The sequence below is a fragment of the Rutidosis leptorrhynchoides genome, chromosome 7, assembly GCF_046630445.1.
Source record: "Rutidosis leptorrhynchoides isolate AG116_Rl617_1_P2 chromosome 7, CSIRO_AGI_Rlap_v1, whole genome shotgun sequence".
NCBI lineage: Eukaryota > Viridiplantae > Streptophyta > Magnoliopsida > Asterales > Asteraceae > Rutidosis > Rutidosis leptorrhynchoides.
Window position 1 is genome coordinate 70,923,999 of NC_092339.1, and position 72,089 is coordinate 70,996,087.

The 72,089-nt window shown below is 33.3% G+C and overlaps 4 protein-coding genes across 4 annotated transcripts; 1 reads left to right on the forward strand and 3 right to left on the reverse strand.

Moving 5' to 3' along the window:
• The first annotated feature begins 11,059 nt into the window (after positions 1-11,059).
• On the forward strand, positions 11,060-14,961 carry LOC139857712 (protein kinase STUNTED). The gene is made up of 10 exons (XM_071846536.1): positions 11,060-11,297; positions 11,418-11,515; positions 11,767-12,013; positions 12,116-12,817; positions 12,906-13,154; positions 13,240-13,400; positions 13,504-13,583; positions 13,699-13,846; positions 13,933-14,082; positions 14,363-14,961. The coding sequence occupies exons 1-10, from the start codon at positions 11,090-11,092 to the stop codon at positions 14,615-14,617; spliced, it is 2,298 nt and encodes a 765-aa protein (XP_071702637.1). The 5' UTR covers positions 11,060-11,089; the 3' UTR covers positions 14,618-14,961.
• Positions 14,962-16,214: 1,253 nt separating this feature from the next.
• Positions 16,215-18,739, reverse strand: LOC139859329 (uncharacterized). The gene is made up of 4 exons (XM_071848122.1): positions 18,098-18,739; positions 17,672-17,846; positions 16,930-17,021; positions 16,215-16,587 (listed from the first exon to the last, which is right to left on the reverse strand). Exons 1-4 carry the CDS (start codon positions 18,737-18,739, stop codon positions 16,507-16,509), a joined length of 990 nt encoding a protein of 329 aa, XP_071704223.1. The 3' UTR covers positions 16,215-16,506.
• Positions 18,740-23,001: 4,262 nt separating this feature from the next.
• Positions 23,002-27,813, reverse strand: LOC139857667 (probable methyltransferase PMT10). The gene is made up of 9 exons (XM_071846492.1): positions 27,099-27,813; positions 26,386-26,535; positions 26,036-26,306; positions 25,763-25,873; positions 25,057-25,216; positions 24,638-24,895; positions 23,701-23,823; positions 23,411-23,488; positions 23,002-23,203 (listed from the first exon to the last, which is right to left on the reverse strand). The coding sequence occupies exons 1-9, from the start codon at positions 27,723-27,725 to the stop codon at positions 23,002-23,004; spliced, it is 1,980 nt and encodes a 659-aa protein (XP_071702593.1). The 5' UTR covers positions 27,726-27,813.
• Positions 27,814-29,140: 1,327 nt separating this feature from the next.
• Positions 29,141-34,199, reverse strand: LOC139858542 (probable methyltransferase PMT25). Its single transcript, XM_071847377.1, has 8 exons — positions 33,256-34,199; positions 32,559-32,708; positions 32,164-32,434; positions 31,957-32,067; positions 31,533-31,707; positions 30,519-30,791; positions 30,234-30,428; positions 29,141-29,626 (listed from the first exon to the last, which is right to left on the reverse strand). The coding sequence occupies exons 1-8, from the start codon at positions 34,069-34,071 to the stop codon at positions 29,401-29,403; spliced, it is 2,217 nt and encodes a 738-aa protein (XP_071703478.1). The 5' UTR covers positions 34,072-34,199; the 3' UTR covers positions 29,141-29,400.
• Positions 34,200-72,089: the final 37,890 nt, after the last annotated feature.

Here is a 72,089-nt window from a genome sequence, read left to right on the forward strand (position 1 = left end):
TTCTGCTTCCTGTACCGGTTAACAACATCTCAAAAACAAACTGTTATCTCAGTTGAAGCTAAACTTGAAGACCCATCACTGTTTACAACCGTCAAACTCACTCAAATCATCATTATATTGTCGTTCCTGTTTTGGATTAAAATCAAACCATCATTTAAAACCATACCTGCTACGATTCCTATTCTGTCCATGTCACTATCGAACTATCCTTGTTTAAACCGTATGAACCACCACCATATCATCACCTTATTGTTTTGCTAAACCGACACCTTCACCTCCAACACCATAGTCACCACGACTCCATGGCCATTGAACAACCCACCACTGAAACACCGCCACCACAACCCTATCTCTCTTCTCTCTCTCTCTCTAAACTCATGTAATCGAAACCCGTTTTATTCTTCATCCCTGTTTTAGTGCACCTACTGTAAACCAAACACACCACCATCATCGTTGTAACTTGCTGCTGCTATTACTCACGTGTCTCTGTTCTGTTCGATTGCAATAAAAAAAATAAATAAATAAATAAATAAACGGGATGATGATAGAAATTGATGAAGATGATGAATAGCGATTTCGTGATGATGAAACCCTAAAATATAAATGACGATGTACCTGTGATACTGTTACTGCTGCAGAGACGATGATGAAGGAAGAACTTGGCGGCTGTGATTTATCCTAATCGAGCAACACATACGTTTTCTTTTTCATCGGGCTTATTAAATATTAGAGAGGTTCATGATCCATTAATCATAACGGGCCATGAGCGTTTCCTTTCTTGGGCTTATTTTAAACTGTTGGGCTGTTCGAATTATAGGGTTTAAATAAAACTAGGTTACCAGGTAGTTCAGAAAAACAATAAGGAGTGCTGTGGTTAAGGCTGTTGTTGGGGAGCAAGAGGTCGGGGGTTCGAGTCTTGCTTGGGGTATTTTTTTTGGAAAGCTTATCATTAAAGGTAGTCTTATTATTATTATTACTATTATTATTATTATTATCATTCTTATTATTAAAAGTATTAAAATTAATATTTGTATTAAAATTATCATTTATAATAAGATTATCTTTACTATTAAAACTATTATTATTATTATCATTAGTAGAATCATTAATATTATTATCATTATTTCTAAAATGAGTATTAATATTAATATTAATATAACTACTGATATTATTATAAAGCTATTACGACTTTTCATTTATCAGTATTATTTTAAACCGAATAAATATTAGTTAAATAAATATATATTCAACAAAAACTATATTAATATTCTTATAATAAACATTAATTATCTATTTAAAAGCATAAAAAAATGAATATATTAATCAGGTTATTAAGAAAACATATAAGTTATTAAGATAACATCATATCAATAATAATAATATATATATATATAAGTTTTGTTCGATTATCATTATATGTGTTTTAATAGATATACAAATGATATAGGTTCGTGAATCCGAGGCTAACCCTATACTTGTTCAATGTCGTCATATGTATTTTTACTACAAAATACAATACGGTGAGTTTCATTTACCCCCTTTTTACTCATTACATTTTTGGGCTGAGAATACATGCAAATGCTTTATTAACTGTTTTATAAAATTTATATGCGTGAGTTTCATTACTCCCTTTTTAAATGCTTTTGCAATATATATATTTTTGGGACTGAGAATACATGCGCTGCTTTTATAAATGTTTTACGGAATAGACACAAGTAATTAAAACTACATTATATGGTTGAATGATCGAAATCGAATATGCCCCTTTTTATTAAGTCTGGTAATCTAAGAATTAGGGAACAGACACCCTAATTGACGCGAATCCTAAAGATAGATCTATCGGGCCGAACAAGCCCCATCCAAAGTACCGTATGCTTTAGTACTTCGAAATTTATATCATATCCGAAGGAGGATCCCGGAATGATGGGGATATTCTTATATGCATATTGTGAATGTCGGTTACCAGGTGTTCAATCCATATGAATGATTTTTGTCTCTATGCATGGGACATATGTTTATGAGAAATGGAAAAATGAAAATCTTGTGGTCTATTAAAATGATGGAAATGATTATTTATGTTAAACTAATGAACTCACCAACCTTTTGGTTGACACTTGAAAGTATGTTTATTCTCAGGTACGAAAGAAATCTTCCGCTGTGCATTTGCTCATTTTAGAGATATTACTTGGAATCATTCATGACATATTTCAAAAGACGTTGCATTCGAGTCATTGAGTTCATCAAGAATATTAATAAGTTATTTATAGTTTAGATATATTATGAAATGGTATGCATGTCTGTCAACTTACGATGAAATGAAAGTTGTCTTTTAAAAATGAATGCAATATTTGTAAAATGTATCATATAGAGGTCAAGTACTTCGTGATGTAATCAACTGTTGTGAATCGTTTATAATCGATGTGGACTTCGTCCGGATGGATTAGGATGGGTCCTTTCAGTTGGTATCAGAGCGGTGGTCTTAGCGAACCAGGTCTTGCATTAGAGTGTCTAACTGATAGTTGTTTAGATGCATTAGTGAGTCTGGACTTCGACCATGTCTGCATGTCAAAAGTTTTGCTTATCATCTAGTGTCAAAAATTATTTGCTTATCATCCTTAAAGTCTAGACACGTCTTACTGCCTCTATTGCATAGACAGTGTATAGATAAATTCATATCTTAGCGTATCTGTTACTGTTACCTTTGACTGACAGCTTCCGTAGATTCCTCCGTAACTTATGGGATTTTAGTATTATATATGCATATGTAAATTATGTATTGCAGGGTACTAACCTACATCCTATAATCTATTTTTTATCGAAAATCCTTCATCTGATCGTACAAGATGAATCCCTTAACCAGTTTAAGTCCCTCAAATTTCGATAGCTATTCCGAAAGTTATTTCGACAGCTATTCCGATATGGATATTCACCTAAGCTCCGAAAGCGGTGTCACCAGAATGAATCCATCAATCAGCCACCCCCAATTCATCTGATGGGTTCGTAGTCCACTTAATCAATAGAGACACGAAGAAGGCGATTCTTTTCACCAACAGAATTTGTCTCTTGACGAAGAATCCGAAGCACTTACCAGTGAACTAGTCTGAAACACCATTTTCACCCTCATTTCCCGAATATATCGCCATGATTATTTTCTATCTAAAATTTTAAACCTCATTCATCCGCTCGTCCGAACCGACAATCATCCTGGCGTAATAGAAGAAGTCAATGAGCTTTGCGCTCGAGTAGTGGCTCTGGAGAATATGGTGCAAAATGTACCAGCTTCAGCAACATCACTGGCACCAACAGTACCACCAGTAACACCACCAGTACCATCAACAATCCATGCCTCAACATCTCATCCTATATCTCGAGCATAATCATCGTTCTACATGATGTTCTATATCATTTATCTTCGTTATATATGACGATTATGTAATCTCTAATGTTTTAGAGATTATATATTCTTGTTCCAACGGTAAATCAAATGAGTTTAATATCATATTGACTCATTAAATCCATGATTACATCTGAAGAAAATATATATCTATATATTTTCATAAAGATTGTAATTAAAAATTCTTTCGTACAAACTGTTAATGGTGAAAATATTTTAACGGGTAGGTAATACCCGAGAAATATTTAGAGTTCACATTAATAAGTTACATTGTACATTCTTCGGACCTGATTCAACAGCCATTTACTATCCTACTTACATCCACAAGAAATACGTATCCGTTCACCAAAGAATAACTATTTTCATTCAAATTCAATTTCATATTTGGATTTTGACTCACCAGAATCCAACAAGTGGTATAATGAAGAAATAATGGACACAATAAAAATTGATTAGAAACAGACTAATTAACAATATGAAATTTTGTTAAGAAACCACGCTAACAAGATCATAGCTAACTGTTCCTAGCTAACTGTTAATTCCGTATTACATTTTATTTTATCGCAATTTATTTATCGCAATTTAATTATCGTAATTTATTTATTGCAGTTTATTTATCGCAATTTACATTCTCGCAAGTTTATTTATCGTCATTTAATCTCTGTTATTTACTTTAGGCACTTTATTTATCGTCATTTAATTTCTGTTATTTATTTTACGCACTTTAAATATCGGGACACGTATACAAGGTTTTGACATATCATATCGACGCATCTATATATATTATTTGGAATAACCATAGACACTCTATATGCAGTAATGATCGAGTTCTCTATACAGGGTTGAGGTTGATTCTACAATAATATATATAGTTTGAGTTGTGATCGAGTCTGAGACATGTACACGGGTCAAGATATGTATTAATTCATCCGAATATTATAAATTAAACTATATATGAATTATTAAATTGCTAATTGTGGACTATCAACTGTGGATTACCAATATTGGACAATTAAAATGAATTAAAATATTGATTATAACATATGAAACTAAACAATTCTTCAAGTTTGCCACTTGATTCATTCTAAACCTCATTTGTATCTTGACGATTACAATCTGCGATTCAAACCTTTCATAATTCTTGAAAACACTTCAATCGATAGGATGAACCAACCGCATTCCATCTACGAAAGAAGAAAGATTGATGCATATAGTTATGCACCTGAAAACACTCGGAACCTGAGTAAACATTTAACACGTATCTGTGCTAACTCCTTGATGTTGTTATTACCGAAAGTAACTTTACAATCTCTCTTCAAATTAGCAAATTTTGTCACAGCTTCAACAAATCAACTTCAACTTCCATTCGAATTAGCCTTATTATAACCTCGATATATAAGTTTTCCTGTCGTCATCGTTACCGGAGAACCGTTTATATTTCACCACATTAGCAGTAAAATTACCAGCAACTTCAATGAATTTGGACTTTCCGAAAAATCATTATATTCAATGAAACCCCATTTTATATTCATCTATACCCTGTAACAATAATTTCCGTACCAATTACCGAGAATCAGCAATCAGTATTTCGAGCCTCGTAGCATTTCTACATCAATAGTTATATGTATACATATAACAATTATCTCCTAGAATTACGATCTTCAATTCTGAAAATTTTGAAAAGGCACCCAGTTTACGAATCGATACTCTGAATGTTGAAAAGGCTGAATGAAGCAGCAGAAACTGTAGACAACTGTAAACGACTTTAGTCGTCAGAAGTTTAATGATAAGGAATAATATGATGGAAAAGCTCAGAAACGTTGGAACTGGAAAACGGATAGAGTTAACCATGAAGGAGACCAAGGAAAAATACAAGGACCATACCTTATATTCGAAGAATCCAGATAATTCTGGATCCGTTGAAATCTTTAGATAATATCTTGCTCCGAAGTCATGTTAAAATCTTGCGAAAAATCTTTCCCCATCAACCATCGAACTTAGAAATTCCAAAATATGATCATCAATATTTGTGATATTTCTGAGGATATTTTCATAAATATTCTCGTCTGAAATTATATACCTCTTCGTACTTCCTGTGTATCATAATATTGGAAACATACAATAGAAAATTTAGTACCGAAAAGCAGATTATGCGAAACTATGAAGAAAGCCGTGGACAAATCACAAAGAATAAGTTTGACTTCAAAGAATCCAAATGATTCAATGTCTGCTAAAAAGTCTTTAGTGAATATCTTGCTCCTTACTCTAAACCCTTGCAGACAATAGTTTCTATCATCCTCTGATCTTAGATATTTCGAGATATTATCGTATCTTTCATTATAAATATCCTCCATATTTCTGGAGATATTTTTATAACTATTCTTATCTGAAATCATTAATCTCTTCGTGCTATCAGTATTACATCATATAGAAACTGTTAGTTTCTATATTCTGTAAACTTTCGAGCTTAAAATATGAATAACAGTTTCTATATTTTCTGTAAACTTTCGAGCTTAAAATATGAATGTTATTGAAGTAATGTTCGGAATTGATGCATGAGTTAGTATAATATAATGACACTTGATCAACGTGATTATATTACAGTAAGTCATGCTGAGTTTCTAATGGAACATGATGATTCACAGACCATAACGTCATCATGTGCCATGTTACATAACTCTTTTATTCTGCTTAACTTCTGAACATATCAAGAGCGTACATTCTTGATAGTTCTATTCTCAGTGATTTTGGTAATTTGACAAATCAAATCGTGCTATTACGCTCTTTCTTGTTTAGAACATTAAGTTCATTCGAAACTTCATACTTACAAATTCTGGACCGTTACTCGCTTTACTAAAGGACGGGAGGATAATAAAAAGGCAAAGAGCTCCAAAATATAAGAGAAAATATAAAGCCCAATAACAACACGGAGGTTACAAATCGTGAATATTAATAGGAATAGCAATATAAAGACACGGTATAATTAAGAATAGCATCACCCCAAGGTTATATTAAAACTAAACAGATTTTTCTGGTGAAAGATTGAAATAAAGGATGACAGAAATGATAATTAGGAAAATATTAGGGATTAGAACTAGACTAAGCATTTTCACAAATTTTTTTTTTTTTTTTTTTTTTTTTTTTGATGTATGAACTAAGAAAGAAAGTATAGGAATGGTGAGAATAATGGAACGGAAGAGCTTAATTTATAGTGGAAATATGAGAAAGAGAAATCGATGTAGATCACCGTATTTAATTATAGAGATTTTATTTTCCTTACTCGCCGAAGAATCAAATCTTTTAGATTTCGAAGATTTTCTTTAAATCCCTTGAATTCCGGAATTCAAACAAGATAACGTCAAAAGCTAAGACGCACCTTATTTTCTAATTTCCACCGTGACTACGTCAAAAGTTAAATCTCAATCTCAATCTGTTGTGACAGCTTCATTCTTGAGCTTCACCTAATCGAATCGTTTTATCTACATTAGTCAATAATGATAAAACTCAATTTATCAACACATATTTGTCATGAAAACATTTTTATTGTTAGTCATGACCACCTCACTCAAATTTCGGGACGAAATTTCTTTAACGGGTAGGTACTGTGATGACCCGGAAATTTCTGATCAAATTTAAACTTTAATCTTTATATAATTCCGACACGATAAGCAAAGTCTGTAATATAAACTCTCGAAAACTTTGGAACTATGTTCATATGTTCAATTACCCTTTGACTATGCCCGGCGATTCACGAACAATAAATTGTAAATAAATATGTAAATACGTATGTGGATATAAAAAATAAATAAATAAATATAAGTATATATAATATTTTGAATTAGTAAAGTATACTTTAATTAATTAAAACTTAAAATGTAAAAATAACAATTAGAATAATTAAGTTACTATTAATATATATAAATATATATATGTTACTATAAAATATACATAAAATGTATAAATAATATCTATACAGTAAAAGTCAACACATAATGTGATATTACATAAATCATAAATGATAATATATTAGATTACTAGTTGGATATAATTAATATATTAATATTATTTTCCCTTAAATTCATCATTTTTATTGATAATACTAACATCAATATTTGTACTAGTAACATTATTACTTCAAAAATAAAATATATAAGATTTGAGTTGTATTAAGTAATATTATTAATGTTATTATTATCATTACTAATATTAAGATTATTATTATCTCTATTATTTTTATTATTACTAAGTTTGCTTATTGTTATTAAGATCAAGTATAGATATTAAGATTGTATTATTAATAATATTCAGTTTCTTTAAAACGTAAAATAAAGATATAATTATATAAACAAATATACCAATTAACAGATACACATGTATATTATATCGGTACATACAGATTATATATATATATATATATATATATATATATATATATATATATATATATATATATATATATATATATATATATATATATATATATATATCTACGAATATATATACATAAATAAAAATAAAAATATCTGTATTTTGTTAACATCCACATCTGATCTACTTTTGAGGTTAAGCCTGTTTATGTAGCACTCAAAGACTGTATCTGATTTGTCTTCCTAGCTTTTAACAGATTACAAAAGATAGAATCTATTACTGTATATAACAAAATTTGTTACACATCCCTATCCAACTTTAATCCTTTCTGTACTATGGCTTTCTGTCAAAATCACTAGAACATTTTAATCTTCATATAGCAATCGATCAACTAGTGCCAATTCTCTGTTGTTTCAATGTAAGAATCAAATCACCATCTCTACTCTTACTACAACCTTATCGTTTCTGCTTCCCGTTTCTGCTTCCTGTACCGGTTAACAACATCTCAAAAACAAACTGTTATCTCAGTTGAAGCTAAACTTGAAGACCCATCACTGTTTACAACCGTCAAACTCACTCAAATCATCATTATATTGTCGTTCCTGTTTTGGATTAAAATCAAACCATCATTTAAAACCATACCTGCTACGATTCCTATTCTGTCCATGTCACTATCGAACTATCCTTGTTTAAACCGTATGAACCACCACCATATCATCACCTTATTGTTTTGCTAAACCGACACCTTCACCTCCAACACCATAGTCACCACGACTCCATGGCCATTGAACAACCCACCACTGAAACACCGCCACCACAACCCTATCTCTCTTCTCTCTCTCTCTCTAAACTCATGTAATCGAAACCCGTTTTATTCTTCATCCCTGTTTTAGTGCACCTACTGTAAACCAAACACACCACCATCATCGTTGTAACTTGCTGCTGCTATTACTCACGTGTCTCTGTTCTGTTCGATTGCAATAAAAAAAATAAATAAATAAATAAATAAACGGGATGATGATAGAAATTGATGAAGATGATGAATAGCGATTTCGTGATGATGAAACCCTAAAATATAAATGACGATGTACCTGTGATACTGTTACTGCTGCAGAGACGATGATGAAGGAAGAACTTGGCGGCTGTGATTTATCCTAATCGAGCAACACATACGTTTTCTTTTTCATCGGGCTTATTAAATATTAGAGAGGTTCATGATCCATTAATCATAACGGGCCATGAGCGTTTCCTTTCTTGGGCTTATTTTAAACTGTTGGGCTGTTCGAATTATAGGGTTTAAATAAAACTAGGTTACCAGGTAGTTCAGAAAAACAATAAGGAGTGCTGTGGTTAAGGCTGTTGTTGGGGAGCAAGAGGTCGGGGGTTCGAGTCTTGCTTGGGGTATTTTTTTTGGAAAGCTTATCATTAAAGGTAGTCTTATTATTATTATTACTATTATTATTATTATTATCATTCTTATTATTAAAAGTATTAAAATTAATATTTGTATTAAAATTATCATTTATAATAAGATTATCTTTACTATTAAAACTATTATTATTATTATCATTAGTAGAATCATTAATATTATTATCATTATTTCTAAAATGAGTATTAATATTAATATTAATATAACTACTGATATTATTATAAAGCTATTACGACTTTTCATTTATCAGTATTATTTTAAACCGAATAAATATTAGTTAAATAAATATATATTCAACAAAAACTATATTAATATTCTTATAATAAACATTAATTATCTATTTAAAAGCATAAAAAAATGAATATATTAATCAGGTTATTAAGAAAACATATAAGTTATTAAGATAACATCATATCAATAATAATAATATATATATATATAAGTTTTGTTCGATTATCATTATATGTGTTTTAATAGATATACAAATGATATAGGTTCGTGAATCCGAGGCTAACCCTATACTTGTTCAATGTCGTCATATGTATTTTTACTACAAAATACAATACGGTGAGTTTCATTTACCCCCTTTTTACTCATTACATTTTTGGGCTGAGAATACATGCAAATGCTTTATTAACTGTTTTATAAAATTTATATGCGTGAGTTTCATTACTCCCTTTTTAAATGCTTTTGCAATATATATATTTTTGGGACTGAGAATACATGCGCTGCTTTTATAAATGTTTTACGGAATAGACACAAGTAATTAAAACTACATTATATGGTTGAATGATCGAAATCGAATATGCCCCTTTTTATTAAGTCTGGTAATCTAAGAATTAGGGAACAGACACCCTAATTGACGCGAATCCTAAAGATAGATCTATCGGGCCGAACAAGCCCCATCCAAAGTACCGGATGCTTTAGTACTTCGAAATTTATATCATATCCGAAGGAGGATCCCGGAATGATGGGGATATTCTTATATGCATATTGTGAATGTCGGTTACCAGGTGTTCAATCCATATGAATGATTTTTGTCTCTATGCATGGGACATATGTTTATGAGAAATGGAAAAATGAAAATCTTGTGGTCTATTAAAATGATGGAAATGATTATTTATGTTAAACTAATGAACTCACCAACCTTTTGGTTGACACTTGAAAGCATGTTTATTCTCAGGTACGAAAGAAATCTTCCGCTGTGCATTTGCTCATTTTAGAGATATTACTTGGAATCATTCATGACATATTTCAAAAGACGTTGCATTCGAGTCATTGAGTTCATCAAGAATATTAATAAGTTATTTATAGTTTAGATATATTATGAAATGGTATGCATGTCTGTCAACTTACGATGAAATGAAAGTTGTCTTTTAAAAATGAATGCAATGTTTGTAAAATGTATCATATAGAGGTCAAGTACTTCGTGATGTAATCAACTGTTGTGAATCGTTTATAATCGATGTGGACTTCGTCCGGATGGATTAGGATGGGTCCTTTCAACTTTAACTAGTACGGAGTATTATATATCATATACATTTTTTTGCGCAAATTGTTAAAAGAATACTTTTCAATTAAAACACTATAATAACTTTGAGAATAATTTATTATTATTATTATTATTATTATTATTATTATTATTATTATTATTATTATTATTATTATTATTATTATTATTATTATTTAATAATTTATTTTTAATAATTACTTAATAATTTAATAATAAGTACGGAGTAATAAAAAGTTAAAAACAAACATCAAACCGTTGGCATCGCTTTAAAATCAAAACCCTCACTATTCATTTATCTTTTCAGATCACACACACTACTTTCTCCCACATTTTCTCATACATATACATCATATACAAATATATATCAATAATATGATAACCTAAAATGTTGACTGTATCAAAATCTGTTGTGAATATGAATCAATCGGAGCTTGCCGGAGAGTTTCATGACCGGAATGTCGCCGGAGAAGGCCGAACGGTTATCGTCGGAGTGAAACTAGATTCACAGAGTAGAGCATTGCTGACGTGGAGCTTAGTTAAACAAGCTCAACCTGGTGATCGTGTTATTGCTCTTCATATTCTCACTAATAACGGTACTCATTTTTATTTTTCAGCTTCTATTTGTTATGTTTTATTGTTTATTTTGTAATTTTGTATTTCATTTTACTATTTAATTGAATTTAATGTGATATATATTTGTTTTTAATTTGCAGAAATTGTAGATCGTGAAGGAAAATCGTCTTTGTTATCTCTTGTAAATTCGTTCGATTCTGTTCTGGCTGTTTATGAAGGATTTTGTAACCTTAAACAGGTAGATTTTAATATGTTAAATATTAATGCATTTTGATTTTGATTTTGATGTGCTTCTAGTTTTGATTTGGATAATTTTGAAGTATTTAATATTGCTTGATTCTGCTTATTAATGCTCATTAAATCCACATATAGTAGCTTGTAATTGTAATTAGTGAGTTTAATTTTAATTATGAAAATGAGGATGGAGAATATTATACTTCAATTAATTTTAATTTTGTTTTTTTTTCCCTTCATTTTTGTAATTTGCAGGTGGATCTTAAGTTAAAGATATGTAGAGGTGCTTCGATTAAAAAAATTCTAGTCCGAGAAGCAAAATCGTATGGCGCAAATGAAGTTATTGTTGGAACTTCACGGACTAATCATACAGTTAGATCATCATCTTCTGTAGCAAAATACTGTGCTAAAAAACTATCGAAAAATTGTTCTATAATTGCTGTTAATAGTGGAAAAGTTGTTTTTCACAGGCAATCACATTCATCACTATCCGGTTCAAAAGGTAATTATACAAATGTTCTTCTTTATTGACTGTGTTGGATTTTCACTAAAGGTTACTTGTTATCTGTTTTGATGCGAATATAAGTGTTTGGTTAAATTGTAGGGGATTCGGATCACCATAAGAAACAATTATTTAGATTATTTCAGAAATCATTGAGTTTAAATCCTAAATTGCTAAAGAATGGAAATGAAGAAAATTGCAATAAATTGGAGTTGGCTTTGGTAGAAGTTGAACCTGACTACAAATTGAGTGTCCTCAAAGAAAATTGTCCAATTTGTTCACCGGATTCAGATCTTCATGATCTTGAGGTTTCTTGTAATGGTGACTACAATGAAGGTAATTCATTGGCTCTAGTACCTGTACAGAATCTAGAAGCTTCATCAACTTCATCTTCTTTGTTACTAAAAAAAGTGCCAGAGTTAAGACCTGGTTGGCCACTCCTTCGTCGAGCCATTTCGTCTAATCAGCTTCCAACTAAAAGATCACGGGTCCACCAGATATCGGTGGTTCAGTGGGCTATGAGGCTTCCAACTAGACATTGCTTTCAAATAACAGACATAGATTCAACAGATGATCATATGTTGAATGAACAAAAAGATGGATCTGTGGAAATAAACGGCGAAAGTGGAGCTATTGTTTGCGTTGGTGGTGATGATGAACTACAAACTGATTTATCTTCATCCCCTGATCACGATTCGATACGTTTACCGAAAGAATTGGAGGGTCTTCATGAAAAATATTCAGCCACTTGTAGATTGTTTCAATATGGAGAACTTGTCTCAGCAACAGCAAACTTCAAGCCTGGTTTGTGTTTTTCTAGCTGTTAACGTAATATGATCTGTTATATGGATTTTATGGCTAACTTTTGGGTATTTGTTTTATTGAATTTCAGAAAATATGATAGGAAAAGGAGGAAATAGTAAAGTTTACAAAGGGTGTCTTCCCGATGGCAAGGAAATAGCTGTCAAAATATTGAAATCTTCCGAAGATGTTTTAAATGAGTTTGTATTAGAAATTGAGATTATTACTGCTCTTCATCATCAAAATATCATTTCCCTTTTCGGGTTTTGTTTTGAAGACAACCATCTCCTCTTAGTTTATGATTTTCTGTCAAGAGGAAGTCTTGAGGACAATTTGCATGGTATGCTCATACTTGAAAATGAAATAACACAATTTTAAACATTTATTTATGATTATTTTCTTGATTAATATATCTGTTAAATCAGGAAATAAAAAAAATGTGGCATTTGGATGGAGCGAGAGATATAAGGTTGCTGTGGGTGTAGCTGAGGCACTTGTTTATCTACACCGTAACTGTGATCAAACAGTTATCCACAGGGATGTTAAATCGTCAAATATATTACTGTCTGATGATTTTGAGCCGCAGGTGATTTATTTTGTTGATTAATTTGTTAACTGCATTTGATTTATTATCAAAGGTGCCACTTGGGTACACTAACTTTCTCTGAACAACTTTTTGTTGCTTTCAGCTTTCTGATTTTGGCCTTGCAAAGTGGGCGTCAACCACCTCATCGCACATTACTTGCACTGATGTTGCAGGAACTTTTGGGTATGTTACTTTTGGGTATAGTTAATTATTACCATACGTCTTTTATAACCAATATAATGGATAAAAAAGTAAAAAATACAAAAAAGATTGAACTGATAAAGATTTTATGATGCAGATACTTGGCTCCAGAATATTTCATGTATGGGAAAGTAACCGATAAGATCGACGTCTATGCATTTGGTGTTGTTCTGCTTGAGCTTCTTTCAGGGAGAAAACCAATAAGCAACGAATGCCCGAAGGGCGAGGAAAGCTTGGTTATGTGGGTACGTATCCATTATCCCTCTGTTACTCAACATTAAGTTTCGGTATCTAAATTCTGTGTGCTAACGAAATCAGTTATTATCTTCAGGCAAAACCGATTTTAAGTGGTGGCAAATTTTCTCAATTATTAGACAAAAGCTTGGGCGATAATTATGATGCTGATCAGATGGAGAGGTTGGCTTTAGCTTCTACTCTTTGCATCAGACGTGCACCACGTGCTAGACCCCACATGACCTCTGTAAGTGTATTTGTTCCTCATAATAAGCTTTGACCCATTTCACCCATTTGATGCATCTGACACATTTGACCCATTTTGTTTTAAGTTGAATTATTTAGCATATACTACGTATATTTACTTGGTGTTTATTTGACCAAATCTACCCTTTCATAAGTAAAGGTATAAAATTGCTCCCCTTAGTTAATAAAAACTGACATGGAAAATATTGTAGCTCTTGATTTTATCTATCAAGGTATGAAGATAAACAAATCATAAATGATACAAAATTGGATTATGTTAGGTTCTGAAACTTCTTCAAGGAGATATTGAAGTGACTGCGTGGGCCCGACTAGAACTAGATTCTACAGGAGGGTCTGATGCCCGACTACAAGTTTTAGAAGACGAAGGGATTTCACAATCAAATATAAGGTCTCATCTTAGCCTTGCATTGCTTGATGTCGAGGACTCGTCTCTTTCGATGAGTAGTGTTGAGGAAAGTGTGTCGTTAGAGGATTATCTTCGAGGCAGATGGAGCCGGTCATCAAGTTTTGACTAGTCAACTCATATCAATCCAGAATTTTGAACCAGGGGTATGCACTACTATTACAAATATATAATATAGGTGCCTGCCATAATATCACAAATAACTTTTACACTAGTTACATAATAGAAAAGATGTATTAAGATTCGTGCATACCTCATGTTCCTGCTAGATCCGAGTATCCGACTTCTTTCTGCACGTCGGGTTGATATATGTTACACGTTCTGATGTGGTTTACTAGATCATTGTGTAAATTTAATTGTTTTTTGTGGTGTTATATTAACTGAAGGTAAGAATTTCAGCATGGTCTCTTTTTGGTGAGATCATTCCAAGTGTAAAAAATGTTTGATGTTTCTTCATAATAGAATAAAAGATGATTATGTTTTGTTATGTTATCCCTTAAGTTTATTTATACTACTAGTTTCAAATTTCAACTAAAATATTTTGTTATGTATACATGTCCTCTGAACTGTTGTAAGCTTGTGTGAGTTATGTCAAAGATTAATAGAGGGGAATAATGATGAAAGCATATGTTAAAATCATCTAAAACCTGTATTAAAGTTTTACATCAGTTTATTATCAGTTCTTTGTCATATGGGTTTTGGTAGTTCTTTTGTTTCATGGATTAAAGCATGCATTTTGAATGCCAATTTTCCCTGCTTATAAACGGAAAAAAGTGGGCGTTAGACGGGTTGACCCGCTTTCCCGTTTCTTAAAACCTTTTAGCCGATTAATTCTTACGAGGATCCGATCAACTAGTCTCGAGTAACGACTTTTACAACCTTTTGGGTTCATGTACACCAAGTAATCATTAATGCCACCTCCATTGCGACTATTATTTCTGTAGTTATTTCTTATCTTCAACAAAAGTTAAAGATTCGATAAAAGATGATTTTAACTACTCCACTACCATTAATATATCATGAGCTAATATTTATAAAAGATCATTTGACTTTAATTATGACATGGGTGGCAAAACGATTTCGTTGGTGGTCACCATTCACCAATATATGTTAATGATGATGATGATTGCCAATATATCTATGAAAAGGAACACGTCAACTCATTGTATTAATAAACTTTATAACGAAACTAGTACATGTCATCACATCATCACATGCCTGGATTAAAGTAAACACAAATTGATAAAGATCTCTTCAATCAGAACACCCCTCAATGTATGTGATTACCAGTGAGGTTCGAAAATGAAACTTACGTGATTACTATTAAGGTTTGAACATGAAACTTATATGATTACTTGCGAGGTTCGGACCTGAAACTTATTACAGAGATATCATAATTCCAACTCAACTAGTAAGCTATCTTGATATGTTTATATGCATGAATAAAACAATTTTGTTATTTTGTAAGCTTTTATAACTTGTGTTGTACCAAGTATATGATTATATTAAGGTCATAAATTACATTTAAATCTTTATGGCGTTTAAAAACAGCCCATGTTGTCACATGAATGAATATAAATCAATCAAAAGGATTACCATTATTTTTGTATCAGGAGTAGCAATATATTCACACATAAATTTTTAATAAGAACACAAGTGAATTTAAAGAAAATTTCGCAGAGTACTTGTTACATAGTAATAAGATCCAAACTAAACAATCCCTACCTGAATTCATCATATGTTGATTTTAGTACCCGATAATCAAGTTGATACGGCTAGTTCCCCTGAGAGACCACAGGGATATATACAAAACATATGCAAAAGACCTGGAATTAGATCGACAAATAATGAATGCATCATTCCAGATTTTAACCAAAACAACATCACAATGTCATCCCTAAAATAACTACCATGTTCTGCACCTAAATCAGCCATTGTTAATGGTTATAAAGTTACTAACAAGTTATTCATCCAAAAGCAACAAGTTCTAGAGAATCCTCTTTATTTAGTATGCTGCAGTGGTAGGACACTGAGACAGTCTTTATCAGACCATGGCTTGAATACATCGTTGCCATCGGGGTTCTGTACATTAAATAATCAATCAGTATAAAATAAAATAAAAATAAAAATATATATTAGAATGAAACAGCTAACAAAGAGTGTTGATCAATAGTAATTGCATAAAATGATATTAATAAACAGGGAGACTTCCAACCCACATAGTAAGTTCAGCATTAGATTTTATGTATTTTTTTTTTTTTTTAATTTCAGCATTTTAGAGATAAAAGACATATATAAGGCAAACCCACTTACCAACCCATGACCCATCTGTAACTACGTGGGTCGATATTGCCACCTCTATAAAAAACATCTAATACATTTACACGCCAGTTTTACAAAATACAATTCATTCAGAAACCTTACTTCTAACCAGAAGCGATACATTCTCATGAGATTAAGAGTTGTAGGCCAATCTCTCTGTTTCTTGGCAGCTGCAACTTTCTTTCGAACACGTCCTGCAACATGGCAATCAGATAATTCATTGATATTAAAAAAAAAAAAAAAAAAAAAAACTCAATTATAAGTTTTACAAATTCTAGTTTGATCGTTAAGCAGCAACACTAGCAATTAGAAGTTGCAACACATAAGACTAATAATTAGAATTTCATTGAAGTGAACAATAAACATAAATTCAACAATGCGCCGAGATACACCAAAAATAACATGCAGTCTTAAATTAATGTAGGTTTTATATTGTGCATTATCTATGCTGGTTACATTACTTACTAACTATTATTGTTTGGCTCATTAAGTTTACAATGAGCAAAAGTCAAACTAGAAGTTATCCGGAGACAAGGATAAAACATCTTCTTCTTTATATATAAAAAGACTGTCATCCTTTGTCTAAAGATTGAAAATTGACCTTTAAATGAGTTCATAACTATGATTTTCAATCATTGATTTGAATGATTGGTAATGATGATGTCATAATTGTCGAACTCTTTGTGCCAAAACCATTAGTCATATTATTTGAATTTCAGCCATTGATTTGTAATTACAATGATAAAAAGGAAAACTTACTTTAATTAATACTATTATTAATCATTAATATAATTAGTAATTATAAATTATTATTATTTAATTATTAATTAACAGTTAAAATTACCAGGGGCATCATCAAGGAGTGACTTCCCCTCTTTTTTCATAGCAGAAGATATATCCCTTGTACGCAAGGGTATATTACGACATATTGGCTTCTTTTTCTCTAAATAAACCAAAAGCTCTTTATACTCTTTGCTACTATACGGCTTTCTTAAAATAGGTAAGAGCTTCTCCTTTAACTGAAATCAGAAAATAATAATTAACATCATAAAAACTAAAACTCATAATATAAATGGATCCGGGCTTCGAATTATCTCAAAAAATGTAGCGTGTCACAATGGTAAAACGGTTATCAAAGTCTACCAAAGGTAATTTACTAACTTAAAAGTCATTTAAACTATTTAAAACCCATTTTAAGGTGTTACCCAACCCATCTGACCCGCCCATTTAGCTGCCGATAGACAGAAAAGAAAAAGAAAAAAAAACATACAGATTTACGGACTTCTACTTCATCGACATCGGTAATATTTTCCAAGATCTGTATATCTGAATCGTAACTGGTGCTAGGCTTATTTTCATATGTTACATTTATTCCATCAAGTTTAAGTTCATATCCACCGTCATTATCAGGTGCGTAACCATTTAAGGCCATCTGGTAACCAGATTCCGAATTCACATCCTTGTTATTCTCGTTCTTTCTAGAAGCTTCTGGAATATCCACTTCTTTTTCGTTAACTTTTTCCTTAAATTCACCATTATCCCCTTTATCTCCATTAATATCAAACTCACACGTTAACGGGTCATACCCATCTAATTCTTCATCATCTTCTTCTTCTTCACGTTCTTCGTATTTTATAAAATGAGAGAACTCATTGTTTTTGTAAATTGCAAGCTTATACGATTTTCCGTTTACAGAGAGGTTCTTCAAAAACTGCACATATTGAGGGTCATCATCGTTCTCCTCGTAACCGTATTTTTGAATATGCTTTCGAATAAACCATTCAAAGTTTTCATCCATCGCATTCTTTTTCTTCAATTCATCAAACCATTTTTTCTTATAAGCCAAAACAGACTTATCGATTTCAGAATCTTTTCTTGAAGATCTCTTATTGAATTTCTCATTACAATTCATCGTGTATAGATTAATGGTCACTATTCCAATTCACAATGACCAGCTGCACGAAATTACAAACACATAAAAGTTAACATCATCTTCATTCTAACAAACAGAAACAGACAAATTGTTTATAAACTTTGACTAAGCATAACAATGCCATAGGTTTAATCTGTTAAAGATGAACACAAATTCAAACAAGTGATGATTAAAATTCCATGCTTCTACCTCTTTGAACATATATGTAAGGAGCTTATTTCAAGTACAAAGTATATAACTTATTACTAAACTATAAACTAAAAACTATAATTACAGACAAATTTACATTTATATTTTCATGAACAATTTAATTACCTAACAAGATCCTAGAATCACTAAATCAAAAATGTAGTATTCAACCTCAACGTGCGTTTATACTATATCAAACAAGTTTCAATCAATAACACAAAGTCATGAACTACGCAAACTTCAATCAAATTCACAATAATAAAGTTAGAGTTTTGGGGATAATCAATCATGTATTTTCAATTTGCTACTTTCTAATTTAACAGGATTTACCCTAGGAGGTAAAAAAAAAAAAAACTAATTTTACTGTATATAACTTACATTGTTCAGCAGAATCAAACCTACATTATATACATACAAACATATATACATAAGGGTCATCTGTTATCTTATAAGCATATCAACAATACTCCTTTTTGCGAGCATACTCACCCACCTTAGCTAAACCATAAGTACACTAAATAAAACAATTAATCAATTTCATGATTAATTACTTAATTAATTATCATAATCAGTATACCACTTGCTTGCTCCGGTACTATACTCATCAACATCTCCAGTATCTAACAACTATGGTATAGTAACTCATGGAAACAAATGCAAATTCTTATTCATTCTATTATTACACACATGCATAGGATAAAGTGAACCCTAGTTTTGATTTTGATGAGTGTAACAATTCATGAGCATCTCAATTGAATAGCCATGATGAGTATAACCCTGAACTAAACCCTAATATTTATTTATCAGTTTCATAATTATAAGGAATCAGAAGTTAAGTGTAAAAATATAGTATAAAAACTTATGAAAACCTCACCAACAAATTTGCTGCTGCTGGTGGTGGTGGTGGCGGTGGTAGTGATGGAGGTGGTGGTGGCTATTGCGGGAAAACGATAACTGGCGATGCGGAGGCTCTGGCAATTGGAAATCGACGAATATCACAAAGGAAAGCAATCAGATTTTTAAAAGAACTTTTCTAATGACAACCCTAAGGGTTGTCATTAAATATATATGTGCATAAATAAGTGATACATGGAGGTGGTTTTTTACAGGAGGTGGGTAGTTATATTCATTGTACAACTGTTTAATGCGTGTCTGAATGTGTTAAAGGCAGCCCTTAGGGCTGTCATTAGAAATTTTCTTTTTAAAAACGTATGACGTATTATGTGATGGATATTTGAAAGGGTAACTTACGTGGTGACTTTTTGCTGTAAAATAAACGTAAACGATCATTAAAAACTTTCTATCAAGCGATAAAATACCTATGAAATGAAATACAATAGTGTCCCTCCAAACTTTTCTTTTTCAAACGGTACAGACAGCTTTGCGATCATATGACACTCACATACACGTTAAGAATTAACCAAATCCGTGACAATGTTAGTAGTAACATCGAAGGTTGAGAAAATCTCGTGAGACCTTTCTAAATCGCATTAATGTTGACAGTACATCAAAAGTTGAAAACTCCCGTTTAGAATGAGAATCGAACCAATATTAACAGTAACCCAAGTTGAATCCCACCTCATACCACTCAAACCAAAGCTTTAGTGATAAGCCTCCAACTTAGAAAGCGCAAGCTAAAGCAAAAAACAAAAGTATAACCAACAGACGGCTATCTAAATACACGCGTTGGCATAACCATGAAGAGATAAGAAAGGGTTGTGGCCCACCTAAAGTTTGATGTTAGTGTAACTAATATATATCTTAGGGGTAATTTTTTCTATATTAGACTATTCTTAATGGTGCATGTGATACGGGCAGTTTAAACATTTTTTGATCAAAAAGTGTAAACTAACGGTGATTAGGCGGTGTCAGACATTTTATTACCGTTGTATCGGTTTTTTGTATCAAATATTGGGTAAGGGTGATGTAGTAAAATCTGACTAAAAGTTGGGTGAAAAAAATAAATTAATTATAAAAAATATATATTTATTAGATCAGGAAAAAATCTTATTGTTGAAGGCAAAAGTGACGCTTTTTTGCGTCAATGGCCCAACTGACGCCTCTACTGACCAAAACTGGCGTCCGCTAAAATTCGTCAGTTTTCGTCAGTTTTGACACGTAATCTGACGGAGGTGTTTGACACACCGTTAGAATAGATCTTATAGGTAATGAAGTATATGCTATACCTTATGTTAAGCCCCTCTAATTTTTTGACAATCAACCAAGGACCTTTTGCTATCCGTTTTTTAGTCACTGCTACCTAAACTTTACATATTAATTGTTTACTTTTCCATTCCAAATTCACTTCTATAATATCCTATTATTCATATTCTCATATATAAACTATCAATTAAATTGTATTACTAAACTAATAAACTTATAAATTAGTCCAGCAGTTATTTGCTTTCAAACTTTTAATTTGAGTCTCTAGATTTTATACATATAACTTAGTAATCAAATTTTAAATAAACAGACTTACAAATTGTTTGAAACTTGAAGGTTTCTACGGTACAAAGCAACCACAGAAGAAAAAAAAATAATATTTCATTAAATTTATACAATTAAGCTTTAACATAACAAATATATAAGAATTGTGCATATCATATGATAAAATGTGCATATCATTTGATAAAACTGTAGTTATAATGTTGCAGAATTGTGCATAATATGACTTGCGATACAGAAAATAAGCCATCATTCTTGTTCATTCGAATGCAAAAGAAAAAAGGGGGTCCTAACAGTTTATTCCCCCGACTCCCTGAGAGCCAAGTCATATGTCCTTGTTCATATCGAAGTTTAGCATCATTACCATCACGAGCAAATGTTATATCATACATTATTTTTTGGTTTACTGCTATAAGTTCAAGCTGTTTATAACTACTATAAACCAAAACACTTGCACCCATGCCGCTTAAAAACATCCCTGATGGTGCAAGTCAAGTTTGCCTTACCAACATTAGTCACTGTCCTTAAGTACGCTGCTAAAATCTTAAACCCCGGATTCCCACAATGTCAGGTTTTATGATTGCTGGGCTTCCAACGTTAGGCCCTCGTGAAGAGAAAGCGACAACAACTGGAGCTGATTTTACACCGAGTATAGTTCCACGAAAAAAGATAGTTGCTACAGGTGAAGAAGTTGAATTCACATACTTTTTGATTTCAAGTCCTTTAATTAAAACCGACATTCGTTGTAGGAAACATGTTAGCATCGGCCATTAAAGTTTCGCCAGAAAAAATATCGTTGGTGGTAATCATAGCAACTCCTCCAGTATCCTTCACTACTTCACTCTTTTCAGATCCTCTACGATAGCAATTCACTATTTTGCCCTTCACATCATTAATGATCTTTTCGAGCACCTTGAATTATTTTTATCACCATGTTCTCCTAGGTATACAAGTGGCCAATGTTTACGATCGAAATCTTTAGGCTGATACAAAGATTCTTCATCAAGAAATTTTGTGTTTGCCCAAAGAAACAGTCGTTCTAAAGCTTCTATCAATGGTACTAGCCCCCACCGTAAGAACCCACGGGGCCTCATTATCTAGAATTGAAAACCGAGGCCCGATATACCTGATAAACTGTGCACGTACACAGTTTAACAGATCATTTTGTGACCGATTCCGTCCCTTTCCATGGCTGGTATCAGTCACTAGACCATCTTGTGACAGTTATTTCGATACAAGGGATAACAAGTTTAATTAATGAAAATACGTAGACAGTCATTACAAGAACTTCTTAAAAATCTGATACTAAAATCACAACACCAAACAAATGAATAAAAAAAATATACAAAAAATGTGCTAGCAATCTGAAACCAAACACTAATGGGTGAGCTTGAGACTAGTCTAATGTAAATACAAATATAAGAACTTTCCATGCATTAACAGCTTGTACTTAAAAATCTTATCTTTTCAAGATATTACTTTTAGTTTCACCAACCGATATTCTCTACGTATACGGACATTGAATATACAACTGCAGCTTTCTTGTGCATACTTTTAGGAGTTGGAAGAAGGTACCCGAGTTTGAAGAATGTAAGCAGATGTTAATGCTATAGACGTTTTTCACATGTCAAAAGCTTGGCACCAGCGTTGGGGCCCTCACCATTGTCAAATACGTGTGTAATCCATCCCATTGCCTTTGCAATTTCTTCGAGTTTATAAATGATTGAATTAGCATCACGAATATAAACGTGTCCATTTGGACGTAATATTCTATTCATCTCAAGCATGATGGTGGAGATGTCACACCTGCTTATATACAAACATAACGCAGATCAGTCTTTAGTGTACATAACCTAAAAATTGATAAATAGTTAAATACACCACAATAACATTTGCTGGACACAAAAAAAACTGGTTTTTTTACACTCTAGAGTCTAAATTAAGATCAATGCTATACTATGCAGCCTTAATAGGTCAGTAATATGAAACGAAAGGGTTCGGGATCATCGATTTTACCTTTTCTGCTCTATGGAGAAGAGACCAGCAGCATTTAATATGTCGTAGGTTCTCGGGTACGTGTCAAATGGCTCACACCTGAAAAACATTAATTACCAGGTTGTAAAAACAAAAAACAAATAAACACAATTTGTACATTTTCCCAAATTTTTAATCAAAATCGAAAGCCTCTAGTTATAAATATATAGATTTGCAAATGTTTTATTCAAATTAAGATAGACTACCATACATGCTTGTTAAGAAAATTGGGTAGCAAGAAGCCAAAGATCAAGGAAAATAGTAGGTCATACCAGTCGTGCATGACACCTATGAGTCCGCGATCATAGATTACAGGTAACGTATTGGTATCACTAACGGGAACAACGTTCATCACCCAGCAATCAACCCCATGATCAATTAAACCTGCTGCAAATCTGTCATCATAAACAACACGATGATGTATAATATCAAAACTTACCAAAACTAGATGTGGCAGTTTCAACACTTTTACTTACAAATAGGTTGCGTTTTATCTAAATCGAGTCAAATGAAAAACCCTTGCTAAAAGTGGAATGGGTGAAACAGATGACATTTTAACACATACAACCTTGTGTAATTTTATTCAACAACTTAGATCATTACCAGATTCATATTTACTTGTACTCAAAGAACTTTTTTGCCGGTGGTCCCTCGTTTATACATCAGATTGCATGCCGCGTCCCTGTCATTATTCTTTAGCTCTGGGTGGTCCCTTAATTTTACAAATGTTGCCTTGGTGGTCCTTTTGTCTATTTTCTGTTAAAGATGTCCATTAAGTGCCATCATGTGATGTCGTTTGAGATGAATTAAACGTCATAAAACGACATCACGTGTAAATCACATGATGGCACTTAACGGACATATTTAACTGGAAAATAGACGGAGGGACCACCAAGGCAACATTTGTAAAATTAAGGGACCACCGGAGCTAAAATATAATGACAGGGACACGACATGCAATTTGATGTATAAACGAGGGACCACAGTCGCAAAAAAGTCTACTTAAAACTAGTGCATTTGATATTAGATAGTTATATAAATTAAAATCCTTAAAAGGTACAGAAAAGTGTTTACGTGTCCAACTGACCCGACCCAAATGACCCCTTTCAACCAAAACTTGTTTTCTTATGTTAACCAACCCGCTTGACCACCTGATCTTGCCAAAAATTTGAAGAAAGTAAAAAATGATCAAATAGGATAATAACATACCCTCCATATCTTGCTCGCATGTCCATCACGTTTCGTACGTTTAACTTCTTCCAGCGGAAAACATTTACATAACTATAAGTTATATCTTTCCAATATTTCGACTCCGCCTTGTAAATATCCTTCCTGGACAAAAAAGCATCCATCTTTATACTTTGAAGCCTGTCTGGTGGATAATTAAGGCGTGCAGGCCACATTGTAACATTCCCTCCATAACCGTTCTCAGGTAATCGAGTAATGCATGCCTTCAACGGGACATACCTACATTATTGTAATACTATGTTTATGTTATTACAATAAGATAAGATGTAACACAACAATATATAAGCAATTGTACTATCACAATAAGTTTAAGTGAATTTCAACCAGTTCGATTCATAACTTTTTTTGCTATTAAAACTTTAAAAAGAAGCATGACATACCAAACATTATCAGGGTCATCATCGGCATCACAAATCGGAGGTTGTACATCTGGATTACGAGCAAGGTAACATGTGTTATTGAGAGATTTGCGCCATATGGCAATATATCCTTCCTTTGCTACAAGTTCCCAACATAAGCGTCCAGTAAGATCCTCCATTTCTGTACTAAGTACATACATTCAACAATGATGAGATGCAGCACAAAACTATTAGAAAAGGAAAATGAACAAAACTTTGGAGGTGGCAATTATGACCCATTTACTTAATGTGGGCTGCTTTGGGCTTTTATTATCGCTAACGGTTCAAACAAAGTTAATAGCTTTAAAAAAAAAAAAAAAAAAAAAAAAAAGATGAAATGAGTCGATTAAGTCTAAATTTTCCCAAAGTGTATCTTGATGAATAAAACCTCCTACATCAATTTTTTCAGACTATTTAAAGCCATACTTGATACACTAACTGCTACAGAATATTTGAACATTTTAAACCATAAGTGTAAAGGGTCAACCAGAACCCGCCCGTCTTAAAGTGCATAGCATCATCATTTTAACTTGTTACCCAACAAGCCCATTCTGCCACCTCTAACATCACCATTGGTGAGTTTGAATACTTGACTTAACCAATTTCAGTGTTCTTACTCATACACATGTAAAGCACAAAATGTTGTAACATGTAGTAGTTTTATATTTTTTTTTTTAAATAAACTTACCTTTCCATTGTTCTTGAAGCTTATCATCATGTTTATAAACAGGTTGTGCTGCCCACACAAAGTATCCTCCAGCCCTTAGCATCCTGTTCACCTCCAGAAGCAGAATTCCATCTTAAACACAAACGAACAAAAGGTCAACGCCAATTAATATCAAAGAAAAACGTCTTACAAGATCCAAGTTCCATATTACATGATTACATCCAAGCAAAAAAGGTATGAAGATATAACATGTTTCGGGTAATATATTTGATAAACATGAAGGATAAGGCATACCATCACGGGTCCAATTTATTCTACACCTCGAGCAATGTATTAAATCAAACGCTTGGCTTGGATATAATAAACGACGTGTTGCAAATACTGCCACCATGGCAGGAACACCACGTTCTAACGCAAATTGAATTTGATTTTCATGAACGTCTTTTGGTGCTATAGATAAAGTAGTAACATTGCGGTCCAATAAGAAGGCACCAAAACTTGCTACACCACAACCAACATCTAATGCGACTCGAACATGTTGACCAAACGCAATGTCAGGAACCATCTGCACACTTGGTCAGATGATGCAATCAGATTCATGAATAACAAATTCTCCATTATTTTAATAAAAGAGAAGATTAAACCTTAGAAATCTGATCCAAGTACTGATTTGCACCGTGTATAAACTGTGTTCCACCTCCAGGAAATATGAATTTGTCCTTGTTTCTTGATATCCAGTTCTGCCCTCCTTTATCTTCAACTAAACGTGTATGAGGTACATTATCATACCATACCTGCATTTGCATGTCAGTAACCAATGTAATTGTGAATAAAAAACTCATGATTAGGCGCCAATGTAATCAATATAAAGGAAATAACATGCTTGATTTGATTCCTTTCAAGGAAACATGAGGTCCAGTTTCAAAGATATGGCGCCAATTTTCAGTTAAATCACATAGAAGTCATAGTGATTGGGCAAAAGCTTTTGATATGACATATTTATTATAAGCAACCATCGTTTGCACGCCGACTCAGTAACCATTTCATTTAATGAGATAATCATGACCAAAATTAATATGCACAAACGCTTTTGAATCCACCAATGAACATGGGACGTAGAAAACTTCTGAACAAAAGAGTTAGTAAAATTTTACTAAATAACCAACTTAAACAACCTGGATCAAATCTCAAGTCTTCCAAATTTGAGTATTACTGTTCCAATTTTATCACTATATCAGGAAATATTACCTTATATGATCAATTGATCATGATCATATCTGCATAAATAACTAACCAACTAAATCAATCAAAGCAAAACAAGAAATAGTTAACAAAATGTAGAGTATCATATATATACCTCATCTCGGCTTTTCGGCCACGGAATATGATCTTTATAACCCTTGGGATTAGGCACCAAACAATCCAATTCACTTCCTATTTCTGGACAATGCCTTTCACATTTCTCCCACTTTTCACTTGCATTTAACTTTGAAATTATTAATAAATTATCCAAACAAGGTATATACTCTCTTTTACTCTCATCACAAATTTTAAATTTCTTAATTTTCACCCAATTTTCATCACTCTCACTCACTCTCTCCACTGAACTTTCATTAACCGCATTATCAAGTAACCTCGAATCGTAATCACCGATCACGAAATCATCCGTCATCGCTCCGTTGTCATCCACGATACCTGTCCTTGCAACCACATCTTCCGGCAGCCGTGGCGGCGGCGGAGAAGGCGGAGGTGAGGATAGTGTGATCGGTTTCGGAGGTGAAGTTGTGGAGCTGTTGACGGTGGAATTGAATGCCGAGTAAATGACGGCGGCGGCTATGTTGGTAGTGGTGGCGGTGGTGGAAGAAGGGAAGTGTTTGACTGCGAAGAAGATAGAGAGAAAGATAAATGAAGCGACTAAGGTTTTGATGAAGGTGTTAGGGTTTGTAAAGTGATTTGTTGTGAAGAAACTTGTGGTGGCTCTCATGATGATCACCGGCGGTGGAGGTGGAGTGCCGGCGAGAGTTCGTGTGTGTTGTCGGTTAGTTTTGTCAGTAACGGTGACGTTATGTAGCTAAATTTAGGAATCTTTTTAGGCAAAAAGTTGCAGTCAAGTGACGAATGACGGAATGAGGGTGTAATGATTTCATAAAATTTTGTTTATGGTCCTTCATGTTCTGAGTCTTTCTATTTTGCCACAAGTAGCTTTTATGGTTCAAATAGGTATTTCGTCTATCGTTTCCAGTTGATTAAGCACGTATTTTTTTGAAGGAATATACAACCCTTATTGCAAATAAAGTGAGGTTTAAGGGGTCAGGTTCCCGTGAATAACCCTGATCGATTGGGGTGGTTAAATGTTAAGTCCACCGTCGACAACGTTTGTTGGTCGATGACCCAAGATAGGTTTGTAGGTTACGTTTGGATTGACTTACTTGTAGACCTTGAGGAACGAACGCAAGTAATTGTACGTAAAACCTTTTCGTATGATGGATCTGGCATAATGATTGCTAAGTAAGACGTTGTTTTGTTCTGGAAGTCTATGTTTTATATTTATATGAAAATTTTATTTCTAGCAGCATTCAAACCAGCATAATCTCTACCATAACTAACTCTTAGTAAGATTGGCTATAATTATGAAAAAAAATCATGTCTAGATTCGGATATGATTTATTAATTGACTTCAGGGGATGCGCGCGCATAGAGATTTGGTCAACTTGTGCGCAATAAATGATAATCTTGCGCACTGACTTGCCTTATTTACCGCATATAAGCCAACTAGCTATGTGAGATCCGGATGCGCAGATATGCGCATGATTACCAGTAAACATGAGACCAACTGAGAAAAACTCAAAGCCACCACTGAATTATTTTGAGATAGATATAACTTTCTTACTTTCTACATTATTATTTATGATTATTGATTATTGTTAAATTAGAGGATTATACAGTTGAAGTTCACATAAGTTTATCATTTATTTTGTAGGTTGTTAATGTTTAAAAATGACTTGGTCATTCAAATTCATATTTTGCTACCTATTTCATATATGTGCTTAAAACCTCATAAAAATACATAAGAACATAAATCTTTTAAATAACATTATTATTGTATTATTTTCATTTTTCAAATACATGATTATGATTATTTGCGTTTACATTACATAATTTAGGCATATCAAACTATTAAATAATTTAGACATGTTAGAATAGTCAATTAATTACAATTTAAAAATAAACATCAAAAGCACTAAAAAGCACATAAAAATGTGTATGAGCCTATGGAACAATGTTAGAATAGTCAAACTACTACACAATTTAGACATGTTAGAATAGTCAATATAATTAAAATTACAATTAAATACCAAAAGCAATAAAAAGCACATAAGAATGTGTATGAGCCTAAGCAACAATGTCTTCTCCAATACAAATAAATAAATTAAATTTTTAAATAATACATTCATTGGTTGAAACCCCCCTTTACTTGATGAGAGGAATTACAGACAGAATTGAGAAAGTATAAAAGACACTACAAGAACAATTCTACACAAGTTACAAATATAATTGAACCCACATAAACTATGAGAACTAAAAAACTGAAGAAACAAAAAAACATTTTTTTCAAACAGAAAACTTTAACACACTGGTAACCATACAAATGATTTCTATTAGTAAGTGTAAGCTAAAGTTTCGACCTCTGTTGGTCGCCATAATGTTTTTTCGACACACAACAATCCTTCGTTTTCTTTGTTGTAACTCATTCGAACGTTCCAATGTAGAGATTTAGCCATGTTTTCAATCTCAGCAATGGTTTCAACGTTATCACGCACAATCAGTTTTCCTTCCGGTCTTAAAATCCTGTCAACTTCCGCCATCACTGATGTTAACTTACACCTGCAATAGAAATTTAACCGTTCAATTATACATGTCACCTGATATTTTAGAGGTACCAAAAAGTGGTAAGTTGGGCGGGTCAGGTCTAGTTAGTTGCCCAGCAACACTTGTATGTCCAAAATATGTAAAACTAACTCATTAACAATTAGTATGTTTGACCCGTTTCAATTTTACCTCAATCTTCAATTATACTTTACATGTTACGGAGTATGTTAAAGATATCACGTAGCCCGAATTGACCAATTCATATGCAAATGAAATAAAAATGGCACCTTTAAATTATAGAATTGAAACCGTAATAGTGTAATACTGTTTATATTCTAATACTCTGTGCAATGTAATCGTTGATTCTTGAAAAGAAATAAGATGATTGACAAACGCTGTAGTAATGGTTAATTATTGGGTACAGGTTGGCCCAAAACACTATTGGTCTTATGAATTAGAATACACTTTCGAGACTTTTGAACCCATTTGACCCGTTTCAACTTTAGCTACTCTTATTTCACCTGTTCGATCCTTTAGAGATAAACCTTATTGTCAAAATCAAGTAAATGGGTCAAAATTGCCACTTCTATCAGTACTTACAGAATCAAAATAGATAATTTACCTTTTCCTAAGAGATGTGAAAAGATGATCTGCATGAAGAAGATCATATGTTCGAGGGTACGTGCTAAACGATTCACACCAATCATGATATATCCCGAATAATCCACGTTCGTATATAATCGGAAGTGTATCTGGAGAATCAGTGGGGACCACATTCATCACCCATACTTTCAAATCCTTCAATGCAGCAGCAAAACTATAAACATTTAACAACAATACAAATGTTAGGATACACACGAACTAAACTAAATCGTCGTTTCTTTTATGCGCATTAATAAATGTTTACCCTCCATAAATCGATCTCATGTCCATAATATTTCTGACAGAAGTCCAATCGATTCCCAATCCGTTCAAGTACGACTTGGACACGACACGTTTCCAGTGCTCATAGTTAGCGGTGAAGTCCTCGGGGGCTGGTTTACCGTAAACTCCGATATCTGTACTCTTTAACCAATATGGCGGTGACATCACTCTTTCGGGCCACATCTTTGGCCATTTCGTACCGCGTACTGATGCATCAACCGGAATTTTATGCATGCATGCCTCAAGTTTCACATTCCTATAACATCACAAATCATGTTAAATATCAATTTCATTGTCAACTTGGGGGGTGTTTGGGAATTAGGATTGCCTCGATTAAAAGCGCTCATCTACTTAGAAAATAGTAGGTACCCTATGTGCGAAGCCGAAAATTGCCAAGAAAGGTAACATAATTACCAAATATAACAATGTGGGGTTGCAATATTGTTAAAGTCGGCCGACACGTCGGTTTAGGGACTGGCCCATCCCGAATCACCCAAAAATGCCTAAAAAGTCGGTCAACGCTAAAAAGTCGGGTCAAAGTCGGCCGAGTCGGGCCGAGTCATGTCTGAGTGGGGCCGAGTCGGGTATGCGTCGGTCAAAGTCAACATTAGGTCAAAAAATTTATATTATTTTGAAATCAGATTTTGTGTCTATGAAATATTTATGTTTTATGTTTGATATATTTATGTATAATATATATGTGTTTAATTTTTTTTACTAGGAGTCAATGTTGGTCAATGCACCACCGGTCCCCGACTCGTCACTCCAAAGTCCCGATCGACTGGCTACTTTTACAACCTTGGGGGCATGTAACTTGAAAAGGCAAATATGTAACTGTATCTAAAAAGATTGACAGCACTTATAGAGTATAGACCCGTACCCATCGAATATTTCAGCTTGATTTTTCAATTTTACCAGTTTAACCCGTAGAAGAAAAGTCACAACCCAAATCGGGTCAAAACTGACACCTCTAGTCAATGGAAACTTAAAAACTTACCAGATTGCATCTGGATCATCGTTACTTTTGCACAGAGGTGGGACATTTTGTTGTCTGTTTTGATAGCATTCGTTAGTAGTTGGCTTCCTGTATATAGCTGCACCGACTTGGTTCAATTTATCACTATAAACCTTCACCAGCTCCCAGCACATACCCTTGGTCAATTCAGTCATAGCTGCCATGTCGTTTCACATTTAAAATCAGTTGTAAATAACTCTCATACGATCCTTTAGAGATAAACCTTACGCCAAAATCAAGTAAATGGGTCAAAATGGCCACTTCTATTAGTATGTACAGATTCCAAACTGACACCACTAGCTAGCTACACTTTGGGGGCTTGCCTTTAAAAAATATAGAGAAAAAAAAAAGAAAAAAAACAAACCCTCATATGATAAGAGATGTTATCTAGTTATGTAAGCTTTACCGTTCCATGTTTTCACATCTTCAGCCAATTTTTGGTAAACCGGGGTAGCAGACCAAACAAAATAACCACCGGGTCTTAACATGCGATTGAGCTCTAACAGAAGTTTTCCGCCTGAAAACAAATATCGTGATTACATTGAGACTTATTACCCTCGTTAATTCACAACAAAAAAATATTAAAATAATAAACACTGATTAAAAGTATCACCTTCAATGTGCCACGGGACTCTGCAACGTGCACAATGAATGACATCAAAGATCTTACTGGGAAACGGCAATCTTTGGGTACCCATGACAGCTGAAATGGCAGGAATACCCCTTTCGAGTGCAAATTGCACTTGAGCTTCATGCTCGTCTTTTGGAGCAAACGACATCGCGATGACATCACGCTCGAAAAGGTATCCCCCGAAGCTTGCCACTCCACATCCAACGTCTAGTATCACACGGGTTCTTTTTCCCCATTCAATATCAGGTAGCGACTGCAATTACGTGACCATTATTTTTTTAATTTAACATTACATATTCAGAAAAAAGCGCATAGGTGGCCACGTATGCTGGTAAAAAACAGGCTCAATCACAACGGGTAATATTTTTTTAATTTACCTTTTGGATTTGGTCGATATAGTGAAGAGCTCCATTTTTGAACTGAGTACCACCCCCCGGGAATGTAAGATACTCTCCGCTTACTTTGACCCAGTTTTGATGCCCTTTGACCTCGGCCAGCTTTGTACGGGGAACATTGTTGTACCATATCTGAAAGGTATAATCAGCAACAGAGTTGGAAAACATTTTCAAAACATGTTGGATAAATGACGAATTGTTTATCTCATCAATAATATTTTTAGAAGTAAAAATTTCGACCCATATATCTATGAGTTGTCGATTTCGTATGTGTTTTATCTCATTTCTCAACCTGGTAAATGAGGACTAATCTTTGTTGCTAAAATGGACCAAGTTAAATGGGTCAAACAAGTAAAGTTCATCCAAGTCTATTTTTGAAGCAAAATATCTTAAATATATTGATTTTAGTCTTAGTTGATGCATTATTTATATATTTGGAATTATAATAACGGACAAAAGTGTGTATGGGTCAACATAGCCCTATCAGCCCTCATCAAGATTAACTAAAAATGAGCAATTACAACCCATACCCAGTTTGACATGTTACCATCAAGTCCATCTAGATTAACTAACTACATCTTATGTTCAGATACACGAATAGCAGTATACAATTTCTTAAAAAAAATCAAACTTTATCAACAAAACAGTCAAAGTCAAAATGCATGAGTAACCAAATTACCTGATCTCGGCTTTTAGGCCACCTGATCGGGATTCTGTACCCTTGAGGCAACGGGACTACGCACGTTGGCAATTCAGCTGGACAATGTCGCTCCCTGTGTTCGTAGTGCAATGTCGTACGAATATGTCTAAGTGCTTCCGTATTATCAAGACACGGGATAAAATCAGGACCCGTTGTGGCATTACATGTCTTCCACTGGTAACCATCTTGATTCTTTAACCCAGACGATTTTTGCGATTTTTTCTCGCTTGCTGACTCAGCTGCTTGTGTCGAAAACACTCCATTTAAAGTTTCGGTTTCCTTTAGAAGTTCAGATTGACCCGCATCCGGGAAAGATTCGGGCTTTTTAGTCTCTTTCGGTTTATTTTCTTCTTTTTGAACCACAGAAGATAATTCCTCGGATTCATCAGTCCTAGAACTACTACTTTCTTCCTCAAGAATTGACTTTGACTTTGACTTTTCACTTTCACTTGGACTAGAATCATTTCCTGATTCGTCAGCAATTCCAGCATTCGTTCTTGAAGGTTCGTCTTGAGCAGTTTCTTCATTAACCCCATCTTTTGTTGCGTCTTCTGGTAAATCACGCGAAATATCTTCAAACTGGGAAGACGGATTTGCGGAAACCTTTGACTTTGACTTTGATTCTGACTCTATTTTTGAATCCTGAGCTGGCAAGTTTGGATTCTGACCCGGGAAAACGGGCGATGACATAAACATCCATACTCCAACTAAAAAGACACCGATTATAATTATAACCGTTGCCTTGGAACTAGACGATTTCTTTGCATCAACCTTGGAGTACTTTACATAACCCATATTTTATAAACCTGAAAGGCCCAAATTGAAGATATAATGTTAGAGTATAATTTCACATAATTAATCTTAACTTAAATCTATAGGAAAAGCAAATATGTGCAACCATATAGATAAACACACTATAGAAGATGAAACATGCTTGCTGAATATAATTGATACTAGAAGTATCATCATCTTGCTAATAATATGTTAAAACATATACATCAAAATTGTGTCATTTTGTCATCTTGCTAATATGAAACTGGGACCGTAATAAGGAACAAACAACTATGCAAAATGTGGCCATACAATCCTGATCACAAATTCTAAAACCTTATAGATAAAAACAACTAATTAAAAAAAAAAAAAAAAAGAAGCCATCAATTTAATGGTTTAAATTGCAAAAAGACAATCAGAATTGATATACAGAAAATGACATTAAGCCACTTGAATATCAATCAATTATTATGCAAAATGAAACTGTCCCCAAATGGCCAAATGTAAGTGTTCAAAGAAAACATATAGTAAATAGTATAAATAAAAAGTATTAAACATAAAACAAACAATCCCTTTAAACAATTAATTAATTACAGTAATATTCTTGAAGGAGAAAATGAAAACAGTAGATAAATGTCATGGATGCATCACTAAGAATTACAGTAACAAATAACATTGGTCTTTGTGTTTCCAGCTATTACATTACAGTATGTAGCAAAAATAAGTATTTAATCTAAGTTAAAAAATTTGCTAGTACTAAATATTTGCTTAAACTTCAATATCAGTTATAATGGTTTACCTAAATTAAAAAAATATTTATTTTAGGTTTGTAAAATATAATGGTTTACCTTGAGATTGTTGTTCTGAATCTTCAAGTGTCACACTTTGAAGCTCATTCGCTTCAACAATGGCAAAGAAAAAAAAAAAAAAAAAAAAAACTAAAACTTACCACAATATATATACTATAATGTATATACATATATATATAGTGTGAGTGTGTGTGTGAGAGAGAGAGAGAGAGAGAGAGAGTACGGTGGCGACGATAAGGGAGTAGATTCTGGGTAGTTCTTAGTTCGCCACTACCAATGAGGGGCTGAAATGTAAATTATGTAACTTGATGGGTCAATAATGGTGAACTGGAACTTAAGAATTTTACATACGGTATTAACATTTACGGAGTAACATTTGACATTTTAACCATTAAAACCGGTTACCCTAAATTTTACACTACCCAATCTCACGTGTACCCCAAAGTCTTCAATATATAAACCAGTGGCGGATCTAGATTTCGTAGTCAATGGTGTCACTAGTTAAAGTTAAAAAAAAAAATTACACTATCCAGTGGTGTTACACACAAAAAATTACACTATCCAGTAGTATCACTAGTTAAGAACCTCGAAAAATTTTCACTGCATCGCGTATTCCAGTGGTAGCTCGTGTTACCACTGGATCTAAGATAGATCCGCCCTTGATGTAAACATAAAACACGCGTTTTCATTGCTTGGATGTATTATTATTATTATAAATATAAATTATAAATTATATAATAAATTGATAAATAGTTAAGACCTGCGCAATTAATTAGTTTAAATATTGAATCATGAGTAGTACAATGACATTAATTTTTCGTGAAAAAACAAACATTGTATAGTAGTACGGATCCAATTAAAGGGCTCAACTACAATGCAACCCCTAATGCTATTTTTGTAGTTTTCACAACTTACTTAAAATACTTTTAATTTCGAATAATACTAATACCAATACCAATACCAATACCAATATCAATACAAATTATAATAAAATTATCGAAATATATTGCATCTAACATTACAAATTAGACTCTTTAGGTGAAGGTTTTCTTTGTAAACTAGTATGTATAGTCAATTATAGTCAGTTTATGTAATTTTCTAATCCTTGAGGGGTCTATTAATAAAATTTCGTTTGAATTCCGAGCAACTGAGATCTGACTTTTGCGTAGCCGTTCATTTAAAACCTTCACAAATATAGGATCATGGCACTTTGCACAAGAAAAATCTAAGGACAATAACGTCATCTTATTTGCAATTTCTAGTACTACGTAATGTTCATCTACTCAGTCTCTCATCACAAAATTATCTCTACATTATTTTATTAATCGTTAAACTAGGATCATCATTATATACTTTTAAAAGTTTAAAGTAAATCAATGTTTGATAACACCAAACATTTATAAATAAATTTACTTCGGGGATATTTGCTTTTTATTTTATTCCCAAAAATAGATTATATATAAAAATCCAGGCAAATTTCGTCAAAAATTTAAAATCAAACGAAAGAAAAAATCATGGCACTATCTATCTATCTATCTATCTATTTGTTAATATTAAAATACTATAATAATGATGTCATTATTAGACTAATTCCTTTGTTAAGAAAAAAACAAAAAGAAAAAGAAAAAAATCTAAGCATTGTGAGTGATGTTATTAATTTAAATAATTTTAAATTAAAAATTAAATCTTATTAATTAATTTTTATTATTAAATCTTATTAATAATTATTTTAATTATTAAAATTAAATAATTTTTAATTATTTTAATTAATTATTTTGAATTGAGTACGAGAAAGTATAAAAGCTATGCATAGGGAAACCAATTCTAAATTTATATTTTAATTTACACTTTTAAAATAAAATGACAACCAATATTATCTCTTATGATTGGATGTGGATTGTTTAATATGCATTTTAGGTGTTTGATGAAATATTCAGCTGATGAGTTTCTTAGTCGGACTCTGTGGTTCCACGGGTCATTAAACTAAATAACTTTAGCATTTACGTTCACTTAATACCTAAAACATATTATTAAACTGTTTCGTTTAAACAAACTCGTGGTTCCACGGGTCATTTCACTAGTAATTACTGTATAGATTTATAGGGCTGTTGTAATTCCCGAACAATAAAACTTTACTTGCTTTTTAGAAAAAAAAAAAAAAAGCAACAAAATACAACCACCAACTAAAGAAAGAACAAAAAACGAAGCAATCTCGAGAATTTAAATACCTAGAACGAAAAAAAAGAGAAGCATTATATATATATATATATATATATATATATATATATATATATATATATATATATATATATATATACATACTTTGGGCGGCAGATCTAACTTTGGGCGGCGGATCTATAGTCTGTTCAGTGGTTGCACGAGACACCATTGAAATGCGCGATGTAGTGAAAATTTGGGGTTTTTAACTAGTGATACCAGTGAATAGTGTAATTTTTTTGTGTGACACCACTGAAATAAGCCATCTAGTAAAAATTTTCGGGAGATTTTAACCGGTGACACCAGTAACCACCAATTCTAGATCCGTCACTAGGCCCAGTTAAATACGTAGATCATGGTAATAAATTTTTTATTGGACCTAGTCAAATGCATTACATATTATAAAATTTGGGCCCTTAAAAAACTGACAGACGTTCGATTTGCTTCGACTTTGGGTCGGCCATGAAAATAAGCAAATAAACTAAGCAAACGAAAACAAATAACCACAAATGACATAAAGGAGAATGCAAAAAACTAAATCAACATGTAGCACGCCATACTAAGAGCCTGACAAGCCTATCTGGTTCCTAGTCTTATTTTATTAGTAGCCATGATTGGAGCTATAGTACTGACTGTGCATAATGCACAGGACTACTAAGGTGAAAAGACATGATGTATTCCGACGAAATGCTATTAATTATAGGAGGAAGCAAAGATCAGAGTCAAACTATGCTGCGAAAATTCCTGAAACCACAAGAAAATCCAATCTCCAACTGAAAATTCCTTTGTTCATTTGATGATCAGACGACTAGACTTTGGAATTATGGTGATGTTGATATAGATGTCCTTTAAGTCACTTATTTCGTATCTTTTTCAAAAAAGTTATATTTTTAAAAACTTTAAAACTATATCTCATGATATTTAAGAAGCAGGTGGTCAACCGGGTGTTCCGACGACCACCGCTCTGTTGCGTACGAGAATTTTTTTTTTAGTACAAAAATATAAATATTTTAATAAAAATATTTTAATATTAATGAGCATAACATAACTTATAAGACAATAATCTATTATAACATACCAAACACCTCCTGCAATCATAGTCGTAACAGAGGAAGGCAATTAGAGGATGTCGACGAACAATCGAAGCAAGAACATCAAAATGATAAACCAATTTTAAGTTAATTGGAGAGGCAATAAATTTTTTTTTGAAGTTATTATGTTATAATATTCAAAAACAAAAAGTGACACCCAAATAATCGGATGGTGTATAACACGTGGCGAAAAGACAAAATTTTCAAATGAGGGCGCGAGTCGTACCCCTAGCCACTCGAAAGACAAAACAATTAAACAATCATTCAACCCAATCTTACACACATGATGATTAAATGTGTAAAGAAAATATTAGAGTCGTACGAGATGACATATGTAATAAAACTCAAAACGGTCAAAATTGGCGTGTCTTGTAGTATAGAAAGGATTAATAAATTCCTAAGTACAACAACAACAAAACCCAATACTACATAAGTGGTGTGTGGGGAGGTAAGATGTATAAAATCCTTCCCCTATCCGAGAATAAAGACAAGTTATTTCTCCATCCAAAGTGAAAACACTCTCAAAAGTAGAGAAAGTCATTCTCTCTCTATTCGACGGATAGAGAGATTGCTTCCGAGTGGACCTCCGGCCAATAAGTAGGAATTTTAAAAAAAAAAATTAAATTAAATTAAAAATAAAATTGAGACGACATAAAAATGGTAAAATCAAATTTTCATGAATTTTACATCTTACCTGAAATTTAATTTAGGCTCTAAGAGTCAGTCAAGTCGCCAATAAATCGACTGTCGTCTAAACACTAAAAATAATAAATTCCTAAGTCTTGTCCATATTCCATATTAGATTAATTTATTTAGGTCTACTGTCGTCTAAACACTAAACAATTACAAAATCAAGGAACATCAACATGCAGAGCACCTAAATAATACAGTAATACACACTATCCAGTACCGATAAAACGAGAATGTGATAACGCAATGGCCTAATTTGAATTGATTTCATAACATTGCATTAAAGCTACTCACAACAATTTAAGCATTCATTTCACAAATAAATCAAATAATTAACTGCATCCACTAAAACTTTAAACTTTAAATGATACATTTCGCTTTACCAAAAAATATTAAATATACTAAGAATACATTTTTTTGTAAACTCTAACCCTAACATGAAATAATTCAAATGCAAACCATAAATTGAGAAGAAAACGGAAAAGGAAAATCATACCTGATACGTAATAAATAATAAAGGTTCATAAACCCTAAACACTAATAGAAAATAGTTCAAATTGAGACAAAATTAAGTGAAAACAAAAGGTTAAATCGGACCTAATCAGATGTAGCAACAATAAAAATTATTGAAGTTATGAGGTTACAAACCCTAAACACTAATAGAAAATAGTTCAAATTGAGACAAAATTAAGTGAGTCGATAGATGCAAAGGGTACGGAAATACTCCGGATGACACAAAATATAGAGATCACCACCAATATCTGAGTTATTGAGATTTTAAGAGACCCATTGACAATTTAAGCCTATTATCCAGCATAGTGAAGCCCTATTTCATGATAAGCCCACTAAATGTTCTCTTTTTCTAATGATAAAAACACCAAAATATTCTTTTAAAAGGAAAAATTAAAAATGCCCCTAACTAGCTACACTGAACAAACTGAGATGTTGTTAGTTTTTTAGTTTGCGGACGCTTTTATTGCACGCTCTTTGTTTTAAGATAAAATAACGTTTTATTCTGTCTGCAAATTCACAGACGTAGAAATATGCTTTTAAGTGTTGCAGACAGGATTAAATATTTTGCAAACATAAAAACAAACCGTATTCATTATTCAGCATACCGACTTTTTGGCCACATCATCCACAAATCTTCAGACAAAAACTTCATAAAAAATAAACAACACGTGATAGTAACTTAACATAAATCTAATGTGATTTTAATGGTTAATGTACGCGGAAAAAATACTGCTAAATCTAATGTAATTTAATGGTTAATGTAAGCACGTGATAGCAGAGTACATACTGCTAAATCTGATTAAATTATTCAACTCGAAAATAGAGAAAATAGCGTGTCATATTCTTAAGACATTAATTTCAAGCAATATTTCTGCAAACAAAAATACAAATTTCAATTGATAAACAAAGTACAAACATCTCAAAAGATTTTTCAACTATGCAGGTGCTCGAATACAAAAAGGCTTGAAATGGATATTGCATACCAAAACAAACGTTAAATTTCAAACGCAAAGAAAACTATTAAACATTAATAACACTAAACAACTACAAAATCAAGGAACATCAACATGTAGAGCACCTAAATAATACAGTAATACACACTATCCAGTACCAATAAAACGGCAATGTGATAACACAATGGCCTAATTGAACTGATTTCATAACATTGCATTAAAGCTACTCAGGGGACATAAATAAATTGAGCATCAAAAATCATGATAATAAAGTATTTGCTTCAAATTATATCTACTAAACTTATCATATAAATTCATTCACAGGATACACAACAATTTAAGCATTCATTTCACAAATAAATCAAATAATTAACTGCATCCACTAAAACTTTAAAAATTAAATGATACATTTCACTTTACAAAAAAAATATTAAATATATTAAGAATACATTTTTTGTAAACCCTAACCCTAACATGAAATAATTCAAATGCAAACCACTAATTGAGAAGAAAACGGAAAAGGAAAATCATACGTGATACGTAATAAATAATAAAGGTTCATAAACCCTAAACACTAGTAGAAAATAGTTCAAATTGAGACAAAATTAAGTGAAAACAAAAGGTTAAATCGGACCTGATCAGATGTAGCAACAATAAAAATTATTAAAGTTCTGAGGTTACTGAATCGATAGATGCAAAGGGTACGGAAATACTCCGGATGACACAAAATATAGAGACCACCACCAATATCTGGGTTATTGAGATTTTAAGAGACGCATTGACAATTTAAGCCCATTATCCAGCATAGTGAAGCCCTATTTCATAATAAGCCCACCAAATGTTCTCTTTTTCTAATGATAAAAACACCTAAATATTCATTTTAAAAGAAAAGGTTAAAAATGCCCCTAACTAGCTACACTGAACAAACTGAGATGTTGTTAGTTTTTTAGTTTGCAGACGCTTTTATTGCACGCTCTTTGTTTTAAGATAAAATAACGTTTTATTCTGTCTGCAAATTCACAGACGTAGAAATATGCTTTTAAGTGTTGCAGACAGGATTAAATATTTTGCAAACATAAAAAAAAACCGTATTCATTATTCAGCATACCGACTTTTTGGCCACATCATCCGCAAATCTTCAGACAAAAACTTCATAAAAATTAAACAACACGTGATAGTAACTTAACATAAATCTAATGTGATTTTAATGGTTAATGTACGCGGAAAAAATACTGCTAAATCTAATGTAATTTAATGGTTAATGTAAGCACGTGATAGCAGAGTACATACTGCTAAATCTGATTAAATTATTCAACTCGAAAATAGAGAAAATAGCGTGTCATATTCTTAAGACATTAATTTCAAGCAATATTTCTGCAAACAAAAATACAAATTTCAATTGATAAACAAAGTACAAACATCTCAAAAGATTTTTCAACTATGCAGGTGCTCGAATACAAAAAGGCTTGAAATGGATATTGCATACCAAAACAAACGTTAAATTTCAAACGCAAAGAAAACTATTAAACATTAATAACACTAAACAACTACAAAATCAAGGAACATCAACATGTAGAGCACCTAAATAATACAGTAATACACACTATCCAGTACCGATAAAATGACAATGTGATAACACAATGGCCTAATTGAACTGAAGCTACTCAGGGGACATAAATAAATTGAGCATCAAAAATCATGATAATAAAGTATTTGCTTCAAATTATATCTACTAAACTTATCATATAAATTCATTCACAGGATACACAACAATTTAAGCATTCATTTCACAAATAAATCAAATAATTAACTGCATCCACTAAAACTTTAAAAATTAAATGATACATTTCACTTTACAAAAAAAATATTAAATATATTAAGATTACATTTTTTTGTAAACCCTAACCCTAACATGAAATAATTCAAATGCAAACCATAAATTGAGAAGAAAACGGAAAAGGAAAATCATACGTGATACGTAATAAATAATAAAGGTTCATAAACCCTAAACACTAATAGAAAATAGTTCAAATTGAGACAAAATTAAGTGAAAACAAAAGGTTAAATCGGACCTGATCAGATGTAGAAACAATAAAAATTATTGAAGTTATGAGGTTACTGAATCGATAGATGCAAAGGGTACGAAAATACTCCGGATGACACAAAATATAGAGACCACCACCAATATCTGGGTTATTGAGATTTTAAGAGACGCATTGACAATTTAAGTCCATTATCCAGCATAGTGAGGCCCTATTTCATAATAAGCCCACCAAATGTTCTCTTTTTCTAATGATAAAAACACCTAAATATTCATTTTAAAAGAAAAGGTTAAAAATGCCCCTAACTAGCTACACTGAACAAACTGAGATGTTGTTAGTTTTTTAGTTTGCAGAATCTTTTATTGCAGATTCTTTGTTTTTCTAGAGATATAAGATAAAAATAACATTTTATTCTGTCTGCAAATTCACAGACGTAGAAATATGCTTCTAAGTGTTGCAGACAGGATTAAATATTTTGCAGACATAAAAACAAACCATATTCATTATTCAGCTTCATTACCCTTTGATATGTTGCTTGTGATGCCCCGTACAAAACCATCGTGTACGGTTCATCAACAACAGGATCATTACAAGGTCAAACACTATATGCTGTTTGAAAACCAGTTTTGCATTCATAAAAAGATAGCGTTTTACAAAAGATAACGTGACACGAAGGTCGTTACAAAGTCATTGTTTGAAAATAACATAAGTTACGAATGCAAAAGAAAACTTCCATGTTTGAGACATCTCTAAGTAATGCAGCGGAAATCTAACACAGCAGGTCCATAACAACAAGTCTATAACACCAAGACAGCAATTCTAACAGCGGAAGCAACATCGTCTAAGCACCTGAGAAATACACGCTTAAAAGTCAACACAAATGTTGGTGAGCTATAGTTTGTAATCAGTAAAGTAATGTAGACCACAAGATTTCAGTGCTTCAACCAGCAGTTTAAATCAGTATGAAAAGTATATGCTTAACCGTGGGCACCTGGTAACTAGACTTAACGTATGTATATCACCCCCTAAAAGTGCACTTGGCGAGTGCGTTTGTCCTCGAAGTATTAAACACACGTTGTCTGCTAGCGCGACTAGCCCGAGTGGGGTTGTCAAACCCTATGGATCCATTTCTAAGATTCGCGTTCACGGTTAGGAAACCAATGATTAAACGTTACCGAGCTAAGGGAATCTTTGTGCCGTTTTGTGACCCACACATATAAAGTTTAAGTACTCGTGTCTAGTATGTAAAACGTAAAAAGCGCATGTATTATCAATCCCAAAAATAGTAAAAAGTAGTAAGGGATGCTATAACTCACAGTGAATAAGCAGTAAAAGTCGATATGAAACGTATGCAGGTAGTAAGTCGGTCCGAAAGGTCGTCAACCTAAGTCAAAGGTCACTAGGTCAGTATGTTGTCCCAATAAGTGTAAAAGTGCATAAATTAGGTTTAAGTGTCATCATCAACATCATCATCATTCATCAAAACTAAGGTAAGTTTAACGAGAATAGTGATCGAAACAAAAGGCTGATTTTGCACAGCTGTTACGACCTATATACAAATAAAAAAGATGCGTAGTCAGTGGCCATGACTCCGTATGCGAGTCCTCTAACCGCTGACCAATTTTCAGAACCTAACTCTTATTCGTTTGACCGTGGCGACGGTTTAAGTGTGAGTAGGTCAGAAATTTCAGCACAACGTTACAAAGGCGTAGTGACTATCGGAAGGTTATAAATCCTAAACCGTATATCGGATTAAGGTGAGGCCTAAAAGAAAAGTCATCTACTCGAAACGAACTATCTGAAAATCAATTTTCCAGAAGTCCAGGAGTCTGATCAAACCCCGAAAAACAGCAAACAAGTGCTCCGGTGATATTCTTGGTGCTTGATGCTCATCACGGTTCTCATCCTTGATGCTTGTAGCTTCAAGTATACAACTCATTGATGTGTTAGCATCACTTTGACCAAGATTCAACCATCAACACACAATATGTTAAGACCAAGTAAGAATACAACTCACTTAAGAGTCTTAGAAGGATGATGAACCAAGGTTACATCATATTCTTAGTCTTAACACAAATACAAGTTCTATTTACAACTAAAACTACAAACTTTCCATCAATCAAACAAGTATGAACACAAATTTGATCAAACAAAGTAATGGAACCCTAAGCTAGAAAGCTTGGATCCTTTTCACACAAGTTATGAGATTACAAAGCTAGAAAGCTTGAATCTTTGGTGTTCTTGAAGATCTTGAAGCATAAATCTTGGATCTTCAAGTTACATGAAGATCATAAACACAAATTTTGATCTTTATAACAAAATAATGAGATCATAAGTTAGAAAACCTAGATCCAACAAAAGTAATGAAAATTCAAAGCTAGAAAGCTTGAATCTTGGTTGTTCTTAAAGATCTTGAAGCATAAAGCTTGGATCTTCAAGTTACATGAAGATTACAAACACAGTTTGAATCTTTACAACAAATAAAGAGATTAAAAGCTACAAGATTTAGATCTACAAAATAGGTGAAGATTCAAAGCTAGAAAGCTTGAATCTTCCATGTTCTTGAAGGATTCAAATCCATGTTTGAATCTACAAGATGTAACAAGACCAAAAGCTAAAAGCTTGATCCTTTAAATGATGATGAGGATGTCGTGGATGAGAAGGGAAGAAGAAGAGAAAGAAAATTTAAAACTTACACTTTTTAGAGTGAGAAAGACTAGAGAGAGAATTAGAGAGTAAGTGTGTGTAAATTGTAAATGAAATCAAGTGTGAAATGGGATGAATAAGCTTGGTATTTATAGAAGGTGAGGGTATGGGGAGGGGGTGGTGGCCGTGGGTTTTGGTGGGGGACAAGAGGGACACCTTTTTGCTTTTTGGTTAATAGTTGTCTAAAGTTGGTGCTTATGTTAGAATCTCATGCAACATTAAGGATAATGGTTAACAAAAATGCTAGTATGTTCTCTCTAATAAATGGGCATTTGTCTTTCATTAATATGGGTCACTAACTTATTGTGATGACCCGGAAATTTCTGACTAAATTTAAACTTAATCTTTAACGTTTCCGACACGATAAGCAAAGTCTATGAAGTTGAATCTCAAAATTTTGAATTATTCAATTACCCTTCGATTGTTCTCAACGATTCGCGAACAATTATATGTAAATAGGTACATATACTATAACTTGAAAACATAACAAAATGTTAAGTAAATGATACTGTGCATTAAACTTATTGGTTTGATTATCTGATTGATATATTCAACTACGGAATTAAAAGATTATGTCAAACGATTGAATTAAAAGATATTTAATGAGTCCCTTAAGGATTATGATATTATTACGGGTCTCTGTTGTGAGGTCCACGTTGATTTGGGAAATCATTCATTCTTAACGGTATTCGGAATAAATGGTAAAGTGTTTGTTTAAATAACGTAATTTGAACACATACAATAATAAGGAATATTAACTGTTGGAATTAGATATATGAATAACTTGCGATATGTATTTTAAAACGTGTTTATTAATATTGAAAATATATATTTAACAATACGATAAAATATAATATTAACTTGGTCATAAAAACGAATTGTTATTATATATATATTAACAAATAGCGAGACGATGATTTATAGAAGTAAATGACCAAAATACTCGAAAGTTTAAGATATACTTTGAGTGGTATAGTTTAGGGATAATTTAAGGTTATATTTTGACAAAGGTACGTGACACGAAACGTAAAATGCAAGTTTTCTCAGCGTACGAAAGGACATTTGAAAAACCAGAACTGGGACATAAGTCGAGTGATGACGTACGACTTATTAGAACAAAAATTACAAGTCAACTATGCATGTGAATTTAATATAATATATAATTAATTATATAAATTAAATATATTATATATATAATATAATATTATGTCGACAAACAAGAAGTTAAAAATTTGTGAGCTGTCCCAGGGTGCCATGCGATCGCATGGCCTTGAAGCACAAATCCCATGAGATCGCATGGGGTACTTTTTCAGAAAAGGTTCTATAAATTGCTCGACTTTAGGCTCAGTTTTCACACTTCTTTCTCTAATCATATATTACTCCGTATTTATTTTATTTATTATTATTATTATTATTATTATTATTATTATTATTATTATTATTAAGATTAATATTATTATTAATCTTATTATTATTAATATTATTAATTAGTATTATACATAAAATACTACGACGAGGTTATGAGCGTGTCACTTTCAAAATGGTTTTCAAGCGGGATAGAGCTAAGGAAATTATGGGTTATTGCCAAGGAGGTTATGGGTAATGTTCGGGGGTATATTTGTGAATCAAACCTAGTGTTTATCATCTCCGTTACGTCTACGTACTTTCCTACAATATTGAATCTCAATACTGATACATAAGCACTCATATCTTATCTTTTATATATTAATTATGTGTCCATGTCTAGTGCTCGAGTATATATATTTATATATGCTTGTATGCTAAATTTTGTCGTTAAACAGTTTATAATGAATCACTAATTAAATACATATATTACTGGTAAAAGGTATATGATATACATGTTTTTGGAAAGCAGGCGAAAAATCAATAACTTTTCATTTAGATATCGAATAGTTTCGATGAACGGATTAAAAGATATGATCAACTGAATTATGATTGACGTTAATTGAAATTGCTTTTGAATCTGCAATTAAGATTTAAACAACTTGTTTACGAGACTAATAAAGTGAACTTTTAAATATTACCAACCGAGTAAATGAATCCTGTAGGATCCTAGATCTCATGAATACCATGAATGTGAACAATTAACCACATGAATGTAGAGAGCATTAGTCAAACTAGTCAACTATATTCCACGGCTCTCTTGAATACATTACATAACGGTGGCTAATGTTAGATAATCTAGGGAGCCATGGATCCTTTATATAGCCTCGTATAAAGGATCTTCCATAAGGCTTGGGAAACTCATATTACTCCTTTCCCGGGGTTCTAACAATCTCCCCCCAGGAGTGAGACGGGTTTCCAAAAACTAACTCCCTAGTAAACATACAACATTACAAGGAAAGAATCAACTATTGCTAAGTAACCCCCCCCCCCCCCCCGGAATGATGCATGGCCGTTGATGAAGATATTGAATCTTCACTTTGAATCATCAAATAAATTCGCATCTCTAACATCGTCTTGGTCAATCATTACGCTTCAACCTCCCCTTAGATCCTCGAATTGTCACGCTAACAATCTTCTTTCGACTTTGTTTGAGACTTGAACTTCATCGTGATATCTTTGCTCTTTCAACGGTCTTTGAGTGTGCACAGTGGAATACGCATTGAAGAACACATCACAAACTAAATATGTTACTATCAATCCCTCCCTTGACTTAGTTGTGATATGTCTTTAGAATTTGCTTGCATTGAGAAGTCGTTTTGAAACTTTAGAATCTCCCCTCTCAAAATACATGGGCTCGCATCAAAGTGTCATGACGTAAATACCGTCGGTTTCAATACCGAGACACACCTCTTGAACTTTCATCATTCCAAAGAGTACTTTCGATACAAGTCATAAAAAAACTCCCCATATGATGTATGATCTTCTTCGAGTCTCTAGCTCTCCCCCAAACAAACAATTCTTTCTTTGAAGTCCGAGTCCTATACCGTACATGTATAGAAGTCACACGCACATCAACCATATCTATATGTCACTGTAGCAGTAATATTAGATCTGAATTTGATTTATTGTTTTATGAATCTGAAATGATAAAATGATACAGTCAGTGTTTAGTGTTTTGATGTTTGTGTTTTGTGTAATTGATTTGTGATTTGGATATATTTGTGAGATTCGGTAAAATGAGATTCGGTAACAAATGAATCTCATTTGGATGTGTTTGTGTTTTGGTAAGATTCGGTAAAGAAAAAATTTTTGAAAATTTTTCGAAAAAATTTGAAGATCTTCATATCTTCATGATGAAGATGAAGAAGATTTGAAGGTTTTGGTTGAAGGTATATGTGTTTGGTGTTTGAAGGTGGAGGGAAAACATTCATCAATATTCATAGGATGGCTTTGATACCAATTATAGGATCCTAGATCTCATGAATATCAATGAATGTGAAGAATAGCCATTAAGATTGAGAGAGAAAGTCAATCAGTCAAGATTGACTTTTCACGGCTCTCTTGAAATCTCTACATAACAGTGGCTAAGCTTAGCTAATCTAGGGAGCCTTGGATCCTTTATATAGCCTCGTATAAAGGATCCTCCATAAGGCTAGGGAAACTCGTATTACTCCTTTCTTGGGTACCTAACAAATCCTTATATAAGGCACGTCTCATTTTGTTGAACTATTGTCAAAATTGACTTTTTGAAACGACTTTGGATAACTATTATACATCGATCTCGAGCATTAGGATTGTGATACACTATGACCTGACCTAGCTTAATAGACATTTATTGACCAACATATGTTCTCTAGGTTGAGATCTACGATTAATTGGTAATCCGAGTTTCGGTCACATTTTGGTGAACAACTTTATATGCTGCTAAGGTGAGTTTCATTGCTCTCTTTTTAATTGCTTTTGCAATATATATTTTTGGGCTGAGAATACATGCAATTTATTTTAAACGCAATGGATACAAGTACATACTTAATTCTACACTGAGTTTGAACCAAAAATCCCTTAGCTTTGGTAACTAGTAGCTGCTAGTACATAGGATATGGACTGGTGGGCGCGAATAACAGTATATGGATCCATAGGGATTGACATCCCCGTCCGAGCTAGAGCGCTAGCCTTTTAACGGACGTGTGTTATTTGAGTTTAGGACACGTTGGTTTGCGTGTATTAAAACGAATGGGTTTTTATCATTATAACGTTAAAGCTTAGTTACCAGGGTGCTCTGTTACGTAGAATCTATTGGCAAACTTTTGATAAACATTTCTGGATGAAACAACTGAAATCTTGTGATCCACTTTTATATACAGATTATGCGAAACACTAAAACTATGAACTCACCAACCTTTGTATTGACACTTGTTAGCATGTTTATTCTCAGGTTTCCTAGAAGTCTTCCGCTATTTGCTTATATATTAGACAAGCTATGTGCATGGAGTCGTACATGGCATATTTTTCAAGGAAACGTTGCATTCACCAAATCATCACCATGTATCTTATTTTGACTGCATTGTCAACGGAAGTACTATTGTAAACTATTATTTACGGTGATTGTCTATATGTAGAAATCATCAGATGTTGAAAACCTTTGATTTAAATATTCATTTATGGTGTGCCTTTTCAAAAGAATGCAATGTTTACAAAACGTATCATATAGAGGTCAAATACCTCGCAATGAAATCGATGAATGACGTGTTCATCCATATGGATTTGGAGCGATCGTCACAGTTGGTATCAGAGCATTGGTCCTAGTGAACCAGGTCTTGCATTAGTGTGTCTAACTGATAGTTGTTAGGATGCATTCGTAAGTCTGGACTTCGACTGTGTCTGCATGTCAAAAGTTTTGCTTATCATTTCTTGTCGAAAATTACCTGTCTATCATCTTAAGTCTAAACGTGTCTTATTGCATTGATTGCATAGATAGAGTATAGACAAAATTCATATCTTGGCATATCTATTACAGTAAACTTTGCCTGACAGCTTTCGAAAGTTCCTCCGCAATTTACGGATCCCTTGTATTATATATAGGTATTCTATGTAATTAGAATATCATCCGATATCCAAAAATCATTTCATATCAAAAATCCTTTATCCAAACCGTGTAAGATGAATTCTGCATCTAGTTCGAATTCCTCAGATTCCGACAGCTATTCCGTTATGGATTTCCACTCGAGCTCCGAAAGCAGCGTAACCGGAATGAATCAACCAATTAGCCATCATCTATTCTGGATGAATTGGGGATGGGTTCGTAATCTACTTAATCAGCGGAGACAGGAAGAAGGCGATCCCTTCCATCCACCACATTCACCTCTTGGTGAAGAACCTGAAGCACTTACCAGCGAACCCGTTCGTAACACCATTTTCACCCTCATTTTCAGAACAGCTCTCAACGACTACGTAATATCCAATATTGTAAATCTTATTCATCCGCTTGTCCGAACCTCCAATCATCCGGGGGTAGTAGAAGAAGTCAACGAGCTTCGTGCTCGGGTAGTGGCTTTGGAGAATATGGTGCAAGGGTTACGAATACCAGCAACAGAACCAGCAGCATAACCAGTACCACCATCATCAACACCAACAGTATCATTACCACCACCAACAATAACATCCCCATCACACGCCTCAACATCACAATCTGTACCTCGGATATCAACATCATACTCACCATAGGTACCAAGGAGTACCAACAACAATAAATGATGAAGTATTGATTCATAACTTCATCGGATAAATATTCTTCAGTGATTAGGTAATCTCTAAAATCTTAGAGATTATTTATCCCAGTTCTAACCGTAAATCAGATGAATAGAAATGATAGAAGGAAGAATAGAAACCCTGAAAAGAATTGTGCGTAAGGTACAATCTAGACTTGTTTTACCAACAGCATCAATAGTACCCTTAGCCTCACCAGCATAGTCAGTACTGTCAACATCGCCTCTAACATCACAAGCTCTGCCAGTTCAAGAAAGCACAGTGGACATCATTACGAGACAACAACGAGTATATTGTATCAATGAGTTATGAAGTAATAACTCAATTCCTCTAAAGAATTTATATGTATATCTTATATATATATAAATTTTAAAACCATCATAAATCTTTTCGTACTAAGCTATTATGTATGAATTGAAAAAGGGTAAATATTACTCAGTTAATTCATATTACTAATATGATATAAGGTACATCTTTCGTTAACAACTTAGCCATCGTTAACTACAATGTGACGCCCCGTACAAAATCATCGTGTACGATTCGTCAACAACAGGATCTTTACAAGGTCAAATACTATATGCTGTTTGAAAACCAGTTTTGCATTCATAAATGATAGTGTTTACAAAAGATAACGTGATACAAAGGTCGGTACAAAGTCATTATTTGAAAATAACATAAACTATGAATGCAAAAGAAAAGTTCCATGATTGAGACATCTTTAGAATTATGCAACGGAATTCTAGCACAGCAGGTCCTTAACAGCAAGTCTAAACTGCAAGACAGCAAATCTAAACAGCGGAGCAACAAACCTCTAAGCACCTGAGAAAACATGCTTAAAAACGTCAAGAATAATGTTGGTGAGCTATAGTTTAAGTTGTAACAGTAATATAAGATACGAGATTTCAATGTTTCAAAACAGTATGAAAAGTATATGTATAACCGTGGGCACATGGTAACTAGACTTAATGTAAATATAAATATCACCCCCTAAAAGTACACCTGGCGAGTGCGTATGTCCTCGAAGTATTAAACACCCATTAAATGCTAGCGCGACTAGCCCGAGTGGGGATGTCAAACCCTATGGATCCATATCTAATATTCGCGTCTACCGGTTCAAAAACTAATAGTTAAACGTTACCGTGCTAAGGGGAATCTTTATGCCGTTGTATAATCCACACATATGTAAAGTTTAAGTACTCGTGTCAAATAAGTAAAACATAAAAAGCGCATGTATTCTCAGTCCCAAAAATTATATAAGTAAAAAGGGAAGCTATAACTCACAGTGAATAAGTAATACAAGTTGATACGAAAGTGTGCAAGTAGTAAGTCGGTCCGAAAGGTCGTCAACCTAAATCAAAGGTTACTAGGTCAGTAGGTTGTCTTTATAAGTTCTATTAGTGCATAAAATAAGTTTAAGTGTCATCATCATCATCATTCATCATCATAAAAGCTAAGTAAGTTAATCAAGTATAGAGGTCAAAACAATAGGCTGAATTGGATCAGCTGCTACGACCTCTACGTAAATCAAAAAGATGCGTAGTCAGTGGATATGGCTCCGTATATGAGTCCCCTAACCTCTGACCAATTTTCAGAACCTAACTCGTCTTCGTTTGACCGTGGTGACGGTTTAAGTGCGAGTAGGTCAGAAATTTCAGCACAACGCTACAACGGCGTAGTGACTTTCGGAGGGCCGTAAATCCTAAACCGTAGCTCAGATTAAGACGAGGCCTAAACAGAAAATCATCTACTCGAACCGAACTAACTGAAAATCAACTTTACAGTAGCCCAGGTTACAGATCAGATCCCGAAAAACAGTAAACAAGTGCTCCGGTGGGATTCTTGGTGCTTGATGCTCATCACGATTCTCATCCTTGATGCTTGTAGCTTCAAGTGTACAACTCGTTGATAGGTTAGCATCACCTTGACCAAGATTCCACCATCAACACATAATAAGTTAAGACCAAATAAGAACACAACTCATTTAAGAGTCTTAGATGGATGATGAACCAAAGTTACATCATATCCTTAGTCTTAACAATATTTCAAGTTACATTTACAACTAAAGCTATAAACTTTACCTCAATCAAGCAAGTATGAACATAATATAAGTCAAATAAAGTGATGGAACCCTAAGCTAGAGAGCTTGGATCCATTTCACACAAGTTATAAGGTCACAAAGCTAGAAAGCTTGAACCTTTAGTGTTCTTGAAGAACTTGAAGCATAAAGCTTAGATCTTTAAGTTATATGAAGACCATAAACACAAGTTTTGATCTTTATAACAAAATAATGAGATTATAAGTTAGAAAACTTAGATCCAACAAAAGATATGAAGATCCAAGCTAGAAAGCTTGCATCTTGGTTGTTCTTGAAGATCTTGAAGCATAAAGCTTGGATCTTTAAGTTACATGAAGATTACAAACACAAGTTTGAATCTTTATAACAAAATAACAAGATTAAAGTAAAAAGATTTAGATCTACAAAGTAGGTGAAGATTCAAATACACAAGTTTTGATCTTTATAACAAAATAATGAGATTATAAGTTAGAAAACTTAGATCCAACAAAAGATATGAAGATCCAAGCTAGAAAGCTTGCATCTTGGTTGTTCTTGAAGATCTTGAAGCATAAAGCTTGGATCTTTAAGTTACATGAAGATTACAAACACAAGTTTGAATCTTTATAACAAAATAACAAGATTAAAGTAAAAAGATTTAGATCTACAAAGTAGGTGAAGATTCAAAGCTAGAAAGCTTGAATCTTCCATGTTCTTGAAGGATTCAAATCCAAGTTTGAATCTACAAGATGTAATCAAGATCAAAGCTAAAAAGCAAGACCTTTAAATGATGATGATGATTTCGTGGTGATGAGAAGGAGAAGAAGAAGAAAAGTTCAAAATACTTACACTTTTAGAGAGAGAAAGAACTAGAGAGAATTAGAGAGAGTGTGTGTGTGTGAATTACAAATAAAAGAAAGTGTAAAATGGATGGAATAGGGCTAGTATTTATAGATGGTGAGGAGGTGGTGGTGGTGTTAAAAACGTGGGAACATGGGGGGAACAAGGGGGACAACTTTTTGCTTTTTGGTTAATGGTTGTCTAAAGTTGGTGCTTATGTTAGGATCCCATGCAACATTAAGGATAATACTTGACATAAATGCTAGCATGTTCCCTCTAATAAATGGACATTTGTCTTTCTTATTATTGGGTCACTAGTAATTAATAAGTGGGCTAAATAAATGGGCTACTAGCTAGAGTAGGGTGGGCTTAAGTCCAATAAGGTAGAAAGTCCAACAAGACTAACTAGTAAGCATAAGTAAATTACTAAGCGTAATTAAGCATTCAAAAACTCAAGTAATTATTATTATAAAATAATAATTAATATTTTGTAGTCATAATATTCTGATTACGACAAAAGTTAAACGTGTGCGCAGTTCGCGGTTTATTCGAAACGTCAAGTGACACTAACGGTCATAAAGGCTTCCGGTGATCAAGTTAAGTATCCTACATACTCCAAGGCACGTTTTAATGTATAAATGAAAGTAAACCATGTATATTAAGATTCCAGAGTATAAAGTAGCATAATACGCACAAATACGCAGTTTCGCAAAAACACAAGGCATAAAAGCAAGTTGAAAAAGTCGGGTCGTTACATTACCCACCTGTTAATGGAAATTTCATCCCGAAAGTTGAGGAGTGACTAAAAATGGTACCGTATTTAAATAAGAAGTAGCGTATCAAGGTTCCGTGAGACTCGTGGGCTCAGAAGTGAGTTATTTACCTCGAAAGGTACTTGGGCGTATAAAAGTAAGAATAGGTATATGACATTAATTAAGTCTCTTGTCCTAAGAGATCAACAAATTGATTTTGTTTCTTGCTAATACGAATATGTCATCCGAATATATATCTACAAAAGGAAAGATGATGTTTTTATCCCAACAGGCATCTTCAGTAAGCCGGATGCATGAAATACATCATGAATGTTTCTAAACTCATCTAAAACATTGAGCGCTTATGTCGCAATACAAGCTGACAGGTAGAATGGAAAACATGGTGATCATAACCATGCGATTTGATGTCTGGATAGTGTTAGCCACGGATTTTGTACTAATCCCTTAATTTCGGAAGGAGACCATAGGCATAAAGAACCCGATATTTATATGCAATGCAAGCCATAATTATTTATAGTGTCTTCAGGACGGTCTGAACGAACAATGATGGATATCACCCAGTTTACCATACTGCAGGTGAACTTATCCTTAGGTGGGATGAAAGCACAGTTCCATAATGTAACTTTATCCTTTCAGTTACATGTTGAAGTTAGGGTTAACATTAATCTAGAACAACATATATTTGTAACCAATGAAGGAAAGAATATGTGGAGTAACTCTATCCGTGTTACAGACGTTTTAAGCAGTCACTTCCATGAGGATAACAAGATTCATAGATTCTTAAAGTATTTTGCATCACATTTCCGAAAGAAAATCACACGAGAGATGCGACCTTCGAACGAGAGTGAACTCTCCGAGCGGTTCATCCTGAATTTATCTTTATACGTAAGGGGATGCGTGGATGAGAAGATATGTGAACCCTTGGTCATAAAGAACGGTTTACTCTAAGTGAAAAGAATCTCAAAAATGATTTCTTGTACCGCAACCTACTGAATCATAGAGATGATGTTTACGAGGGTGTTGCGATTAATCGTGAAACATTGAGAGTAGAAACCCGCCTAGTACCTTTCCTATGATAGGATGACCACTAGGTGTACCTCAGAAGATGGATTTATCGGCCTGCGTTTTTGCCATGTTTAACCTTAAAGGAACATTTTTGTGAGGGCAAAGACTTTCTAACAAATTTTATAAAACTGCCATCCAGAGTGGCTCAAGAGGTTTTAGCAAAAATCTTAATCGTAAGCTTTATCCCTAAACGGAGGGCGAGAAGAAGTGTGATCCATACATGGTGTAGACTAATACAAAAACCTTTAATGAAATCAACCAGGAAAGTTTTGAAAGAAGACCTTTAAATGTTTGATGTGCCAATGTAAATGGAACGAAGTTCCTAGTAAGTTTAAAATATGTACAACGTGTGCCATTTTGCACAAAACTATTTGACTTAAGTTTAACAACTCAATAGAGGAGCGGTCTTTAAATAATTTGAAGGTATAACTTAGTATGTACTAACCAAAATAAGTAAGGGTAAATTTATACATATATGATTTTATAAACCGCATAAGTGACAGAAAAGTTTTTGGTACTTTCATTTGTCCATAAATCTCGTGAGGACCGCACAAATAGGCAACGTGAAAAAATCAACGTGCAAAGTTTTTTAATAAACCTAGTTTTTCGCATTTCAGAGGTTACGAGTTGAAAAAGATTGAGTGAAAAATCTTTGAATCATCGGGTGACACATTACTAGGTAATGAAAACTAATGAATTAAATGTAGTTTTGATAACATAAGTCTTTTTTGCAAAAATGTTCACGTGGGGAACCGTTGCTAAAAAGTGAGGTACGAAGGATAAAGCGTGAGGATGAGAATTTAATCGCTTCTTGACTTTGCAGAATGCCAAACAGGTTATGACTAATATTAAAGTCGGAATACTGATGTTGTTAATATCACTAGATGAGAATCCTTTGGAATAAGTCAGGACTTAGAATTATGTAAGAAAGATCATCGCTCTGACAGGTGTGGCAAATAAGATCCCTGGGGTAACGCAAAAATTTTGAATGGTTTAAGTGTTAGTGGATGCCCGAAGTCTCTGCATGACGTGGTAGTAAGTGCCTTCATCACATACACACACACACACACACACACACACACACACCATGATTTGGATACGAATAAGCAATGAAAAAAAAATTATATAACAAGCAACAAAATTTTTTATAGAATTCGTTTAAGGTGACGATGTAAGAAAAGAAACGAAGTTCTTAGTAAACTAGGGTTATGTACAACACGTACCATTCAAGGTGAAATATCTTTTGAATAAAAGATTTGATTTGTAAAAGTGAAAGTAAGATCTCATGTGTATTTGTCAAAATAAGTAATCATTTACTTTATGTTATATAACATATATGACTTCAAAAATTTGCACGAATGGCAAATAAAATAAATTTACTTTTATAAAACTTTTGGGAGGATCGCACAGTAAAATAGTGTGTGTAAAATTTTGGCAACAAAAATTTTCATATTTCGAAGGTTTCAAGTTGGAAAAAGATTGATGAGGATTGAGTAAAAGATTTTTGAAAATTTCGAGTGATATTTGAGGTAACGAAAACTATTGAATTTAAATGTGGTTGATGGTTATTAGTAGGGCATAAGTCCTTCGACCAAAAATTCTTAAGTGTAAAGTTGTTGCTTATAAGGGAGATACGAAAGGGAGAGTATGAGGATGGGAATTAACTACCCATTGATTTTAGAAATTTCGAACTGGTATGACTAATATTGACGTAAGAAGGGTGATGGTGTGATTATCATCAAATAAGAAATCTCTCGGAATAAGTTAGGATTTAGAGTTGCATAAGAATGAGCATCAAATAAGATTCTTGGGTAGTATAGAATTTGAATTGTTGAAGTGACGGGATACAATTTCCTTTATGTATCGTTGTCCATTGTATCAGTTTCTTTCATGGTTAGAAAGTGAGCAGATTTAGTGAGGCGGTCAACGATAATCCAGATAGTGTCATAACTCTCTATTGTTTTTGGTAGTTTCTGGATGAAATCCATTGTCATCCCATCCCATTTCCATTGTGGGATCTCGGGTCGTTGAAGTAACCCAGATGGTTTTTGGCTCACCATTCTCGCGAGGTATACGAATAGTCTTCTCACTATAAATAACTTTCGCTTTCATCCTTGAAAGCCAGTCCATTCCAACTATTTCATCAAAGCTTCCTAAATTAATGAGTATTAGGTTAATCCTAAAGTCCATTCCAACTATTACATCAAGCTTCCTAACTTGATGGGTGTTAGGTTAATCTTAAGGTTTATTCCAACCAATTCTTATCGCACTGCCGTGAAAAATTCTATCAATCTTCTCAAATAACATCGGCTTGTGCGTCGGTAACTAATCCTTTCCAACTACTACTTTAAAACTTCCAAGTTTAGTTGACATGAGGTCATTTCCAATTACCCACCTGTTAATTTTAAGGTACTACCTTAAATTACTCCTCTATCTCTGCCAGCTTACCATTAGCTTGTCCTATAGAATACTTAACTCTCATGGTTGTTAATGGCTTATTAGTCATCACACTAAGATTCTTAGATATAAGGTTTCTATCGCTCTAGTATTAAATAATTCCGAGACGATAAATCGTTGTGAAGAAACGTACCTTAACTAAAATTAGGATCCATGCGAGTCTCCATAGCTGAGATAACAATTGCTCCACCGTAAGTGAGCCCAAAGTTTTCCCTATTCGAGAAATTTTCCCTTAAGTGTCCAGGGTGTCTATATTTAAAAAAAAAAAATTCGGGTTATCAATTCTGCAATCAAGGCCCTCCTCGTACATTATCTGGGCTACGTGGTTATTCTTTCCCTACCTCTAACAGACCAGAATGCGTATGCTCAAGTGACTCCTACCAAAATTTCCTTTGAATCACTTCATATTCCTTATATAGTAGCATTGGGACTTCTGCATGATTTACTTCAATATAATCACACTGGCCTGGCGTCATTATATTGTACTAAATCGTACATTCATTCCAATATTACTCCATATGGTCAATGTAACGTGATCACTTCATGTTCTACTCAATTTCATCTAACGGTGCTTTATCTATGCTATCTCAAAACCAAATCTACATAATTAATCTCATGGTTTTTTGGTGTGGGTGCGTAGGTTCCGTAGGTCATTCACCAATGCCTAAATGTCCCGAAATTTCTTCAAAATGTTCAGGTTCAGGTAACGTCGTTAGGTTCCTTTCTAGAAATTAAATTTGGGTCTCGCGTCGAGTTATACGTGTAGCAAGTAGTAATATGATATGTTTTGAGGCAGTTCCTAAGTCTTTGGATATGGCTGAGCATCAGTGGAAGACACTATGACCTTGTAAAAGGAGATGTCCTCCCGACTTCTCCAATGCCTAAGAGTGTTAGGGACCTAAGTCCAGAAGTGTCGTTAGATCATCGATTAATGTTGAAGAATGAAAGAGATAAGTGACGGTCATGAAAGCGTACGAGATACGAGCCATCTTGCAGGAACTGAACAACCTTCGAATGTTCACACGTCGTACGTGGCTATTTAGAGTGAGCTCGGGGTGCGGTTACTCCGATAAATCCTCCAATATCTCCTCCTCCGAGAATCAACTTTAGTGGGCATGTAATCCGAGGGGTACTCCTCCTAGATTGCGTGAAGAATCATTTCGATCTCCAGATCGGTGGAACGATAGTAACAGGTGGATTACAATATCAATCCATAGGGTTAGACGTGTGGGAAAAGGGTTCAGAAAAACATCTGAACTAGGAAAGGTAAGTTTTCCAAGTCGGTACAGCGGATAACAGGCATGAAGCAAGCACGTAATCAGGCACTACAGCAACCTAGATCGTCTACAGCAGTATATAGCATGGCAATAATAACAATACTAAGCAGAAAGAACATGCAATCAAAATCAGATAGTAGCATGCAGTAGCGAGAATAGCAATAGCTTACAACAAGTTCACATAGTAGTAAAACGAAGCGGTAGCATGCAGTAAGTTCATACAGCAGTAGAAGTAAGCAGTAGCATGCAGTAGTAATAAGCAGTAACATGCAGTAATATAACACAATAGCATGCAGCAGGTTCCGCAGAAACAAGTAAACAAGCAAGTTGTAGATTAGTCCTATCAGTGAATCCTACTCGGTCAAGACTCACTAATGCAACCTAATTCCCTACAACCAATGCTCTGATATCAAATGTGACACCCCGTACAAAACCATCGTGTACGATTCGTCAACAATAGGACCTTTACACGGTCAAATACTATATGCTATTTGAAAACCAGTTTTGCATTCATAAATGATAGTGTTTACAAAAGATAACGTGACACAAAGGTCGGTACAAAGTCATTATTTGAAAATAACATAAACTACGAATGCAAAAGAAAAGTTCCATGATTGAGACATCTTTAAAATTATGCAGTGGAATTCTAGCACAGCAGGTCCTTAACAGCAAGTCTAAATGGCAAGACAGCAAATCTAAACAGCGGAGCAACAAACCTCTAAGCACCTGAGAAAACATGCTTAAAAACGTCAACAATAATGTTGGTGAGCTATAGTTTAAGTTGTAACAGTAATATAAGATACGAGATTTCAATGTTTCAAAACAGTATGAAAAGTATATGTATAACTGTGGGCACATGGTAACTAGACTTAACGTAAATATAAATATCACCCCCTAAAAGTACACCTGGCGAGTGCGTATGTCCTCGAAGTATTAAACACCCGTTAAATGCTAGCGCAACTAGCCCGAGTGGGGATGTCAAACTCTATGGATCCATATCTAATATTCGCGTCTACCAGTTCAAAAACCAATAGTTAAACGTTACCGTGCTAAGGGGAATCTTTATGTCGTTGTATAACCCACACATAAGTAAAGTTTAAGTACTCGTGTCAAATAAGTAAAACATAAAAAGCGCATGTATTCTCAGTCCCAAAAATTGTATAAGTAAAAAGGGAAGCTATAACTCACAGTGAATAAGCAATACAAGTTGATACGAAAGTGTGCAAGTAGTAAGTCGGTCCGAAAGGTCGTCAACCTAAATCAAAGGTTACTAGGTCAGTAGGTTGTCTTTATAAGTTCTATTAGTGCATAAAATAAGTTTAAGTGTCATAATCATCATCATTCATCATCATAAAAGCTAAGTAAGTTAATCAAGTATAGAGGTCAAAACAATAGGCTGACTTGGATCAGCTGCTACGACCTCTACGTAAATCAAAAAGATGCGTAGTCAGTGGATATGGCTCCGTATATGAGTCCCCTAACCTCTGACCAATTTTCAGAACCTAACTCGTCTTCGTTTGACCGTGGTGACGGTTTAAGTGCGAGTAGGTAAGAAATTTCAGCACAACGCTACAACGGCGTAGTGACTTTCGGAGGGCCGTAAATCCTAAACCGTAGCTCAGATTAAGACGAGGCCTAAACAGAAAATCATCTACTCGAACCGAACTAACTGAAAATCAACTTTACAGTAGCCCAGGTTACAGATCAGATCCCGAAAAACAGTAAACAAGTGCTCCGGTGGGGTTCTTGGTGCTTGATGCTCATCACGATTCTCATCCTTGATGCTTGTAGCTTCAAGTGTACAACTCGTTGATGGGTTAGCATCACCTTGACCAAGATTCCACCATCAACACATAATAAGTTAAGACCAAGTAAGAACACAACTCATTTAAGAGTCTTAGATGGATGATGAACCAAAGTTACATCATATCCTTAGTCTTAACAATATTTCAAGTTACATTTACAACTAAAGCTATAAACTTTACCTCAATCAAGCAAGTATGAACATAATATAAGTCAAATAAAGTGATGGAACCCTAAGCTAGAGAGCTTGGATCCCTTTCACACAAGTTATAAGGTCACAAAGCTAGAAAGCTTGAACCTTTAGTGTTCTTGAAGAACTTGAAGCATAAAGCTTAGATCTTTAAGTTATATGAAGACCATAAACACAAGTTTTGATCTTTATAACAAAATAATGAGATTATAAGTTAGAAAACTTAGATCCAACAAAAGATATGAAGATCCAAGCTAGAAAGCTTGCATCTTGGTTGTTCTTGAAGATCTTGAAGCATAAAGCTTGGATCTTTAAGTTACATGAAGATTACAAACACAAGTTTGAATCTTTATAACAAAATAACAAGATTAAAGTAAAAAGATTTAGATCTACAAAGTAGGTGAAGATTCAAAGCTAGAAAGCTTGAATCTTCCATGTTCTTGAAGGATTCAAATCCAAGTTTGAATCTACAAGATGTAATCAAGATCAAAGTTAAAAAGCAAGACCTTTAAATGATGATGATGATTTCGTGGTGATGAGAAGGAGAAGAAGAAGAAAAGTTCAAAATACTTACACTTTTAGAGAGAGAAAGAACTAGAGAGAATTAGAGAGAGTGTGTGTGTGTGAATTACAAATAAAAGAAAGTGTAAAATGGATGGAATAGGGCTAGTATTTATAGATGGTGAGGAGGTGGTGGTGGTGTTAAAAATGTGGGAACATGGAGGGAACAAGGGGGACAACTTTTTGCTTTTTGGTTAATGGTTGTCTAAAGTTGGTGCTTATGTTAGGATCCCATGCAACATTAAGGATAATACTTGACATAAATGCTAGCATGTTCCCTCTAATAAATGGACATTTGTCTTTCTTATTATTGGGTCACTAGTAATTAATAAGTGGGCTAAATAAATGGGCTACTAGCTAGAGTAGGGTGGGCTTAAGTCCAATAAGGTAGAAAGTCCAACAAGACTAACTAGTAAGCATAAGTAAATTACTAAGCGTAATTAAGCATTCAAAAACTCAAGTAATTATTATTATAAAATAATAATTAATATTTTGTAGTCATAATATTCTGATTACGACAAAAGTTAAACGTGTGCGCAGTTCGCGGTTTATTCGAAACGTCAAGTGACACTAACGGTCATAAAGGCTTCCGGTGATCAAGTTAAGTATCCTACATACTCTAAGGCACGTTTTAATGTATAAATGAAAGTAAACCATGTATATTAAGATTCCAGAGTATAAAGTAGCATAGTAAGCACAAATACGCAGTTTCGCAAAAACACTAGGCATAAAAGCAAGTCGAAAAAGTCGGGTCGTTACATACAATCTCTGTTTCAAATTAATAAATTCCATTCCTAACAAACCAAGTGTATTATTCAATTACATAATTGATTTTACATTTTTATTTTCGATGTACTCGAAACTTTCCAGAAAATATCATCTGTACCTTGTAAGGTTCACAAAAATTCCCCGAGCAATCAACATCCTTCACCAAGGAAAAAGAATAAATAATGAAGTATTGATTTCATTAGTGAAATACTCCACGGAGATTATGTAATCTCTAATGTTTTAGAGATTATTCATTTCTAATTCAAGCCAAAAATCAAATGAGCTTACTATGATCCGAATTACATCCGAAGAAAATATACATATAGATATTTTCATAAAGATTGTAATGAAAAATTCTTTTGTAAATCTTTAACGGGTAGGTAATACTCGAGAAATATATAAGTTCACAATTAATATGTTACACTGTACATTCTTCAACTTTGATTCAAAAATTATTAACAATGCTAACAACGATATACAATCGTTTTTATACAAATTCAATTACATATTCTGATATTGACGGATCAGAATCCAAGTCATAACTCTGAATCGGTGAAATCATTCTTAGATCTCTACATCTTTCAAAGCTATACTTTGACTTCAAAACTATGAAAGATCCTTTGGTATTGTTTTTACCAAAAATAACCTTGCAATTCCTTTTCAAAGTATCCAGTTTTACCACACTTCCAACCAGTCAGCTTCAACTTTTCAGATTAAGCCTTATTGTAATCTTGATATATACGTTCTTGTTAATGGGGAACCTTTTATGTTCCACCACAATAGCAGTAAATTTACCAACAACTTCATTGATCCTTGACCTTCCGAAAAATCCTTATACTCATTGAAACCCTATCATGTACTCATCTACATCTTTTAACGATAATTGTCATACCAACTACCGGGAATTAGCAATTAGTATTTTGAATTTCGCAGCAATTCTACGCCAACAGTTATATATAAACATATAATGTCTATCTCCTAGAATTATTTACTCCGAATGTGAAGTTTCTGAAAAACATCCCAAACTATGAACTAGTTCTCTGAAATTGGAACAATGCTGATGAAGCAGCAAAAACTGTAAATGACCATAACAGTCAAAAGTTTGATGATAAAGAATAGTATGGTGGTAAAGCTGAGAAAAAGAGAAGGTTTGAAACTGGAAAACGGATTGAGCAAACCATGAAGGAGGCTGTGGACAAATTACAAGGACGAAATCTACCTTCAAAGGATCCAAATGATTCAGTGTCTGCAAAAATCGTTAGCAAACACCTTACTCCTCATTCTAAACCTTCACAGACAGATTTTCCGCATCATCCTCTGATATTAGAAATTCTAAGATATCATCGTATCTTTCATTATAAATATCCTCTATATTTCTGGAGATATCTTCATAACTATTCTTATCTGAAATCATTCATCTCTTCGTGCTATCTGTATTACATCATAAAAGAAACTATTTTAGTTTCTAAATTCTGAAACCTTCAAGTTTAAAATATGAATGTTTTGAAGTAGTGTTGGGAACTGAAGCATGAATTAGTATAATATAATGACACTTGATCAACGTGATTATATTACAGTAAGTGATGCTGAGTTTCTAATGGAACGTGATAAAGGTTCACAGATCCCACCCTCATCATGAACCATGTTACATAACTCTTTCATTCTATATAATCTCTAAATATATCAGGAAAATATATTTCTTGATGATTCGGTCTTTTTTGGATATTCTGGTAATTTGATAAATCAAGATCGTGCCATTACTATTCCCTTCTTAAAACATTAACTATGTTCATTTCAAAATCCATACCTACGAATTCTGAACCATTATTCGCTTAACTTAAAGTCGGGAAGAGAAAATGAAAGCATGAAGCTCCGAAATATAATGAAAAATATAAAACCCTATAACAACCCCGAAATTACAAACCGTGTATATCAATGCGCATAGCAATATAAAGACACGGGAGGATGAAAAACACTATAACCCCAAGGTAATGGTAGAAGAAAATAACTTCCTCTGGTGGTAGATGAAAAAGAAGAATGACAGATATGAAAGTTAGGAGTATATCAAGAATCAGAACTGGATGAAGCATTTCACAATCTTTTGGAAGTATGAAATGAAGAAGAAGATGTAGGAGTGGTGAAAATAATGAAACAGAAGTGTTTAATTTATAGCAAAATATCAGACATAGCAATCGGGGCAGATTACGCATTTAATCAAAGAAAATTCTAATTTCCGCAAATTTCGAAGAATCAAATCTTATTTAGATAATGAAGATTTTCTATTCCTTAAATTCCGAAAATCAATCGTTACTACGTCAACAGTTAAGGCGAATCTCTATTCCTTCAATTCATTATTTTACGATAACTTCTCTCATATGCTTCGAGTAATTGGATTGTTTTATCCATATTATTCAACGGTAATAAAAATTCTATTTATCAACTCATATTCGTCATGAAAACATTTTTATTGTTAGCCATGACGACCTCACTAAAATTTCAGGACGAAATTTCTTTAACGGGGAGGTACTGTGATGACCCGGAAATTTCTGACCAAATTTAAACTTAATCTTTAACGTTTTCGACACGATAAGCAAAGTCTATGAAGTTGAATCTCAAAATTTTGAATTATTCAATTACCCTTCGATTATTCTCAATGATTCGCGAACAATTATATGTAAATAGGTACATATACTATAACTTGAAAACATAACAAAATGTTAAGTAAATGATACTGTGCATTAAACTTATTGGTTTGATTATCTGATTGATATATTCAACTACGGAATTAAAAGATTATGCCAAACGATTGAATTAAAAGATATTTAATGAGTCCCTTAAGGATTATGATATTATTACGGGTCTCTGTTGTGAGGTCCACGTTGATTTGGGAAATCATTCATTCTTAACGGTATTCGGAATAAATGGTAAAGTGTTTGTTTAAATAACGTAATTTGAACACATACAATAATAAGGAATATTAACTGTTGGAATTAGATATATGAATAACTTGTGATATGTATTTTAAAACATGTTTATTAATATTGAAAATATATATTTAACAATACGATAAAATATAATATTAACTTGGTCATAAAAACGAATTGTTATTATATATATATTAACAAATAGCGAGACGATGATTTATAGAAGTAAATGACCAAAATACTCGAAAGTTTAAGATATACTTTGAGTGGTATAGTTTAGGGATAATTTAAGGTTATAATTTGACAAAGGTATGTGACACGAAACGTAAAATGCAAGTTTTCTCAGCGTACGAAAGGACATTTGAAAAACCGGAACCGGGACATAAGTCGAGTGATGACGTACGACTTATCAGAACAAAAATTACAAGTCAACTATGCATGTGAATTTAATATAATATATAATTAATTATATAAATTAAATATATTATATATATAATATAATATTATGTCGACAAACAAGAAGTTAAAAATTTGTAAGCTGTCCCAGGGTGCCATGTGATCGCATGGCCTTGAAGCACAAATCCCATGCGATCGCATGGGGTACTTTTTCAGAAAAGGTTCTATAAATTGCTCGACTTTAGGCTCAGTTTTCACACTTCTTTCTCTAATCATATATTACTATTATTTATTTTATTTATTATTATTATTATTATTATTATTATTATTATTATTAAGATTAATATTATTATTAATCTTATTATTATTAATATTATTAATTAGTATTATACATAAAATACTACGACGAGGTTATGAGCGTGTCACTTTCAAAATGGTTTTCAAGCGGGATAGAGCTAAGGAAATTATGGGTTATTGCCAAGGAGGTTATAGGTAATGTTCGGGGGTATATTTGTGAATCAAACCTAGTGTTTATCATCTCCGTTACGTCTACGTACTTTCCTACAATATTGAATCTCAATACTGATAGGTAAGCACTCATATCTTATCTTTTATATATTAATTATGTATCCATGTCTAGTGCTCGAGTATATATATTTATATATGCTTGTATGCTAAATTTCGTCGTTAAACAGTTTATAATGAATCACTAATTAAATACATATATTAGTGGTAAAAAGTATATGATATACATGTTTTTGGAAAGCTGGCGAAAAATCAATAACTTTTCATTTAGATATCGAATAGTTTCGATGAACGGATTAAAAGATATGATCAACTGAATTATGATTGACGTTAATTGAAATTGCTTTTGAATCTGCAATTAAGATTTAAACAACTTGTTTACGAGACTGATAAAGTGAACTTTTAAATATTACCAACTGAGTAAATGAATCCTTATATAAGGCACGTCTCGTTTTGTTGAACTATTGTCAAAATTGACTTTTTGAAACGACTTTGGATAACTATTATATGTCGATCTCGAGCATTAGGATTGTGATACACTATGACCTGACCTAGCTTAATAGATATTTATTGACCAACATATGTTCTCTAGGTTGAGATCTACGATTAATTGGTAATCCGAGTTTCGGTCACATTTTGGTGAACAACTTTATATGCTGCTAAGGTGAGTTTAATTGCTCCCTTTTTAATTGCTTTTGCAATATATATTTTTGGGCTGAGAATACATGCAATTTATTTTAAACGCAATGGATACAAGTACATACTTAATTCTACACTGAGTTTGAACCGAAAATCTCTTAGCTTTGGTAACTAGTAGCTGCCAGTACATAGGATATGGACTGGTGGGTGCGAATAACAGTATATGGATCCATAGGGTTTGACATCCTCGTCCGAGCTAGAGCGCTAGCCTTTTAACGGACGTGTGTTATTTGAGTTTAGGACACGTTAGTTTGCGTGTATTAAAACGAATGGGGTATTTATCATTATAACGTTAAAGCTTAGTTACCAGGGTGCTCTGTTACGTAGAATCTATTGAAAAACTTTTGATAAACGTTTCTGGATGAAACAACTGAAATCTTGTGATCTACTTTTATATACAGATTATGCGAAACACTAAAACTATGAACTCACCAACCTTTGTGTTGACACTTGTTAGCATGTTTATTCTCAGGTTTCCTAGAAGTCTTTCGCTATTTATTTATATGTTAGACAAGCTATGTGCATGGAGTCATACATGGCATATTTTTCAAGGAAACGTTGCACTCACCAAATCATCACCATGTATCTTATTTTGACTGCATTGTCAACGGAAGTACTATTGTAAACTATTATTTACGGTGATTGTCTATATGTAGAAATCATCAGATGTCGAAAACCTTTGATTTAAATATTCATTTATGGTGTGCCTTTTCAAAAGAATGCAATGTTTACAAAACGTATCATAGAGAGGTCAAATACCTCGCAATGAAATCGATGAATGACGTGTTCGTCCATATGGATTTGGAGCGATCGTCACACTTATTAATATTGGCTAATTAAATTGTCCACTAGCTAGTGTAGGGTGGGCTAAAGTCCAACAAGATAGAAAGTCCAACAAGACTAACTAGTGTGCTCTAGTAAAATTACTAAGCGTAATTAAGCATCCAAAAACCCAAGTAATTGTTATTATAAATAACAATTAGTATTCCGTAGTCATAATATTCTGATTATGACAAAAGTGACATAGTATGCAGTTCGTTATAAACGTCAAGTGACACCAACGGTCATAAAGGCTTTCGGGGATCAAGTTAACTAACCTACGTACTTAAAGGCATGTTCTAGCATATAAACGAAATTAATCCACACGTAGTAAGATCCTAGAGTATAATATAGCTCAGTACGCACAATTACACAGTTTCGTGAAAGCACAAAGCACAAAAGCAAGTCGAAAAAGTCGGGTCGTTACATTACCCACCTGTTAATGAAAATTTCGTCCCGAAATTTTAAGCTGAGGTAGACAGTAGAGTTGTGAAGAGGTGAGGATACTTCTGCTTTAGCTGATCCTCTCGCTTCCAAGTAAACTCAGGTCCTCGTTTTGCATTCCATCGGACTCGAACGATCGGAATCTTGTTGCGTTTCAAGGTCTTGACCTCACAATCCATAATTTCGACAGGTTCTTCCACGAAGTGGAGTTTGTCGTCAATCGTAAGCTCCTCAAGAGATATGACGAGTTCTAGTTTGGCAAGACATTTCTTCAGATTCGACACGTGGAAAGTGGGGTGAACTGCGCTCAATTGAGTTGGAAGATCCAAACGGTAAGCAACAGGTCCAACATGCTCCAAGACTTCAAAAGGACCAATATATTGCGGATTCAACTTCCCACACTTTCTGAAACGGATTACACCTTTCCAAAGTGCGACTTTCAACATAACGCAGTCGCCGAATTGAAATTCACGATCTCCACTTTTAAGGTCGGCATAGCTCTTTTGACGATCACGGGCCGTCTTGAGCCTCGCTTGAATTTGGACAATCTTCTCGGTTGGTTCATGGACGAGTTCGGGACCGGTGAGTTGCTTTTCACCTACCTCAGCCCAATAGATAGGAGAGCGACATTTACAGCCATACAATGCTTTAAAAGGTGCGGCCTTAATGCTTGTGTGATAGCTGTTGTTGTAAGGGAATTCGGCTAGCGGCAAGTGCTTCTCCCAAGCTTTTCCGAAATCAATAACACAAGCACGTAACATGTCCTCCAGGGTTTGGATCGTGCACTCGCTATGTCCGTCAGTTTGCGGGTGATACGCATGTAGTGACCCGAACTTTTCCATGTTTATATATATTAATTGAGATTGATATTTACATGATTAAATGTTTCCAACATGTTAAGCAATCAAACTTGTTAAGACTTGATTAATTGAAATATGTTTCATATAGACAATTGACCACCCAAGTTGATCGGTGATTCACGCACGTTAAAACTTGTAAAAACTATATGATGACATATATATGGATATATATATATATAGTTAACATGATACTATGATAAGAAAACATATCATAAAGTATATTAACAATGAACTACATATGTAAAAACAAGACTACTAACTTAATGATTTTTAAACGAGACATATATGTAACGATTATCGTTGTAAAGACATTTAATGTATATATATCATATTAAGAGATATTCATACATGATAATATCATGATAATATAATAATTTAAAATCTCATTTGATATTATAAACATTGGGTTAACAACATTTAACAAGATCGTTAACCTAAAGGTTTCAAAACAACACTTACATGTAACGACTAACGATGACTTAACGACTCAGTTAAAATGTATATACATGTAGTGTTTTAATATGTATTTATACACTTTTGAAAGACTTCAATACACTTATCAAAATACTTCTACTTAACAAAAATTCTTACAATTACATCCTCGTTCAGTTTCATCAACAATTCTACTCGTATGCACCCGTATTCGTACTCGTACAATACACAGCTTTTAGATGTATGTACTATTGGTATATACACTCCAATGATCAGCTCTTAGCAGCCCATGTGAGTCACCTAACACATGTGGGAACCATCATTTGGCAACTAGCATGAAATATCTCATAAAATTACAAAAATATGAGTAATCATTCATGACTTATTTACATGAAAACAAAATTACATATCCTTTATATCTAATCCATACACCAACGACCAAAAACACCTACAAACACTTTCATTCTTCAATTTTCTTCATCTAATTGATCTCTCTCAAGTTCTATCTTCAAGTTCTAAGTGTTCTTCATAAATTCCAAAAGTTCTAGTTTCATAAAATCAAGAATACTTTCAAGTTTGCTAGCTCACTTCCAATCTTGTAAGGTGATCATCCAACCTCAAGAAATCTTTGTTTCTTACAGTAGGTTATCATTCTAATACAAGGTAATAATCATATTCAAACTTTGGTCAATTTCTATAACTATAACAATCTTATTTCAAGTGATGATCTTACTTGAACTTGTTTTCGTGTCATGATTCTGCTTCAAGAACTTCGAGCCATCCAAGGATCCATTGAAGCTAGATCCATTTTTCTCTTTTCCAGTAGGTTTATCCAAGGAAATTAAGGTAGTAATGATGTTCATAACATCATTCGATTCATACATATAAAGCTATCTTATTCGAAGGTTTAAACTTGTAATCACTAGAACATAGTTTAGTTAATTCTAAACTTGTTCGCAAACAAAAGTTAATCCTTCTAACTTGACTTTTAAAATCAACTAAACACATGTTCTATATCTATATGATATGCTAACTTAATGATTTAAAACCTGGAAACACGAAAAACACCGTAAAACCGGATTTACGCCGTCGTAGTAACACCGCGGGCTGTTTTGGGTTAGTTAATTAAAAACTATGATAAACTTTGATTTAAAAGTTGTTATTTTGAGAAAATGATTTTTATTATGAACATGAAACTATATCCAAAAATTATGGTTAAACTCAAAGTGGAAGTATGTTTTCTAAAATGGTCATCTAGACGTCGTTCTTTCGACTGAAATGACTACCTTTACAAAAACGACTTGTAACTTATTTTTCCGACTATAAACCTATACTTTTTCTGTTTAGATTCATAAATTAGAGTTCAATATGAAATCATAGCAATTTGATTCACTCAAAACGGATTTAAAATGAAGAAGTTATGGGTAAAACAAGATTGGATAATTTTTCTCATTTTAGCTACGTGAAAATTGGTAACAAATCTATTCCAACCATAACTTAATCAACTTGTATTGTATATTATGTAATCTTGAGATACCATAGACACGTATACAATGTTTCGACCTATCATGTCGACACATCTATATATATTTCGGAACAACCATAGACACTCTATATGTGAATGTTGGAGTTAGCTATACAGGGTTGAGATTGATTCCAAAATATATATAGTTTGAGTTGTGATCAATACTGAGATACGTATACACTGGGTCGTGGATTGATTCAAGATAATATTTATCGATTTATTTCTATACATCTAACTGTGGACAACTAGTTATAGGTTACTAACGAGGACAGCTGACTTAATAAACTTAAAACATCAAAATATATTAAAAGTGTTGTAAATATATTTTTGAACATACTTTGATATATATGTATATATTGTTATAGGTTCGTGAATCAACCAGTGGCCAAGTCTTACTTCCCGACGAAGTAAAAATCTGTGAAAGTGAGTTATAGTCCCACTTTTAAAATCTAATATTTTTGGGATGAGAATACATGCAGGTTTTATAAATGATTTACAAAATAGACACAAGTACGTGAAATTACATTCTATGGTTGAATTATCAAAATCGAATATGCCCCTTTTTATTAAGTCTGGTAATCTAAGAATTAGGGAACAGACACCCTAATTGACGCGAATCCTAAAGATAGATCTATTGGGCCTAACAAACCCCATCCAAAGTACCGGATGCTTTAGTACTTCGAAATTTATATCATATCCGAAGGGTGTCCCGGAATGATGGGGATATTCTTATATATGCATCTTGTTATTGTCGGTTACCAGGTGTTCACCATATGAATGATTTTTATCTCTATGTATGGGATGTGTATTTAAATATGAAATCTTGTGGTCTATTGTTACGATTTGATATATATAGGTTAAACCTATAACTCACCAACATTTTTGTTGACGTTTAAAGCATGTTTATTCTCAGGTGAATATTAAGAGCTTCCGCTGT

Excerpts from the sequence above, each read along its gene's own strand:
- LOC139857712 (XM_071846536.1), top strand. The coding sequence starts at position 11,090 with ATGTTGACTGTATCAAAATCTGTTGTGAATATGAATCAATCGGAGCTT. Across the intron at positions 13,155-13,239 it reads TCTTGAGGACAATTTGCATG|GAAATAAAAAAAATGTGGCA; the intron begins GTATGCTCATAC and ends CTGTTAAATCAG. Across the intron at positions 14,083-14,362 it reads CTAGACCCCACATGACCTCT|GTTCTGAAACTTCTTCAAGG; the intron begins GTAAGTGTATTT and ends GGATTATGTTAG.
- LOC139859329 (XM_071848122.1), bottom strand. The coding sequence starts at position 18,739 with ATGAATTGTAATGAGAAATTCAATAAGAGATCTTCAAGAAAAGATTCT. Across the intron at positions 17,022-17,671 it reads ACTCCTTGATGATGCCCCTG|GACGTGTTCGAAAGAAAGTT; the intron begins GTAATTTTAACT and ends GCCATGTTGCAG. Across the intron at positions 16,588-16,929 it reads TGTATCGCTTCTGGTTAGAA|AACCCCGATGGCAACGATGT; the intron begins GTAAGGTTTCTG and ends TTTAATGTACAG.
- LOC139857667 (XM_071846492.1), bottom strand. The coding sequence starts at position 27,725 with ATGAGAGCCACCACAAGTTTCTTCACAACAAATCACTTTACAAACCCT. Across the intron at positions 26,307-26,385 it reads ACTTGGATCAGATTTCTAAG|ATGGTTCCTGACATTGCGTT; the intron begins GTTTAATCTTCT and ends CCAAGTGTGCAG. Across the intron at positions 24,896-25,056 it reads GATGACCCTGATAATGTTTG|GTATGTCCCGTTGAAGGCAT; the intron begins GTATGTCATGCT and ends ACAATAATGTAG.
- LOC139858542 (XM_071847377.1), bottom strand. The coding sequence starts at position 34,071 with ATGGGTTATGTAAAGTACTCCAAGGTTGATGCAAAGAAATCGTCTAGT. Across the intron at positions 32,709-33,255 it reads GGCCTAAAAGCCGAGATCAG|ATATGGTACAACAATGTTCC; the intron begins GTAATTTGGTTA and ends TATACCTTTCAG. Across the intron at positions 30,429-30,518 it reads ATGAGATCGATTTATGGAGG|TTTTGCTGCTGCATTGAAGG; the intron begins GTAAACATTTAT and ends AAATGTTTATAG.